General features: G+C 47.2%; 2 protein-coding genes across 2 annotated transcripts; one reads left to right on the top strand and one right to left on the bottom strand.

Annotated features, from left to right (window-relative positions):
• The first annotated feature begins 25,275 nt into the window (after positions 1-25,275).
• On the top strand, positions 25,276-27,456 carry LOC140210341 (interleukin-17C-like). Its single transcript, XM_072279216.1, has 3 exons — positions 25,276-25,326; positions 25,808-26,085; positions 26,341-27,456. The coding sequence occupies exons 1-3, from the start codon at positions 25,276-25,278 to the stop codon at positions 26,579-26,581; spliced, it is 570 nt and encodes a 189-aa protein (XP_072135317.1). The 3' UTR covers positions 26,582-27,456.
• Positions 27,457-58,308: 30,852 nt separating this feature from the next.
• Positions 58,309-60,622, bottom strand: LOC140210340 (interleukin-17C-like). Its single transcript, XM_072279215.1, has 3 exons — positions 60,572-60,622; positions 59,425-59,702; positions 58,309-59,169 (listed from the first exon to the last, which is right to left on the bottom strand). Exons 1-3 carry the CDS (start codon positions 60,620-60,622, stop codon positions 58,929-58,931), a joined length of 570 nt encoding a protein of 189 aa, XP_072135316.1. The 3' UTR covers positions 58,309-58,928.
• Positions 60,623-72,089: the final 11,467 nt, after the last annotated feature.

The following is a 72,089-nucleotide window of genomic DNA, read 5'->3' as shown; positions in this document are numbered from 1 at the left end:
GTCTCCTGAGATCATGGATTTGCGCCTTGGAAGGTTTCCAGGGCGCAGGCCTGGGCAAGGTTGTATACAAGGCCGGCAGTTGCCTATGCTGCAAGTCTCCCCTCTCCACGCCACCGATGTTGTCCAAGGGAAGGGCACTAGGGCCGATACAGCTTGGCACCAGTGTTGCCGCAGAGCGATGTGTGGTTAAGTGCCAAGGACACAACACACTGCCTCAGCTGAGGCTCAAACTAACGACCTTCAGATCACTAGACCGACGCCTTAACCACTTGGGCACACGCCAACACACAGTATGAATCAGACTGTTTATAACAGTATAAAACTGCCTGTTTATAACAGGAGTGAATCTGGCTGTTGATAACTGTATAAATCAGGCTGTTTATAACATTATGAATCAGGCTGAGTAAAACAGTATGAACCTGTCTGTTTATAACTGTTGTGCATGTGGCCTGGTTACACAACAATGCTATTAATAAAAACACTGGAGACGGAAGCTAAGTTTCGTGGCTCTTTTTACTAGCAGACTCCGAACTCGGCACACACGTACAGATCAATACGCGCCTAATAGCGCATGCTCAATATGCGCCTTATAGCCCATTCAACGATGTGTTACTAAAACATAAAGTAGTCCTTATTATACTGTAGGCTATACGGTACACTCCTCCACTTTTAGTTTAATAGTGTATCAACTTTTTTTTTTACTGGGGCACTATGCTAAACAAAAATGTTTACCCTTCACATACAAATGCCTACCATTTGTTTACTTAGTAACTTAATAATATCAAATTATAACAAAGTAACATAATAATATCAAATTGTAACAAACCTTTTTTTAAATAACTTTTGGTCTAAGACTCATTTATAACTCAAGTCTCTGGGGGGGGGGGTTTCTCTGCCTCTCCGGGTAACGTCTGTCAATAAACTTGTTTGTTTTAATACAGATTTCTGTATAAAAGTCATGAAAAGTTGACTTCTGAGCATAGGGAGTTAAGAAGATGTGCGCTTCCAACTTGCTATGAGTTCTAGGCTGCAGATCGGCTCTGTATAATGAAGACTCCTCTGTGCAGCTGTCCTAGATATATACGCATCTTTGTGCTATCACTTGTCTTCCTTACCCATATCTCATTTGGTCCAACTGAGCTAATTACACAGCCAACCTTTGTATTCTCCTTAGATTCCAAATAGATAGCCTGACCTTTATGATACCATCTCTTATCGTAATATAACTTTCCATCTTCTATTCATGCTTCATATCTTTGTGCTGGTGATTCAGCAGGAGTGCTGGGAAGATGCTCAGGAGAAGACGGAGATGCTGGTCTTTTTGGGGTTTTAAGCTTATTGAGAGTTCGCAGATCTTCCATTATCTGTTCATCTGTTAACAAGTAATTTAACTGCACAGGTGCAGGTTTTCGTCTTTTTCTGTAATTGGAACGGGGTCATTAGGTCTCCTCCATTGCTTCCTAGTCACTATTGGCTCTACCTCCACAGAGTCTCCATTGTTAGCCTCTCATTCTCAATCATCTTTTTCTTTTCTTCTAACTCAATCTTTTTATCTTCAAATTCCTTCATTGCTGCTTTCTTCTCTTTAATATAATTCCTTTCCATTTATTCTGTCTCCAGTAGTTTAGTTTGTTTCAGAAAACAGTCATTTGTAGTCGTGTACAGAGATCACTGTTAAAGCTGAGCCTGTGTCCAACTCCATTTTCAGTCTCACGCCCGCCACTTGTGGTATGATCCATATTACTCTTCGATCATCTGTCTCTTTCATGTTGTGAAGTTGGAGACAAGCCAATTCACTTTTGTCTGAGTTGTTTTCAGCAGAACTGCTTTCTTTCATTTTGTGTACATTGTTGTGTTTTCCTTTCTGGAGTTTCTTGTTTCTCTGTATTTTGTCCTTTTTCTGTTGTTTACTAGCTTTGCATACTCTGCCAGTGTGGCCCTGTTTGCCACAGTTTCTGCATTCTTTGTCTTTAAACCAACAGTCATCAGGGTCATGTGACACATACCCACAACAGTAACATTTCTTTCCTTCATTTCTGTTCGGTGACATTTTATTCGTAGCATATTCCAGAGATTTTTGTTGTATCTCTGAAGCACCCCGTGCTGCTATTTCCAATGATATTGCAATGTTCAGTGCCTTCTCTATGTCAGGTCTCTTTCACACAGAAGCTTCTTCTGTGTGGTTTCACAGTGCATGCCACACACTAACTTGTCCCTCAATGCGTCCGATAGACCAGCTCCAAGTTGACAATGTTCTGATAATTTGCACAATTCAGCACAATATTCAGAAATGCTTTCATTTTTGCTCTGATTCCGTTTGTGAAATGTAAATCGTTCAGCAATGACCAGTGGTTTGGGGGGTTTAAATGCTGTTGGAGAGTGTCTGCTATTTGCTTGACCGTTTTGTCAGCTGGCTTTTCAAGGGTTAACAAGCTCCGTAGCAGCCCGTAAGTTTTTGCTCCCATAATACTGAGTAAGACGCTGGCTTTCTTTTCATCATTAGCACTGTTAGCCTCACAAAATAACTCCACTCTCTCAATATAAGTTGCCCAGTCTTCAATGCCACTATCAAATGCTGTAATGGTTCCAATCATCGCCATCTCTGTTATGTTAATTAAGCCTCATTCTCCCCTTATTTTCCTTTTTGACTCATGTGTCCTTTTTGCTAGTGCCACAAGCACACTCCGTCTAGATGCGTGTGTCACTCCTTTTTATCTCCCTTCTGGGACAGGCAGACCTTCAGTCCCTGGGGGTCAGCACTGGCTGTGGTCTGCCCTGGACATGCTGCGGCTCTGACTGTGTCTCTTGGTCTCCCAACGTTCCCAACCCCGGCTGTGCTCCCACTTCCTTTCGGACTCGCGGCCTCGCTCTGCCTCCTTCTCCCACTCCTTGGCTAGATCCTTGCGCTCTTCTCCCAAGTGTCGTTATCAATTAAAACACGGCGTTCCGATACGATGTAGGTTCATTAACCTCGTCGCCAATTTGTTGTGTATGTGGCTTGGTTACACGGCAATGCTGTTAATAAAAACGCTGGAGACAGGAGCTAAGATTTGTGGTTCTTTTTACTAGCAGACTCCAAACTCGGCACACACGTACAGATCAATATGCACCTAATAGCGCATGCTCAATATGTGCCTAATAGCGCATTCAACGACATGTTACTAAAACAAAGTAGTCCTTATTATTCTGTAGGCTATATGGTACAATAACAGTATAAAACGAGCTGTTTACAACAAGGGTGAAGCAGGATGTTGGTGTTTACAACAGGGGTGAAGCAGGAAGTTGGTGTTTACAACAGGGGTGAAGCAGGATGTTGGTGTTTACAACAGGGGTGAAGCAGGATGTTGGTGTTTACAACAGGGGTGAAGCAGGATGTTGGTGTTTACAACAGGGGTGAAGCAGGATGTTGGTGTTTACAACAGGGGTGAAGCAGGATGTTGGTGTTTACAACAGGGGTGAAGCAGGATGTTGGTGTTTACAACAGGGGTGAAGCAGGATGTTGGTGTTTACAACAGGGGTGAAGCAGGATGTTGGTGTTTACAACAGGGGTGAAGCAGGCCGTTTACAACAGGGGTGAAGCAGGCCGTTTACAACAGGGGTGAAGCAGGCCGTTTACAACAGGGGTGAAGCAGGCCGTTTACAACAGGGGTGAAGCAGGCCGTTTACAACAGGGGTGAATCAGACTGTTTATAACAGGAGTAAAGCAGGCTGTTTATAACAGTATGAATCAGACTGTTTATAACAGTGTAAAGCAGGCTGTTGGTGTTTATAACAGTATGAAACCGGCTGTTTAAGAGTCTACCTGGTACTCCATGAGTGATCTTACAACCACAACCTCATCAACAGCAGGGCACAACCACAATAAGCTGCAGTTGGTGTACACAGTACTCCATGTACTTTCCAACTAACAGAACAAAAAAAACTCGACACAGTCCAGCCTCACAACCACGGGCCCTGCTGTGGAGACTACGTACCTCTGCAGGCGGGCTGTGCAATAGGATCAGCAATTGCCCTCATGAGCAAGCATGTTCCAGCTAGTTACTGTTCCTTTGTGCCAGTATTTAACTCCCTTCTTTTCACTGTAGTCTTGTCAAGACTTGACCAAAAGCACGGTAATGTTTATGCTCCTGCTTATCCACGTCCTTGTCTGTGAAAAAGGACTACTGCTTTGACACTTGTTGTAAAGCGGCGGTGTGCATTTAATATTCAGCCACACTGTTAGCATTAACTTCCAGTTTGAGAGCCTTATCTAATGGCCCTGTTGGCCTAATACTTGCTGTTTCCCTTTTCCTTTAAATTCTGCAACAGTTCTCATTAAACTTTTGACCCATTTCAGTCTCTCTCTCACCGCACCTTGAGCCGTATCCAAACACTGACAGACCTTCCACGATTGCAATGAACATCCCAACTCTGATATTCAATGAAGGCCAACAAGCCAGATGTCCTAGGTAGAGGGGATAGGAAGGAAGACATAACTTCCAGCAAAGTTTATACTTGTAATCCTAAATTCCCTGGGTTCTAATACACACTCCAGGGGACAACCATTTTGACTTCCCAAAATGCAACACCTCAAATTGAAAGCCATTTGCCTCAATCCGCTTACCCACTGATCAAGATCCCTGTGCAATCTTTGATAACCTTTCTCACTGTCTATGACACTACTTGCATGTCCACCAAGGTCATTCATTGAAGAACGAGATGAGGAGAAACGTGTTCCATCAGAGGGTGGACAGGCTTTGCAATTCCCAGCCTCAGCGGCCGTGGAGCTCAGAGGAGCATGGACTTCTGGAGCTGGAGGAACCCGGGGCACGTGGTAGAGCAGGGATGTGCTGCTTCAGTAGATTGGCTGTGACTTTGGTGAAAGGCAGAGCTATTCAGAGGAGCATCTCCAGCTCCCACTTCTTAAATTATTACTGTGTTAAGGCTATAATGCTGAGGCTTTATAAGGCCAAACTTAAGAATTGTGAGCAATCTTGGATCCCTTATCTAAGTGAAGAGATGCTGACATTGGAGAGAGTCTGCCGGAGGTTCAGGAAAATGATTCCAGCAATGAAAGAGTGAATGAAATGATATGAGGAGCTCTGCATCTGTACTCACCAGAGTTTAGAAAAATGGTGGAGTAGATTCAATGGGCTGAATGGCCTAATTCTGAACCTATGTCATATAATCTTATCAAGATTGTCACATTTCTGTGCTCTAAAAATGCTGTCATTGGCTTCTGTCTCCGGTAATCTCAACTAGACACCCAAACTGTAATATTTATAAATCTGCTTTTTAAACACTTTGTTTTTGGTTTTTGAGGAAACTTTCTTAGGCGGACTGAGGGAAGGAACTTCTGTCAGACCGTCGTCACTGCCCTTGAGGTGGTGAGCCAGCAGCTCAGGTGTTGGTCTTGCAGTGAATGCTGACGCTGTCTACAGGGTAATAACAAACTACTCTGTGCTGGGAGAGCCACTTCCTGCAGTTAGTAATTTTCCCAAGCACCGTCTTGCATCATTCCTGGATTACATTCAAGTCAGAACACACAGTGAGCAATACTACAGCACATTCCAGTGATGTCACAGGGATGATTCAGAAACCCTCGATATCTGCAGCACATTTGTGAACTGGCTGCTGAAACCACTGTCTCTTGTGACAGTCAGTCTCACAAACCAAGTCACGATGCTGAGGTCTTATGAGGCATTGTTCAGACAACACGGAGTATTGTGAGCAGTTCTGGGCCTCTGAAGAGTGGATGTGTGGACATTGCAGAGGTCCGGAGGAGGTTCATGGTTCATAAGAATGATACTAGGAATGAAAAGGCTAACACACGCGGTGTGTTTGATGGCTCCGGGCCTGTACTCACTTGAGTTTAGAAGAATAGTGGGGGGGAATCTCATTGAAACCTATCAAATACTGAACAGCCCTGAAAGTGTGGATGTGGAGAGGATGTTTCCTACAGTGGAGAAGTCTAAGACCAGAGCACACAGCCTCAGAATAGCGGTATGTCCATCTAGAACAGAAAGGAGGTGGAACTTCTTTATCCAAAGGGTGGTTGATCTGTGGAATTCATTGCCACAGACAACATGGAGGCCAAGGCATTGAGCATATTTAACATGGGGATTGATAGGTTCTTGATTAGTCAGGACATCGAGAGTTATGGGGAGAAGGCAGGAGAATAGGGTTTTAAGGAATAATACATCAGCCATGTCTGAATAGTGGAACAGACTCAAAGGGCCAAGTGGCCCAATTCTGCTCCTATATCTTATGGTCTTATTCTTCATAGTCACCAAACAGTTGATACTAGAACGTACAATCATCACAGCAATATTTGATTCTGCGCTTCCCGCTCCCCAAATTACAAATTGATAGTAAATATTAAAAATTTAAATTATAAGTCAAATAGAAAAATGGAAAGTAAGGTAGTGCAAAAAAACTGAGAGGTAGGTCCGGATATTTGGAGGGTACGGCCCAGATCCAGGTCAGGATCCATTCAGCAGTCTTATCACAGTTGGAAAGAAGCTGTTCCCAAATCTGGCCGTACGAGTCTTCAAGCTCCTGAGCCTTCTCCCAGAGGAAGGAGGGACGAAAAGTGTGTTGGCTGGGTGGGTCATGTCGTTGATTATCCTGGCAGCACTGCTCTGACAGCGTGCGGTGTAAAATGAGTCCAAGGACAGAAGATTGGTTTCTGTGATGTGCTGCACTGTGTTCACGATCTTCTGCAGCTTCTTCCGGTCTTGGACAGGACAACTTCCATACCAGGTTGTGATGCACCCTAGAAGAATGGTTTCTATGAAATAGAAATGCTTTCTATGTCTTACAAAGGGAACAAAACAGGATTAAACTGGAACCAGCAAACCAAATTAGCAGAACACTGAGCTCAGATGTCTGTAATGCTGTTGGCATGAACTAAAATAAAGACCACATTCAGAAGAGGTCGTGCAGAGGCTGGAAATCTTACACAACACATAGAAAATGCTGGAGGAACTCAGCAGGTCAGGCTGCAATTCTGGAGATGAATGAACAGACGACAATTTGGACTGAGACCCTCCATCAGTCCTGACCGAGGGATGCTGAGATGAAGTATGTTATCTCGGCTACCATATACGACCCTGACATTCATTTCCTTGAAGGTATACTCAGTAAATACAAGAAACATACTAGAATTAATGAGCGGTGTCTGTCATTAAGGACCCCGCCCCCAACCACCAGGACAAGCCCGCTTTTCATTGAGAAGGAAGTACAGAAACCTAACAGCACACACTCAGCGATTCAGGAACAACTTCCTCCCCTTTGCCAACCAGCCCACTGAGCCCATGAACTCTACCTCAATACTTTGCTTTATCTCTGGTCTAACTTATTTTAACTTAACCATTTAATACACATATATAATTACTGTTATTCAGTTTTCTCTGTACTTATCACGTATTGCATTGTACTGCTGCTGTAAAGTCAACAAATTTCATGACATATACCGGTGATATTAAACCTGATTCTGCTTCTGGAAGACCGCTCCCAACAGCACAGACAAGCAACGTGCAAAAAGCAATGAAGTGTGAAAATACAAAAGAAAAATAATTACTGAATAATTAAGTCCGGAGAACATGAGGGGAAGAGCCCTTGAAAGTGAGCCCATAGGTTGTGGAATCAGTTTAGTGATGGGGCGAGAGACCTCAAAGTGCCCCAGACGCTCCCCCGGAGTGACCACCATAAAGCCCCGTTGGTGGCCATCCACAGCTGCCAGAAGTGAGGCCTCTACCGCCGACCTCAGAAAGCGAGCCCGAGGCTCGACTGGAGCGGAGGCCTCCGCAACCGTGACTTGGCTTAAGGACTTATTTCAGCCAGGCGTCCAGCCCTCCGGGATTAAGTGTTGGCTTCGGGGCCCGACCCAATCAACAGCCCAGGCCCTGGCAGCTGGAAGTGGCAGCGGAGCCTCCCCCGTCACTCGGCCCAACCAGGAGTGCCTGACGACGCGACTCGCCAATCGATCCCTGCGGGATACGTCCACCAACCTCAAAGAGCTGACAACAACACACTGCATCGATGGAAACCTGGAAAGATGCACTCTTTGCCGAGAAAGCGTGGGAAAAGAGCTGGGCTGCTGGTCAGATTGAAGCTGAGGGGCTTCGGGGTCCCTATGCCCACCATCCTACTAGCTAATGTGCAAGCCATAGAGAACAAGGTGGATGATCTTAAAGGGAGACTCACCTACTGCAGGGAGATGCAGAACTGCTGTGTATTCTGTTTCACCGAGACCTGGCTCTCCCCACCACCCCCAACTGTGCCATCCAACCGGAGGGATTTTCGATCCATCGGATGGACCGCACAGCGTCTTCAGGCAAGACGAGAGGAGGTGGTGTCTGCCTACTGATCAACACTGCGTGGTGCCCGGACAGAGTGGCACTGACAAGCTCCTGCAGCCCGGACCTGGAACACCTGTCGGTGAAGTGTCATCCCTACTATCTGCCACGGGAATTCACCTCGGTCATACTGACAGAGGTCTACATTCTCCCCCAGGCAGACGTGGAATGTGCTCTGAACATACTGTATGCCAACATCAGTGAACTTGAGACCAGGTATCCAGAGGCTTTGCTCATTACAGCCGGGGACTTTAACCAGCCCAACCTCAGGCGCTGCCAAAGTTATACCAACATGTCTCCTGCCCCACTAGAGGCCCGAATATACTTGACCACTGCTACACAGCAGTCAAGGATGCCTACCATTCCGTCCCACGACCTCACTTCGGAAAATCGGACCATCTGGCCATACTCCTCCTCCCGGTTTACAAACAGAAACTGAAGCAGGAGGTCACGGTGTCAAAAGTAGTGTCGCATTGGATGGAGGAAACGGATGAGGTCCTCCGTGACTGCTTTGAATCGGTGGACTGGTTAGTATTCAAGGACTCAGCAGCTAATCTCGATGAGTATGCCTCAGCTGCCACAGACTTTATTTGGAAATGCACAGAAGACTGTGTCTCGCAAGGCGATCCGGGTATTCCCTAACCGGAAACCTTGGATGAATTATGAGGTCAAGTCCCTTTTAAAGGCTAGAGCTGCAGCTTTTAGGTCCAGGGATACCAGTCGCTACACGGAATCCAGGCGTGAACTCCGGAAAGCCATTAAGTGCACCATGAGGCATTATCGAGCCAAGCTGGAAGCCCAGGCTAACCAAAGGGATGCTAGTAGACTATGGCAGGGTCTAAATGAGATCACTGGGTGCAAAGAAAAGGCTGGGAATATCAATAACTGTGACACTTCTCTTCCTGACGAACTTAACGTATTCTACGCAAGATTCAAACAGAAGAGGAGCATCCTGCTCCCTCCGTATGAACCAGACCTGGTGGCATCGAGAGTCATTGTCACCGAGGACGTTAGAAGGGCCTTCCTGAAGATAAATCCAAGGAAGGTGACGGGCCCAGATGGCGTCCCAGGACGGGTTCTCCGGGCCTGTGAAAGCGAGCTAGTCAGTCTAAGATCCCCTCGTGTTTTAAGAAGGCAACGATAATCCCGGTGCCGAAGAAGATCAAGGTGGCATGCCTGAATGACTATCGGCCTGTGGCTCTGACATCAATTGCTATGAAGTGCTTCGAGAGATTGGTTATGGCACACATCAACCACAGCCTACCGGTCAACCTCGACGCTTTGCAATTCGCCTACCGGAGCAACAGGTCGATGGCAGATGCCATCTCTCTGGCCCTACGTTCCTCCTTAGAACACCTGGAGAATAAAGACGCATACATAAGGCTCCTTTTCATTGACTACAGCTCTGCCTTTAATACCATCATTCCAAATAAACTGATTCCTAAGCTCCGGAACCTGGGCCTTAGCACTCAGATCTGCAGCTGGATCTTCAACTTCCTCACAGACAGGACCCAGGCTGTAAAAGTAGGGGACAAGCTCTCCTCTACAATCACTGAGCACTGGTGCCCCACAAGGCTGTGTACTCAGCCCCCTGCTGTACTCACTGTACACCCATGACTGTGTAGCCAAGTTTCCGTCAAACTCAATATACAAGTTTGCTGATGACACAACAATTGTAGGCCGTATCTCAGGTAAAGATGAGTTTGAATAGAGAGAGGAAATTAAGAACCTGGTGGCATGGTGCGAAGACAATAACCTATCCCTCAACGTCAGCAAGACGAAGGAATTGGTTGTTGACTTCAGAAGGAGTAGCGGACCACACGACCCCATTTACATCGGTGGTGCGCAAGTGGAACAGGTCAAAAGCTTTAAGTTGCTTGAGGTCAATATCACAAATGACCTGACTTGGACCAACCAAGCAGAGTCCACTGCCAAGAAGGCCCACCAGCACCTTTACTTCCTGAGGAAGCTAAGGAAATTTGCCCTGTCCCCTAAAACCCTCACTAATTTTTATAGATGCACCGTAGAAAGCATTCTTCTGGGGTGCATCACAACCTGGTATGGAAGTTGTCCTGTCCAAGACCAGAAGAAGCTGCAGAAGGTCATGAACACAGCCCAGCACATCACACAAACCAATCTTCCATCCTTGGATTCACTTTATACTGCACGCTGTCGGAGCATTGCTGCCAGGATAATCAAGGACACGACCCACCCGGCCAACACACTTTTCGTCCCTCTTCCCTCCGGGAGAAGGCTCAGGAGCTTGAAGACTCGTACGGCCAGATTTGGGAACAGCTTCTTTCCAACTGTGATAAGACTGCTGAACAGATCCTGACCCGGATCTGGGCCGTACCCTCCAAATATCTGGACCTGCCTCTCGGTTTTTTTGCACTACCTTACTTCCCATTTTTCTATTTATGATTTATAATTTAAATTTTTACTATTTACTATCGATTTGTACTCCAGGGAGCACGAAGAGCAGAATCAAATATCGCTGTGATGATTGTACGTTCTAGTATCAATTGTTTGGCGACAATAAAGTATAAAGATCCTGATACCTGAGGGGTAATAATTGTTTCTGAACCTGGGGGTGCAGTCCTGGGGCTCCTGCACCTTCTTCCTGATGGCTGCAGTAGAGAGAGAACATTGCCTGTGTGGAGGGGGTCTATGATGTTAGAGGTCACTTTCCTGTGACATTGTTCAGTGTAGATGTGCTCAGTGGTGGGGTCGAGGGGGCTTCACCTGGGACAGAATGGCCTGAATTCCCCTCTTTTGGTGGCTTTTTCATCCCAGGGTTTTCTGAGGTTGGCAGGCCTGACATCTGGGCACAGATTGGGATGGTGAGACAGATGTTCACTGGAATGACAAGCAATGTAATGGAGACTCTCAACATTCTCATGAGTGAAGAGATTAGATGCATGAAGAATGTTCCCGGTGGGTGGGAAGGGGTCACTGACATAGGAGAAGGAGCGAGGAATTTCTTCTCAGAGAGTGAACATGTGGGTTTCTCCAGCACAGAAAGGAGCTGCGGATAAGTCATGCCTGAAAGAGGGGTTAGTAAAATTTCCTTGGGCTGGAGGGATTGTGAGATTGTTGGAGAAAACTAGAAAGTGGAACTGATTACTAGCATCAGGGAGGAAATGCAGGAGCCAGAAGTCACTCCCACTATGTTTTAAGAACAGCTTCTTCCACTCAAACATCAGATTTCTGAACAGTCTATAAACACATCAAAGTGACCACACTACTTATAGATATTTTTTGTATTTTGATTGTGACTAACGGTAACTCAATATACTACAGCTGCAAATAACAAATTTCACAGGAGGCCTACGATTTTTCTCTTTGGAGTGAAGGAGGGCGAGAGGTGACATGACAGAGGTGTATAAGGTGATAAGAGGCATAGATCGAGTGGACAGCCAGAGACTTTTCCCCAGGGTGGAAATGGCTAATATGCAGGGGCATCACTTTAAAGTAATTAAAGGGGATGTCAAAGGTAGGTATCTTTGCACACACCAACCCTCAGACCCCACCACTAAGCACATCTTTCCCTCTCCACCCCTCTCTGCCTTCCACAGGGATCGGTCCCTCCATGACTCCCTGATCCACACATTCCCTCCCCACAGATCTCCCACCCGGCACTTATCCCTACAAGCGTAAGTGCTACACCTGTCCCTACACCTCCTCTCTTGCCACTATTCAGGGCCCCAAACAGTCCCTCCAGGTGAGGCAACACTTCACTTGCGAGTCTGTTGGGGTCATCTATTGCATCCGGTGCTCCCGGTGCGGCCTCCTCTACATCGGTGAAATCCGACGCAGATTGGGGGACCGCTTCGTCGAGCACCTCCGCTCTGTCCGCCACAACAGACAGGATCTCCCGGTAGCCACCCTCTTCAAGTCTGCTTCCCACTCCCATTCAGATATGTCCATACATGGCCTCTTCTACTGCCATGATGAGGCTAAACTCAGGCTGGAGGAGCAACACCTCAAATACCGTCTAGGTAGTCTCCAGACCCTTGGTATGAACATAGAATTCTCCAACTTCCGGTAATTTCCTCCCCCCTCCCTTCCCCTATCCCTATTTCACTCTGCCCCCTCTCCCAGCTGCCTATCACCTCCCTCATGGTTCCCCCTCCTTCTACTACCCATTGTGTTTTCCCTTATTCCTTCTTCACCTTTCCTGCCTATCCCCTCCCCCACCCCTTTATCTTCCCCCTTACTGGTTTTTCACCTGGAACCTACCAGCCTTCTCCTTCCCACCCTCCCCCCACCTTCTTTATAGGGCCTCTGCCCCTTCCCCCTACAGTCCTGACAAAGGGTTCCAGCCCGAAACGTTTACTGATCGTTTCCACGGATGCTGTCCGACCTGCTGAGTTCCACCAGCGTGTTGTGAGTGTGGCTCTGCACACACGGACTGCTGGGGGTGTGGAACACCCTGCCAGGGGTGGCAGTAGAGGCAGAGACATTTAAAAAGCTCTTGGATATGCACATGGATGAGTAGGTTAAAAGGTCAGAACAACACTGGGGGCTGAGGGGTCTGCACTGTAGGGTTCTACGTGGATTTCTCCACCACAGAAAGTAGGTAATTATGTCCTATACATCAGTAATAGTAAACCTGATTCTCAACTTGGATATTCAGCCATGATGATAGTGAACAGCAGGAAGGATTGAAGGGCCAAATAACCACCCTTGCTTCTATTTTCTATGTTTTTTTTTAGTTCCAAGTAATTTCTTCTCACAGAGAGTGAACATGTGGGTTTCTCCAGCACAGAAAGAAGCTGAGGATAAGTCATGGCTGAAAGAGGGGTTAGCAAAAGTTCCTGGGGCTGGAGGGATTGTAAGATCGTTGGAGAAAACTAGAACGTGGAACTTTGAAGCATGATTCACTTTAGTTGGAGTCAGACTTCCCGACCTGGTCAATTACCAGTGATCAATTTTCTCCACCACACTAGCTTGCTGAGCATTTGACAGCATCTTCTCCCTTGGTAAAGACCTACACTGTGTTGTGAGGTAATATAGCCTTGCCCTCTTCCTCTCTACATACAATACTCCTCTGATTACAGTTCACACACCCCCAGAAGGAATTCTGTTTCCCTTTTCTATTCAGTCCCATTCTATTCAGTCACTGCCTGTCATGTTTCCCTTTTCACTTCCCCTGTCACTGTTGAGTGCCCACTTGCATTATTCACACACCCTCTCTATTGCTTCATCATATTTCTTCATTTGTTTTGACATCAAAGATCAGCTTACAAAATCTGTATCAGCCTTTCCTTCAGAGATTTAAGGAACTATTTTTAGTGTTGATTCCTGCCTAAAACTCCCTCTTGGCGATCTACAATTGAACATCTGGAAATCTGAAACCTTTAATTACATCACAGACTGAAACTTAATCCTTAATCTGTAACTAGTCAGACATCAGAGATAAGAATGCCAATACTTTCAGCAGAAAAGCCTACTAAAAAGTAGTGGACACTGCTCAGTCCATCTGGGGTCACATCCACCACGGTCTCAGAATAGAGGGGCGTTCTTTTAGAACAGAGATGAGGAGGAAGTTCTTTAGGCAGAGAGTGGTGAATCTGTGGAATTCTTTGCCACAAGCAGCCATGGAGGCCAAATCTATGTATATATAAGGCAGAGGTTGATAGATTCTTGATTGGTCAGGGCATGAAGGGATAAGGGGAGAAGCAAGGAGATTGGGGCTGAGAGGAAAATTGGATCAGCCATGACAAAATGGTGGAGCAGATTCAATGGGCCAAATGGCCTAATTCTGCTCCAGCATCTTATGCTCTTATGGACATATGTGTACTTTGATAATAAAATATACTTTGAACAGGAGTCAATCAATGCTGCCATTACCAAAGTCTTTCCACTTAAAAACCATTGTACTTCAGGTAAGGGGATCAAACTTTCACCTTATAGTGAAGTAGGCAGTTTAAATGGTGTCAGCATGAACTAGATACTAGATAGGCTGAAGGGCCTTTTCTGTGCTGCACCTCTCTATGACTCTTTGCCTCTAATATTCTAGATGCAGTCTCATCCTGTGCACTTCCAATCCTGTACTCAATCCGCTCACTAAAAAAACCAGCATACCATTTCTCTTTTCATATACTTGCTGCATCTGAATGCTTAAATTTTCTTAACTGGTTGTAAAGCAACCCAGGTTCTGATGAAGGGTCTCGGCCTGAAACATCAATTGCTAATTCATTTCCCTAGCTGCTGCCTCATCTGCTGAGTTTCTCAGCACTTTGTAAGTCTTGCTCTCATATAGTTTGTGAAAGAATTGGAGGAGAGAACTGTAGAATGTCTTGCAGAGGGAGTTGGACATCAGAATGCCTCCATAAAGAGGCTAAGAGCACAGCAACTACACGTCAAACAGTGAAACCTCATACTGACAGTGAAAGCTTTTTGAAACAATGAGGAGAAAACCCATTAACAGCTCTGGAGAACTGTGAGCAGCTCCGATCACTCCATTGTGAAAGCTTTGAAGAGCATCACCAGAACACTGCCTGGATTGGACGGTATGAGCTACAGGGGAGAAAGTGGACAAATCTGAGTTCTTTGGAGTATCAGGCTGAGGGGAGACCAGATAGATGTCTATACAATTTACAAAAGGCATAGAAAACGGTAGATAGCCATAGGCTTTTAGCAATGTCAAATACTCAAGGGCATAGCTTTGAAGTGAGAGGCAGCAGGATTTCTTACACACAGAATGGTTGGTACTGGGAAGACACTACCAGGGGAGGTGGTGCAAGAAGAACGAGATGATAGCAACATTTGGGCAGATGCATGGACTGGCGTACGATGGAGGGATATGGAACATATGCAGTACAGGCAGCTGCGGTGGTCAGCACAGACAGAGTTAGCTTGTTCTTCTGCTGTACTGTGTGTGTTGTGTTGGGTGGTATGGTGGCATAGCGGTCAGCACAGTCACTTTACGTACAACATAGAACAGTACAGCACAGGAACAGGCCATTCAGCCACAATGTTGTGCTGTCCCAGCTAAAAAGCAAATCAAAAACACCCAAACACTAATCTCTCCTACCTACACCATGTCCATATCCCTCCATCTTCTTTACATCCATGTGCCTATCCAAATGTCTCTTAAAAGCCTCTGATGTATTTGCCTCCACCACATCAGGCAGAACATTCCAGGCATCCACCACTCTGAGTAAAAAAAACTTACTCTTCATGTCCCCCTTGAACCTACCCCCCCTCACCTTCAATTCATGCCTTTATTTCAATAGTGGAAAACAGATAATCTCTGTCCACTCTATCTATGCCTCTCGTAATCTTATAAACTTCCATCAGATCTCCCCTCGGCTTCTGGCACTCCAGAGAAAACAACCCAAGATTATCTAGCCTCTCATAATAGCACATGCCCGCAAGGTCAGGCAGCATCCCGGTACACCTCTTCTGCACCCTCTCCAAATCCTTTTCTTGTGTCCTGCCATCAGTCACAGGTCTGAATTCGAATCCTGTCTCCAAGTGACTGCGTGGGTTTCCTCCACGTGCTCCAGTTTCCTCCCAAGTTCCAAAGATGAATGGGTTAGGGTTAGTAAACTAAGGGCACACTATGTTGGCAACAGAAACATGGAGACACTTGTGAGCTGCCCAGTGTAATCCTCATTGACTTGATTTGAAACAAACAACAAATTTCACTATATGTTTGCATGTTTCAAGATTCAAGATTGTTTAATGTTATTTCTTCAGCAGTTTGATCAGGGCATGACTGCGCAAGTGCGTGGACGTCAGCCACTGAGAACAGCAGGAAGAGTTTAAAAAGAAACAGCTTTATAGAGCGGGCATTGGAGTAGAGGGAAACAGAGTAGGAAGGCTTTGGCATTAACAGGTCGAGGCGAGGTAGGTTACCTGTGTAGAATACAGACAGGAAGTATGTGTGTGAGGCCGGTGTTCTGTGCTCGGTGTCAGATGTGGGAAGTCCGGGAGACTCCCACCCTCCCGGACAGCCACATCTGCACCAGGTGAGTCGAGCTGCAGCTCCTTAAGGACTGGGTTAGGGAACTGGAGATGCAGCTTGGCGACCTTCATCTGGTCAGGGAGAGTGAGGAGGTGATAGAGAGGAGCTATAGGCAGGTAGTCACACCAGGGCTTCAGGAGACATATAAGTGGGTATCAGTCAGGAGAGGGAAGGACAGGAGTCAGAAACTAGAGAGTACCCCAGTGGCTGTCCCCCTTAACGATAAGTACTCCTGCTTGGGTACATTGGGGGGGGGGGAATGACCTATCTGGGGGAAGCAACAGTGGCCACACCTCTGGCACAGAGTCTGGCCCTGAGGCTCAGAAGGGTAGGGAAAGGAAGAGGAAGAGGATGGCAGTAGTGATAGGGGATTCTATAGTCAGGGGGTCAGACAGGTGATTCTGTGGACACAGGAAAGAAGCACGGATGGTAGTTTGCCTCCCAGGTGCCAAAGTCCAGGATGTTTCTGATTGCGTCCACGATATCTTGAAGTGGGAAGGAGAACAGCCAGGGGTCGTGGTACATATTGGTACCAACGACATAAGTAGGAAAAGGGAGGAAGTCCTGAAAGCAGACTACAGGGAGTTAGGAAGGAAGTTGAGTAGCAGGACCTCAAAGGTAGTCATCTCGGGATTACTGCCTGTGCCACGACAATGAGTATAGGAATAGAGTGATGTGGAGGATAAATGCATGGCTGAAGGATTGGAGCAGGGGGCAGGGATTCAGATTTCTGGAACATTGGGACCACTTTTGGGGCAGGTGTGGGCTGTACAAAAAGGACGGGTTGCACTTGAATCGAAGAGGGACCAATATCCTGGCGGAAAGGTTTGCTAAGGCTACTGGGGAGAGTTTAAACTAGAATTGCTGGGGGGTGGGAACCAAACTGAAGTGACGGAGGAAAGGGAGGTTCGCTCACAAATAGAGAATGCTTGGAGACAGTACAAGAGAGAGAATAGGCAGGTGATAGAGACAGGACGCATTCAGACCGATGATTTGAAATGTGTCTGTTTTAATGCAAGGAGTATTATGAAGAAAGCAGATGAGCTTAGAGCGTGGTCAGTACTTGGAGCTATGATGTGGTGGCCATTACGGAGACTTGGATGGCTCAGGGGCAGGAATGGTTACTTCAAATGCCAGGCTTTAGATGTTTCAGAAAGGACAGGGAGGGAGGCAAAAGAGATGGGGCGTGGCACTGTTAATCAGTGAATGTGTCATGGCCGTAGAAGACATGGAGGGATTGTCTCCAGAGTCTGAGTGGAAATTAGGAACAAGAGGGGCTCAATAACTCAACTAGGTGTTTTTATAGACCACCCAATAGTAACAGGGACATTAAGGAGCAGATAGGGAGACAGATTCTGCAAAGGTGTAATAATAACAGGGCTGTTGTGGTGGGAGATTTTAATTTCCCAATATCGATTGGCATGTCCTTAGAGCGAGGGGTTTAGATGGGGTGGAGTTTGTTAGGTGTGTTCAAGAAGGTTTCTTGACACAATATGTAGAGGCTGTACTTGATCTGGTATTGGGAAATGAACCTGGTCAGGTCTCTCACTGGAAGAGCACTTTGGAGACAGTGATCATAATTCTATCTCCTTTACCATGTATTGGAGAGGGATAGGAACAGACAAGTTAGAAAGCATTTATTTGTAATAAGGAGAAATAAGAGGTTATCAGCCAGGAACTTGGAAGCATAAATTGGGAACAGCCCCACCCACTCTATTATAACTCCTGTCCCCCCAAAGTATTATAACTCCTGTCCCACACCCACTGTATTACAACTCCTGTCCCCCCACCCACTGCACTATAACTCCTGTCCCCCCACCCACTGTATTACAACTCCTGTCCCCACCCACTGCATTACAACTCCTGCCCCCCCAACTGTATTATAATTCCTGTCCTCCCAACCCACTATTATTACTCCTCTCCCCCACCAACTGTACTATAACCCCTGTCCCCACCCACGGTATTATAACTGCTTTCCCCCCTCCCACTGTATTATAACTCCTGTCCCCCCACCCACTGTATTACAACTCCTGTCCTCACCCACTGCACTATAACTCCTGCCCCCACCCACTATATTGTAACTCCTGTCCCCCCCACCCACTGTATTATGACCCCTGTCCCCACCCAAAGTATTATAACTCCTGTCCCCTACCCACTGTATTATTACTCCTGACCCCCCCACCCATAGAAACCATTGAAATCAGAAAAACTACCGCACAGAAACAGGTCCTTTGGCCCTTCTTGGTTGTGCCGAATCATTTTCTGTCTAGTCCCACTGACCTGCACACAGACTATATCCCTCCATACACCTCCCATCCATGTATCTGTCCAATTTATTCTTAAATGTTAAAAAACCCACATTTACCACCTCATCTGGCAGCTCATTCCATACTCCCACCACTGTGTGAGGAAGCCCCCACTAATGTTCCCTTTAAACTTCCCCCCCCCTCACCCTTAACCAATGTCCTCTGGTTTTTTTTCCTCCCCTTTCCTCAGTGGAAAAAGCCTGCTTGCATTCACTCTATCTATACCCATCATAATTTTATATACCTCTATCAAATCTCCCTCATTCTTCTACACTCCAGGGAATAAAGTCCTAACCTATTCAACCTTTCTCTGTAACTGAGTTTCTCAAGTCCCGGCAACATCCTTGTAAACCTTCTCTGCACTCTTTCAACCTTATTTATATCCTTCCTGTAATTTGGTGACCAAAACTGAACACAATACTCCAGATTCAGCCTCACCAATGCCTTATACAACCTCATCATAACATTCCAGCTCTTATACTCAATACTTTGATTAATAAAGGCCAATGTACCAAAAGCTCTCTTTACAACCCTATCTACCTGTGACACCACTTTTAGGGAATTTTGTATCTGTATTCCCAGATCCCTCTGTTCCACTGCACTCCTCAGTGCCTTACCATTTACCCTGTATGTTCTACCTTGGTTTGTCCTTCCAAAGTGCAATACCTCACATTTGTCTGTATTAAGCTCCATCTGCCATTTTCAGCCCATTTTTCCAGCTGGTCCAAATCCCTCTGCAAGCTTTGAAAACCTTTCTCTCTGTCCACTACACCTCCAATCTTTGTATCATCAGCAAATTTGCTGATCCAATTTACCACATTATCATCCAGATCATTGATATAGATGACAAATAACAATGGACCCAGCACTGATCCCTGTGGCACACCACTAGTCACAGGCCTCCACTCGGAGAAGCAATTGTCTACCACCACTCTCTGGCTTCTTCCATTGAGCCAATGTCTAATCCAATTTACCACCTCTCCATGTATACTTAGCGACTGAATTTTCCTAACTAACCTCCCATGCGGGACCTTGTCAAAGGCCTTACTGAAGTCCATGTAGACAATATCCACTGCCTTCCCTTCATCCACTTTCCTGGTAACCTCCTCAAAAAACTCCAATAGATTGGTCAAACATGACCTACCACGCACAAAGCCATGTTGACTCTCCCTAATAAGTCCCTGTCTATCCAAATGCTTGTAGATTCTGTCTCTTAGTACTCCCTCCAATAACTTACCCACTACCGATGCCAAACTTACCGGCCTATAATTTCCCGGATTACTTTTCGATCCTTTTTTAAGCAGAACAATATGAGCCACTCTCCAATCCTCCAGAACCTCACCCATAGACACCGACATTTTAAATATATCTGCCAAGGCCCCTGCAATTTCAACACCAGTCTCCTTCAAGGTCCGAGGGAACACTATCAGGTCCGGAGGATCTATCCACTTTGGTTTGCCTCAAGATAGAAAGCACCTCCTCCTTTTCGATCTGTACAGTTTCCATGACCTCACTACTTGTTTCCCACAATTCCATAGACGTCATGCCAGTTTCCTTAGTAAATACAGACGCAAAAAACTCATTAAGATCTCTCCCATTTCTTTTGGTTCCGCACATAGCCGACCAATCTGATCTTCAAGAGGACCAATTTTATCCCTTACTATCCTTTTCCTCTTAATATACCTGTAGAAGCTCTTTGGATTATCCTTCACTTTGACTGCCAAGGCAACCTCATGTCTTCTTTTAGCCCTCCTGATTTCTTTCTTAAGTATTTTCTTGCACTTTTTATACTCCTCAAGCACCTTATTTACTCTGTTTCCTATACATGTCATACAACTCCCTCTTCTTCTTTATCAGAGTTGCAATATCCCTTGAGATCCAAAGTTCCTTATTCCTATTCACTTTGCCTTTAATCCTGACAGGAATATACAAGCTCTGCACTCTCAAAATTTCTCCTTTGAAGGCTTCCCACTTACTGATCACATCCCTGCCAGAGAACAACCTGTCCCAATCCACGCTTTTTAGATCTTTTCTCATTTCTTCAAATTTGGCCTTCTTCCAGTTTAGAACCTCAACCCTAGGACCAGATCTATCTTTATCCATGTTCAAGTTGAAACTAATGGTGTTATGATCACTGGAGCCAAAGTGCTCCCCTACACAGACTTCTGTCACTTGTCCTAACTCATTTCCTAACAGGAGATCTAATATTGCATCCCCTCTAGTTGGTACCTCTATATATTGATTTAGAAAACTTTCCTGAACACATTTTACAAACACTAACCCATCTAGACCCCTAACAGTATGGGAGTCCAAATCAATGTGGAAAAAAAAAAATCCCCTACCACCACAACTTTATGTTTCCTGCAGTTGCCTGCTATCTCTCTGCAGATTTGCTCCTCCAATTCTCGCTGACTATTGGGTGGTCTATAATACAATCCCACTAATGTGGCCATATCTTTCCTGTTTCTCAGCTCCACCCATAAGGACTCAGTAGACAAGCCCTCTAATCTGTCCTGCCTGAGCACTGCTGTAATATTTTCCCTAACAAGCAATGCTACTCCCCCACCTTTCATTCCTCTGCCTCGATCACATCTGAAGCATCAGAACCCTGGAATATTAAGCTGCCAGTCCTGCCCCTCCTGTAGCCAAGTTTCACTAATTGCTACAACGTCATAATTCCACGTGTCAATCCATGCCCTCAACTCATCCGCCTTCCCCGCAATGCTCCTAGCATTGAAATATATACACCTCAACATTTTTACCACCACTCACAACCTTTCTATTTGCAGCTTTGCTTGAACTTTTAACATCATTTATTTTCACCCAGCCACACTGTCAGTTCTGGCACCCTGGTTCCCATCCCCCTGCAAATCTAGTTTAAAGCCTCCCCAATAGCACTAACAAACCTCCCTGAAAGGATATTGGTCCCCCTGTAGTTCAAGTGTAACCCGTCTGTCTTGTATGGGTCCCACCTGCCGCAGAAGAGGTCCCAATGATCCTGAAATCTGAAATCCTGCCCCCTACACCAGTTCCTCAGCCACTTGTTCATCCACCAGAGCATCCTATTCCTACCCTCACTGGCACGTAGTACAGGTAGCAATCCTGAGATTACCGCCCTCGAGGTCCTGCTTTTCAACTTCCTACCAAGCTGTCTATACTCACTGTCCAGGACCTCTTCACTCTTCCTTGCTATGTCATTGGTACCGATGTGCACCACGACATCTGGCTGATCACCCTCCCACTTCAGAATGTCATGCAATCGATCAGAGACATCCTTGACCCTGGCACCCAGGAGGCAACAAACCATTCTGTATTCTCTGTCATGACGACAGAACCTCCTATCTGTACCTCTAATTATCAAGTCCCCTATCACTACAATACACCCACTGTATTATAACTCCTGTCCCCCCACCCACTGTATTACAACTCCTGTCCCCCCACCCACTGTATTACAACTCCTGTCCCCCTACCCACTGTATTACAACTCCTGTCCCCCACCCTCTCTATTATAAACCCTGTCCTACCCACTGTATTAGAACTCCTGTCCCCCCACCCACTGTGTTATCACTCCTGTACCCCCACCCACTGTATTAGAACTCCTGTACCCCCACCCACTGTATTAGAACTCATGTCCCCCCACCCACTGTATTAGAACTCATGTCCCCCCACCCACTGTATTAGAACTCATGTCCCCCCACCCACTGTATTAGAACTCATGTCCCCCCACCCACTGTATTAGAACTCCTGTTCCCACCCACTGTGTTATCACTCCTGTACCCCCACCCACTGTGTTATAACTCCTGTACCCCCCTACCCACTATATTACAACTCATGTCCTGTCACAGTCGGGTGCTGGAAACAGACCCAAACACGAGACACAGACACTGAAGTACACTGAACAGGACTTGACTGGAGTAGGGACGTGACAGGATACAGGCCAGGAGCAGGGACAAGAATGCAGACTTGGGCTAGGGAAAGTGGGACCAGGACTAGAAACCATGGACTAGGAGGCAAGGCCTCGACTTTGAGCTAGAGACTGGACAAGGACCCAGTACCTGGGTCTTGCCTCAGGCTCGGACCCCAGAACCAGGCAAGGACATGACATGGCTTCAGGACAGGATATGACTGGGGTCTTGAGGCTGGAGGCTTGGGTCCTCGGAGCTTGGCTTCGGGATCCTCGAGGCTTGGGTCCTCGGAGCTCAGAGACAGACTGGGAACTGAACATCAACATAGAGCCAGGACTATCCTTCAACAAGCCAGGACTCATCTTTAACACAACACTAACATGAGACAGGACAGAACATAGACAGAGCCAGGACTTATCCTAAGACAAGCTAGGACTCAACTTCATCTCCACACCAAGGAGAGACAGGTCCCTCTGTCAGGTAACAGCAGAACAGCTGGACTTACCCAACAGAGGCAAGAACAAGACAGGACAGATCCCCCCACAGGGCAACAGAAAAACGGCCTGACTTACCCCACAGAGGCGAGGATAAGACAATACAAGACAGGACCCTCCACAGGGCAATTCCAGAATGGCCTGATTTACCCCACAGAGGCAAGCACAAGACAAGACAGATCCCCCCACAGGGCAATGGGCAAAACAGCCTGGCTTACCCCACAGAGGCAAGGACAAGAAGAGCCAAACACCAAAGAACAACACGCAGTTCCATCTCTGCTCCGGGGTAGCTCCAAGTCTCAGTTCGGCCAGCAACCTCAGCTGGCTACAGAAACAGCCAGATCCCTACATAGCTCAGAGTGGCTGACAGCCACTCAGCTGGCCCAGGAAACAGCCAAATCCATGCAACAAAGACTACTCCAACAAGTGGCAACAAGGCTGCATGAAGCAGTGGTCTTCCAACCAGGCCTAGAGATCACAAATGGTTTCACTGACATTCCATCAGCAGGTTGCTCCAAAGGGAACTGATAAGACAAACCAGCAGCCCACACTCAACCCCAAGGCTACTTATATTCCAAGCCCCAAGATGGGAATCAGGTGCCTATGATTAACTCACCCAAACGAGGGACAGCTGGAAGACCCGGAGTCCTGACTACATGGACCGGACCGTGAACAGGAATGCGGACTTCACGGACCGGACCATGACAGTACCCCCGCATTCTACGGGAGCCTCCGGGTGACCGAACAGGGTCTCCTGGACTAAGGATGACTCGGGCGGGTGGGTGGGAGGTTTCAACATCAGGGAATTCTGGATGGCGAGAGTTCATCTCCAGTATCTGTGTCGCTGGGTCCATGGTTGGCTAGTTCATTCTGTCACAGTGGGGTGCTGGGAACGGACCCAAATGTGAGACACAGACACTGAAGTACACTGAACAGGACTTGACTGGAGTAGGGACATGACAGGATACAGGCCAGGAGCAGGGACAAGAATGCAGACTTGGGCCAGGGAAAGCGGGACCAGGACTAGAAACCATGGACTAGGAGACAAGGCTTCGACTCCAAGCCCGAGACTGGACAAGGACCCAGAACCTGGGTCTTGCCTTGGGCTCAGACCCCAGAACGAGGCAAGGACATGACATGGCTTCAGGACAGGACGTGGCTGGGGTCTTGGCTTGGGAATTTTGAGGCCTGAGGCTTGAGGCTGGGGTGTTGACTTGGGGATCTTGAGGCTTGAGGCTGGGGTCCTCGGAGCTTGGCTTGGGATCCTTGAGGCTTGGGTCCTTGGAGCTCAGAGGCAGACTGTCCCCACCCACTGTATTATAAATCCTGACCCCCCCAGCCACTGTATTATAAATCCTGACCCCCCCATCCACTGTATTATAAACCCTGTCCCCCCATCCACTGTATTATAAATCCTGTCCCCCCATCCACTGTATTATAAATCCTGACCCCCCATCCACTGTATTATAACTCCTGTCCCCCACCCACTGCACTAAAACCCCTGTCCCCCACCCTCTGTATTATAAATCCTGCCCCCCACCCACTGTATTATAACTCTTGTCCTCTCCCCACCCACTGTATTGTAACTCCTGTCCCCTTCCCACCCAATGTATTATAACTCCTGCCCCCCATCCCACTGTAGTGTAACTCCTGCCCCCACCTACTGTTGTGTAATTTCTGTTCCCCCCCCCCCCCAGCCTCTGTAGTATTTTAATCCAAAGTAACACACAGAAAGGTAATGCAGGATGGTGTTGGAACTCAGCAGGCCAGGCAGCATCTGTGGACAAAAGTACAGTCGACGTTTGGGGCCGAGACCTTTCTCAGGGCTGGAGGAGAAGTCAGCGGGAACTCAGCCGTCCTCTGACTTCTCTCGTTCCTTACAGTCTTGATGAAAGGTCTCGGCCCGAAACGTCGACTGTTGACTTTTTATCCATTGATGCTGCCTGGCCTGCTGAATTTATCCTGCATCTTCTGTGTGTTACTTTGTATTCCAGCATCTGCAGATTGTCTGCTTCCCCGCCCCACCCACTGTGGTACAGCTGTTGTCTCTGGGCCGGACCCGCGGCTACTCGCTCCCCGCCCTCACCTCCCCCGGGAACGGACCTGTGACGAGGCAGGAATCCCTCACTCCTCAGTTCTGCGTTTCTCGGGCGGCCCAACAACGCGGAAGAGGCGAGGATTTTTCTCCACGGGATTTCCAGGCGCTCCGGCTATAAAACGCCATGCGCGGCGAAGCTGGGGAGAGCGCAGAGGAGGATGCAGCGAGGAGAGCAGCTCGGACTCCAGAGAGCGATGTGGGCCGTGCAGGTGAGACAGGTCCCGGGGGGGGGGGGGGGGGGGACAGACGGAAGAGGTAGAAGAGATGAAGAAGTAGATGAGCGAAGTAGAGTGGGCGGGAAGGGACGGATGGAGGGAGAAGGGACGGGAGACGGAGTGGGGGATGGACGGATGGAGGGAGAGGAGATGGGAGAGGCAGCGGGGATGGACCGGTGGAGGAGAGGGAGTGATGCAAGGAAACAGACGGAGACAGAACAGGGATGGAGAGAAAGAGTGGATGGAGGGGAGAATAAGAGGCAGGGAGGAGAGAGATGAGGATTGATTAGGTTACGCGACGAGATGAGCATTGGCCGAGCTCAGCTACAACGGGACGGGGATTGGCAGAGTTCAGGGACAGCACGATGCGGATTGCGCGAGATGAGGGGCAATTGGACGGGGATTGCTTGAGTTTAGGGCATCACTGCAGCCTCCTCATGTCTCCTGTTCCCCCCCAACCCCTCGCCTTCCCCAGCTTCTCATGATCGGACTCATGTGGGTGAGTCTTGGACAGACGGCCCGACCAAACCTAGAGTATCTCAATCAGTGTCTCACCGCGGAGGAGTGGGATAAACTAGGCAAAATGCCGCAGAAACTGCTGGTCAGGGCCAACCCGGGACACTTGCCCTCTGACAAACCAGTGGAACAGCTGGAGCGGCAACAGAGGCGGCATGGACATTGCCCCAAGATGGGGCACCAGTCAACTGACAACCACAAAATCAGTCACCGCTCCATCTCTCCCTGGGAGTACAGGTACGGGATCTGCACCCTGACGGTCACCGTGGGTGTGGGCATGGGGACTGGTGTTGGGCGGGGAGGGACTGGGATTGGGGTTGGGCACTGGGCAAGAGTCAATGGTGGGGTGAAAGAGGATCGGACGATGTGAGAGACGGGAGGTGGGGTGGGTCGGCTGTAACTGGCGCTGCGTATTGGATACGGGCTGGGATGGTTTCGGCTCCGATGGGCTCCTTCGGCCCCTCATTGATATCCGCCCGTTTTCAATTCCAGAATTAACTACGACGAGAACCGCGTCCCCTCGAAGCTGGCTTTCGCTGAGTGCCTATGTGAAGGCTGCATCGACGCCGAGAGCGGCGAGGAAACGCTGGCTCTGAACTCGGTGCTGCTCAAACAGAGCATGTTGGTTCTGCAGAGGCAAGCGTGCGTGGGGCACGACGATCGCTACAGCTTTGAGCTGAAGTACATTGAAGTGCCGGTGGGCTGCACCTGTGTCCTGCCCCGGAGCCACTAGCCCCGTCCGGCTTCTTGCAGGGATCTGACACCGCCGGCCGACCGGCCGCAGCTTCTAGTGCAGCACAAGTCTTCTGCTCAACAGGCCCCGGGTCCACCGCGCAGAACAACCACCTCCCGAGTCAGTCCCCGGCCGCTCGGCCCACCGTGGCTGTGCTGTACACCATCCCTTATCCGGGATGTTGGCTGGATCGCCCCTGGGGCGGGGCGAGTTTGTACCGGGGCAGTGGCGTTGCTGTGGTTGTTCTGCATGACGGGACCGTCCTGTGCTGAATACAGTACGTGTGTATTGGCATCCTATAGTCATTGTGTGACTGTGCGTATTTCACGTGTCTGTTGCCGAGTTTTATTCGCGTTATCTTATTCCACCTTCTCTCTGTAACCGAGCAAAATGTTTGTGTCCCAATGGACAATTTATATTTATGATCACAGTATCGTCACACAGACCCTTGGCCCGTCGAGGCGCTGCTGTCGTCTCGTTTGACTCGCGTCCTGTTCTACACGAGGTGCGGCCACGGCCCGAGGACTTTCTGTGACTGCCTGTGACTTTATTCCCGTTGTTATACTTTACATTAAAGTATCGAGCCGAGATTGCTCTCGGGGCTTAATCCGTGCGGGTGGCGGTGTTACTGACTGTGATCAATATCAGATATTGGGTAAAATTTCCATCCCTGGCCCTGGAATTCTGGGTGTGTCCAGACAGGGATGTAACCGGTGCTACAGAAATGTGTCTCCCTGTTACACGTGCCCGGTGAGGTGGAGGTCGGACCTTGTTTTAGAGCGGGAGATCCCTACCCACCGCCGCAACCCCCGGCGCCCCTCACCCCTTAGAAGGGTCATGGAAAGCCCCACTCACAGCTGGGGAGAGGCAAGAGTTAGCGGCCTGGGGTATCTAATGCCAAACAGGGAACATCTCAGCCCTGGCTCCAACTCCAGACCAGCGAATTACTTTGTGTGGTGGTGGGGGGGGGGGGGTGGATTCCTGCCTACCTAACGTGTTTTTATATATTTAACGAGGTAATTAAGGTTTATTTATATAAATTATATATTCAGATTCTATTTATAGATATATCAAGGTCGTCTAACTGGATTTTAATAAAAATATTGACAAGGTCCCGCATAATTGACTGATCACAAAGGTTAAATCGCACGGAGTCCGAGGCGAGCTGACAAACTGTCCTGAATTTCTCGGTGATCGGAGGCAGAAAGTTGTGGTAGGAGGTTGTTCCAACTTCACTAAGCACTGGGTTGATCGCAGACGGGCTCTATATGGTCGTTCAGGTCACCACACCAGAGGGAGGATGTAGTTCCGTTGGGGAGGGTGCGAGAGGTACTGGAGAACGTTGGTAACACGGAGAGATTGAACAGGCTGGGCTTGTTAACCCTGGAGTTAAGGAGGCTGATGGAGGTTTCGCTTAGGGTAAGGGCTAGTGTTTAGGCAAAGAGGTACAGTTAAGGTAAATCGTCAGCATCCTTTTCCTGTGGTGGGCGCAAAAAAACAGCTTTCATGTGGGTTTGTCACTGACACGTGTCGTGAAATTTGTTGTTTTGCGGCAGTTGTACATTGCAATATATAATAATAAAAACTGTAAATTACAATAAGGAAATATATTTAAAATCCATTAAGTAAGTCCTGGTAGAAGAGAGAAAATTAGTGAGGTAGTGTAAGTGTGTTCATAGTCCATTCAGAAATCTGATGGCGGAAGAGAATAGCGGTTCCTGAATGATTATAATGGGTCTTCAGGCTCCTGTAGCTCCTCGCTGATGGTAGGAATGAGGAATGGGGGTGTCCTGGGATGTCTTTAACGATCAGTACACATCCTTAATGATGGATGCCGTTTTTCTGAGCGACCGCCTTTTGGAGGTGTCCTCGATTCCGGGGAGGCTGCAGCCCATGATGGAGCTGACTGAGTTTACAACTTTCCGCCGGTAGTTTCTGATCCCCTGCAGTGTCCTCTCCATACCAGAGAGTGACGCGACCAGTTAGAACGCTCTCCACGGTACACCTGCAATCGAAGATGAGAGCGCGGGGTTTTCGATGGATTTGGGTGAAAGCATTTGACACAGATATCGGAAACGCGCTGCTAGAGAAGGTGTTGGAATCTGATACAGTCACTGCCTTAAGGAAGCATTTGGGCAGCCAGGTAACCAGGCCTAGCATTAGTGGAGACAGGCACAGCTAGCATGGGTATTTTGGGCCGAAGCTTCTCATTTTGTACTGTACGACTGTGATTGTAATATACTACAACGTGCTTGACTTTGGTTCAGTTACCGGCGAATGTGAACGGAATTCGTCCCGAGAGGAGGAAAATCAACTAACTGAAAATGCTGACGTACAGAAATAAACCAGGAAGAATAAATCAGGGGAATATTTCTTTCTCGTGCACTGACGCAATATGTTTGCTATGTTTCTGAATGTAATTTATTATAACTTTCTGCCTTTTTGTTACATGAAAATAAAGTTGAGGTCTAATTTTAATCTCCCGATCTTGTTGCTGGTTTTGGCGATGAAATTAACTTCTGCTCCGCCAGCAGAACATAGAACAGTACAGCACATTGCGGTCACATTCGTGTGTCATACTAAACGGCCCTTGAAAGGCGATCAAAGCCGAAAGTTTGAGAGTGGAGAGTTTGCATGTCCCTTCCAGGATTAAAGGCAAAATTAACAGGCATAGGGAAGCTTGGTTTTCAAGGGATATTGGCGATCTGGTTAAGAAAAAGAGAGAGGTGTATAGCAGATAAAGGCAACAAGGAACAAATGAGGTACTTGAAGAGTATAGAAAATGTAAGAAAATACTAAAGAAGGAAATCAGGAGCGCAAAAAAGAAGACATGAGGTTGCTTTGGCAGAAGATGCGAAGGTCGGATGTTTCAGACGTGATAGAGGCAGAGGAATGAAGGGTGGGGGTGGGGGTGGCATTGCTAGTCAGGAAAATGTTACAGCAGTGCTCAGGCCGGACAGATTAGAGGGCTTGTCTACCGAGTCCATATGGGTGGGGCTGAGAAACAGGAAAGGTACGGCCACATTAGTGGGGTTGTATTATAGACCACCCAATAGTCAGCGAGAATTGGAGGAACAAATCTGCAGAGAGATAGCAGGCAACCGCGGGAAACATAAAGTTGTGGTGGTAGGGGATTTTAATTTTCCACATATTGATTGGGACTCCCATACTGTTAAAGGTCTAGACGGGTTAGAGTTTGTAAAATGTGTTCAGGAAAGTTTTCGCACTCAATATATAGAGGTGCCAACTAGAGAGGATGCAATATTACTTCTCCTATTAGGAAACGAGTTGGGACAGGTGATGGAAGTGTGCGTAGGGGAACACTTTGGTTCCAGTGATCATAACACCATTAGTTTCAACTTGATCCTGGATAAAGTTAGTCTGGTCCTCGGGTTGAGGTTCTAAACCGGTAAAAGGCCAAATTTGAAGAAATGAGAAAGGATCTAAAAAGCATGGATTGGGACAGGTTGTTCTCTGGCAAGGATGTGATTGGTAAGTGGGAAGCTTTCAAAGGAGAAATTTTGAGAGTGCAGAGCTTGTATGTTCCTGTCAGGATTAAAGGCAAAGTGAATAAGAATAAGGAACTCTGATAAAGAAGAAGAGGGAGTTGTATGACATTTATAGGAAACAGGGAGCAAATAAGGTGCTTGAGGAGTAAAAAAATACTTAAGAAAGAAATCAGGAGGGCTAAAAGAAGACACGAGGTTCCTGTAACAGTCAAGGTGAAGGATAATCCAAAGAGCTTCTACAGGAATATTAAGATCAAAAAGATAATAAGGGATAAAATTTGTTCTCTTGAAGATCAGCGTGATCGGCTATGTATGGAACCAAAAGAAATGGGGGAGATCTTAAATGGTCTTTTTTTTTTGCATCTGTATTTACTAAGGAAACTGGCATGAAGTCTATGGAGTTAAGGGAAACAAGTAGTGAGGTCATGGAACCTATACAGATTGAAGAGGAGGAGGTACTTGCTATCCTGAGGCAAATCAGAGTAGATAAATCCCCAGGACCTGACAGGGTGTTCCCTCGGATCTTGAAGGAGACTAGTGTTGAAATTGCAGGGGCTCTGGCAGATATATTTAAAATGTTGGTGTCTACGGGTGAGGTGCCGGAGGATTGGAGAGTGGCTCATGTTGTTCCGTTGTTTAAAAAAGGATCGAAAAGTAATCCAGAGAAATTATAGTCCGGTAGGTTTGACGTCGGTAGTAGGTAAATTATTGGAGGGAGTACTAAGAGATAGGATCTACAAGTGTTTGGATAGACAGGGACTTACTAGAGAGAGTCAACATGGCTTTGTGCATGGTAGGTCATGTTTGACCAATCTATTGGAGTTTTTCGAGGAGGTTACCAGGAAAGTGGATGAAGGGAAGGCAGTGGATGTTGTCTACATGGACTTCAGTAAGGCTTTTGACAAGGTCCTGCGTAGGAGGTTAATTAGGAAGATTCAGTCGCTAGGTATACATGGAGAGGTAGTAACTTGGATTAGACATTGGCTCAATGGAAAAAGCCAGAGAGTGGTAGTGGAGGATTGCTTCTCAGAGTGGAGGCCTGTGACTAGTGGTTTGCCACAGGGATCAGTGCTGGGTCCATTGTTATTTGTCATTTATATCAATGATCTGGATGATAATGTGGTAATCTGGATCAGCAAATTTGCTGATGATACAAAGATTGGAGGTGTAGTGGACAAAAAGGAAGGTTTTCAAAGCCTGCAGAGGGGTTTGCACCAGCTGGAAAAATGGACTGAAAAATGGCAGATGGAGTTCAATACAGACAAGTGTGAGGTATTGCACTTTAGAAGGACATACCAAGGTAGAACATACAAGATAAATGGTTATGGCACTGAGGAGTGCAGTAGAACAGAGGGATCTGGGAATACAGATACAAAATTCCCTAAAAGTGTCGTCACAGGTAGATAGGGTCATAACGAGAGCTTTTGGTACATTGGCCTTTATTAATCGAAGTATTGAGTATAAGAGTTGGAATGTTATGATGAGGTTGTATAAGGCATTGGTGAGGCCGAATCTGGAGTATTGTGTTCAGTTTTGGTCACCAAATTACAGGAAGGATATTAATAAGGTTGAAAGAGTGCAGAGAAGGTTTACAAGGATGTTGGCGGGACTTGAGAAACTCAGTTACAGAGAAAGGTTGAATAGGTTAGGACTTTATTCCCTGGAGCATAGAAGAATGAGGGGAGATTTGATAGAGGTATATAAAATTATGATGGGTATAGATAGAGTGAATGCAAGTAGGCTTTTTCCACTGAGGCTAGGGGAGAAAAAAAAAACAGAGGACTTGTGTTTGTCCATCGTCAATGTCGATGAGGACCTCGACACCATTATTGATGGTGTCGAGACTAGCGCATGATTTGGATTTAAGTGAGGGAGAGTTGCGCAGCGTCAGCCTCACTCTCCCTTCCCAATTCCCATCTGGATCCAGTGGCAAGACAGAGTCTAGACGGCTGGAGATGGGACTAGGCGCAGTGGACGACCAGGACATCTTCCGTGTCTTGTCCTGCTCTACACGTTCCACGACGCTTGCAGAGACCGCCTTCTTGACCGTTGGACCTTCCATTGGTCTCGTCCACACAATCCGCCAGAGTCTGTCTTCACATGCTGGGATAGACAACTCCCTATCTCACCGAGGGTTTGAGACCCGTCGACTACCCTCACCTGGTTTATCCGGCTTGTCGAAGCCATTGCCCGGGGTGTGGCTGCTGTCACATGCAAACAGCTACGGGGAGCCACAGGTAAGAGCTGAGTGCCAGGTGGGGACCAAAGGTGGACTAACCGCCCTGAAAAGGACGCGACATGTTCCCCCACCAGAGGTGCTACCCCTCCCTGATACCCTATATACCCCAACCAGAGGAATGGGTTAAGGGTGAACAGGGAAAAGTTTAAAGGGAACATTGGGGGGGGGGGGGCTTCCTCACACAGAGAGTAGTGGGAGTTTGGAATGAGCTGCCAGATGAAGTGGTAAATGTGGGCTTACTTTTAACATTTAAGAAAATACCTGGACAGGTAGATGGATGAGAGGTGTAAGGAGGGATATGGTCCAGGTGCAGGCCAGTGGGACTAGGCAGAAAAATGGTTCAGCACAGCCAAGAAGGGCCAAAAGGCCTGTTTCTGTGCTGTAATGTTCTATGGTTCTATGATTCTGAACCCGAAGGATTTCTACAAGTATATTAAGAGTAAAGGGATAGGAAGGGACAAGATTGGTCCCCTAGAAGATCAGAGTGGTCGTCTATGTGTGGAGCCTCACGAGATGGGGGAGATCTTAAACAGTTTATTTGCATCAGTATTTACTCAGGAAACTGGCATAGTGTATATGGAAGGAAGGGAAACAAACAGTAGTATCATGGAGCATATAGAGATTAAAGAGGAGGAGGTGCTTGCTGCCTTACAGCGAATAAAGGTAGATAAATCCCCTGGGCCTGACATGATATTTCCTTGGACCTTGAGAGAGACTAATGTAGAAATTGCAGGGGCCGTGGCAGAAATATTAAAAATATCCTTAGCCACGGGTATGGTGCCGGAGGATTGGAAGGTAGCTCATGTGGCTCCATTGTTTAAAAAATGCTCCAAAAGCAAACCAGATAATTACAGTCCGGCGAGCCTGATATCAGTTAGTAGGTAAATTATTGGAAGGTGTTCTGAGAAATTGGATATACAAGTATTTGGACAACTAAGGGCTGATTAAGGATAGTCAGTGTGGTTTTGTGCGTGGTAGATCATGTTTAACGAATTCTGTAGAGTCTTTCGAGGAGGTTACCAAGAAAATAGATGAAGGAAAGGCTGTGGATGTTGTCTACATGGACTTTAGTAAGGCCTTTGACAAGGTCCCACGTGGGAGGTTTGTTCAGAAAGTTCAGACACTAGGTATCCATGGAGAGGTTGTAAACTGGATTCAACTCTCTGTGTGGGAGAAGACAGAGAGTGGTAGTGGATGATTGCTGATCAGACTGGAGGTCTGTGACTAGTGGTGTGCCTCAAGGATCTGTGCTGGGACCATTGTTGTTTGTGGTCTATATCAATGATCTAGATAATAATTGGATCAGCAAGTTTGCTGATGACACTAAGAATGGAGGCCTTGTGGACAGCGAGGAAGGCTTTCAAGACTTGCAAAGGGATCTGGACCAACTGGAAAAATGAGCCAGAAAATGGCAGATGGAATTTAATGTAGACAAGTGTGAGGTGTTGCATTTTGGAAGGACAAATCAAAGTAGGACATACACAGTAAATGATAGGGCATTGAGGAGTGCGGAGGAACAAAAGGATCTGGGAGTTCAGATACATAAATCCCTGAAAGTGGCGTCACAGGTAGACAGGGTTGTAAAGAAGGCTTTTGGCATCCTGGCATTCATAAATCAAAGTATTGAGTATAGGAGTTGGGATGTTATGGTGAGGTTGTATAGGACAATGGTGAGGTTGTATAAGACATTGGTGAGGCCAAATTTGGAGTATTGTGTGCAGTTCTGGTCACCTAACTATAGGAAGGATATCAGTAAGATTGAAAGAGTGTAGAGAGGATTTACTAGGATGTTGCCAGGTATTCAGGAGTTGAGTTACAGGGAAGGATTGAACAGGTTAGGACTTTATTCCTTGGAGTGTAGAAGAATGAAGGGAGATTTGATAGAGGTTTACAAAATTATGAGGGGTATAGACAGAGTAAATGTGAACAGGCTCTTTCCACTTAGATTAGGAGAGATAAATACGAGAGGACATGGCTTTAGGGTGAAAGGGGAAAGGTTTATGGGGAACATTAGGGGGAACTTCTTCACTCAGAGAGTGGTGGGAGTGTGGAACGAGCTGTCATCTGACGTGGCAAATGTGGGCTCACTCTTACGTTTTAAATATAAATTGGATAGATACATGGATGGGAGCAGTCTGGAGTGTTATGGACTGGGTGCAGGTCAATGGGACTAGCGGAATAAAGTTTCGGCACAGGCTAGATGGGCCGAATGGCCTGTTTTCTGTGCTGTAGTGTTCTTTGGTTCTATGGTTCTAAAAGTTCCTAACGTTCTGACTCTACCATCACCCCAGGCAACACATTCCAGGCACCTGTCTCAGTTTTCTTTTTCATATCCTCAGTATGTCATGGTCCAGTCCATGAAGTCCGTATTCCGGTTCACGGTCTGGTCCATAGCTCCTTATTCCGGGGTTTCTGGTTTTCCCCAGTTTCTGTTGTAGGCACATGATTCTCGTTTTGGGGCTGAGACATAAATACCTCGGCAAACCAGGGATTCCCTGCTGGACTGTCCTGTTCCCCTCCCTATCTCCCCCCTCCCCCCGCCCCAAGCCTGTCTCCAAGCCTCAAGCCTCAAGCCTCAAGCCTCAAGCCTCAAGCCTCAAGCCTCAAGCCTTAAGCCTTAAGCCTTAAGCCTCAAGACCCCAAGACCCCAAGACCCCAAGACCCCAAGCCTTTCTCCAAGCCTCAAGCCTCTAGACCCCAAGCCTGTCTCCAAGCTCAAACTTCAAGACCCCAGCCTCCTGTCCTGTAGCCATGTTATGTCCTTGCCTGGTTCTGGGGCCCGAGCCCGAGGCAAGACCCAGGTTCTGGGTCCTTGTCCAGTCTCTGGCTCGGAGCCCAAGCCAGGCTCCTAGTTCATGGTTCCGAGTCCTGGTCCCGCCTTCCCTCGCCCAAGTCTGTGTTCTTGTCCCTGCTCCTGGCCTGTATCCTGTTATGTCCCTACTCTAGTCAAGTCCTGTTCCTTGTACTTCAGTGTCTGTGTATTGCATTTGGGTCCGTTCCCAACGCCCCCATTGTGACACGGTATTATTTGTATTTTCACACTCTGTCTTTTCGTGCATTGGTCCTCATCTGTTTGTCTAGTTTTGATGTGGATGATTACAGTGAGCGGTTTTCATTTGCTGCTGTGGTCAGCCCAACAGTTACCAGGGGCGGTGCGAGAGGTGCTGGAGAACGTTGGTAACACGGAGAGATTGAACAGGCTGGGCTTGTTAACCCTGGAGTTAAGGAGGCTGATGGAGGTTTCGCTTAGGGTAAGGGCTAGTGTTTAGGCAAAGAGGTACAGTTAAGGTAAATCGTCAGCATCCTTTTCCTGTGGTGGGCGCAAAAAAACAGCTTTCATGTGGGTTTGTCACTGACACGTGTCGTGAAATTTGTTGTTTTGCGGCAGTTGTACGTTGCAATATATAATAATAAAAACTGTAAATTACAATAAGGAAATATATTTAAAATCCATTAAGTAAGTCCTGGTAGAAGAGAGAAAATTAGTGAGGTAGTGTAAGTGTGTTCATAGTCCATTCAGAAATCTGATGGCGGAAGAGAATAGCGGTTCCTGAATGATTATAATGGGTCTTCAGGCTCCTGTAGCTCCTCGCTGATGGTAGGAATGAGGAATGGGGGTGTCCTGGGATGTCTTTAACGATCAGTACACATCCTTAATGATGGATGCCGTTTTTCTGAGCGACCGCCTTTTGGAGGTGTCCTCGATTCCGGGGAGGCTGCAGCCCATGATGGAGCTGACTGAGTTTACAACTTTCCGCCGGTAGTTTCTGATCCCCTGCAGTGTCCTCTCCACACCAGAGAGTGACGCGACCAGTTAGAACGCTCTCCACGGTACACCTGCAATCGAAGATGAGAGCGCGGGGTTTTCGATGGATTTGGGTGAAAGCATTTGACACAGATATCGGAAACGCGCTGCTAGAGAAGGTGTTGGAATCTGATACAGTCACTGCCTTAAGGAAGCATTTGGGCAGCCAGGTAACCAGGCCTAGCATTAGTGGAGACAGGCACAGCTAGCATGGGTATTTTGGGCCGAAGCTTCTCATTTTGTACTGTACGACTGTGATTGTAATATACTACAACGTGCTTGACTTTGGTTCAGTTACCGGCGAATGTGAACGGAATTCGTCCCGAGAGGAGGAAAATCAACTAACTGAAAATGCTGACGTACAGAAATAAACCAGGAAGAATAAATCAGGGGAATATTTCTTTCTCGTGCACTGACGCAATATGTTTGCTATGTTTCTGAATGTAATTTATTATAACTTTCTGCCTTTTTGTTACATGAAAATAAAGTTGAGGTCTAATTTTAATCTCCCGATCTTGTTGCTGGTTTTGGCGATGAAATTAACTTCTGCTCCGCCAGCAGAACATAGAACAGTACAGCACATTGCGGTCACATTCGTGTGTCATACTAAACGGCCCTTGAAAGGCGATCAAAGCCGAAAGTTTGAGAGTGGAGAGTTTGCATGTCCCTTCCAGGATTAAAGGCAAAATTAACAGGCATAGGGAAGCTTGGTTTTCAAGGGATATTGGCGATCTGGTTAAGAAAAAGAGAGAGGTGTATAGCAGATAAAGGCAACAAGGAACAAATGAGGTACTTGAAGAGTATAGAAAATGTAAGAAAATACTAAAGAAGGAAATCAGGAGCGCAAAAAAGAAGACATGAGGTTGCTTTGGCAGAAGATGCGAAGGTCGGATGTTTCAGACGTGATAGAGGCAGAGGAATGAAGGGTGGGGGTGGGGGTGGCATTGCTAGTCAGGAAAATGTTACAGCAGTGCTCAGGCCGGACAGATTAGAGGGCTTGTCTACCGAGTCCATATGGGTGGGGCTGAGAAACGGGAAAGGTATGGCCACATTAGTGGGGTTGTATTATAGACCACCCAATAGTCAGCGAGAATTGGAGGAACAAATCTGCAGAGAGATAGCAGGCAACCGCGGGAAACATAAAGTTGTGGTGGTAGGGGATTTTAATTTTCCACATATTGATTGGGACTCCCAAACTGTTAAAGGTCTAGACGGGTTAGAGTTTGTAAAATGTGTTCAGGAAAGTTTTCGCACTCAATATATAGAGGTGCCAACTAGAGAGGATGCAATATTACATCTCCTATTAGGAAACGAGTTGGGACAGGTGATGGAAGTGTGCGTAGGGGAACACCTTGGTTCCAGTGACTTGAGAAGGCAGGAGAAGATGGCGGCGCGAAGAAGCTTGCAGCGACCACTCCGGTGAATGATATCTGTTATTTCTCAAGTAGGAGGCCGTGCACAATCCTGATTTGATGGAGACAGACGTGAGAGTACGGAGGAACATCTGGAGAAACTTCTGAAATGCCTGTTTCGCCGCAGCTGCTACTGTGTGATCCAGAATCTCCGGAGGAGAAGGCCCCAAGTCCTTGGCTTTGCTTGTTGCTCGGCGGCCGGGGCAGGGTCGAAGCGCTCGGCAGAGATGGTGCTCGGTGCTCGGTGTCGGAGGGCTGGTCGGAGGCTCGAAGTTTTCGGACGGACTCAGAGTCGGCTGCGGTCGGGTGCTCCAATGCATCGGCAAGTTTGTGGCGCTTCCGTCTGTGTAAGATGATGGGGCTATCGGGTCTTGAGACTTTTTTTTACTGTGCCCGTGGTCTGCTCTTTATCAAATTACGGTATTGCTTTGCACTGTTGTAACCATATGTTATAATTATGTGGTTTTGTCATTTTAGTCTTGGTTTGTCCTGTGTTTCTGTGATATCTTTCTGGAGGAACATCGTATCATTGTTAATGCACGCATTTCTTTATGACAATAAACGAGGACTGAGTGTCCTCGTAATCTAAACTAACACCATTAGTTTCAACTTGATCATGGACGAGGATAGATCTGGCCCTCGGGTTGAGGATCTAAACTGGAAAAAGGCCAAATTTGAAGAAATGAGAAAGGATCTAAAAAGCGTGGATTGGGACAGGTTGTTCTCTGGCAAGGGTGTGATTGGTAAGTGGGAGGCCTTCAAAGGAGAAATTTTGAGAGTGCAGAGTTTGTATGTTCCTGTCAGGATTAAAGGCAAAGTGAATAAGAATAAGGAACCTTGGTTCTCAAGGGATATTGGAACTCTGATAAAGAAGAAGAGAGTTGTATGACATGTATAGGAAACAGGGAGTAAATAAAGTGCTTGAGGAGTATAAAAAGTGCAACAAAATACAGTGCTTAAGAAAGCTATCAGGAGGGTTAAAAGAAGACACGAGGTTGCTTTGGTAGTCAAGGTGAAGAATAATCCAAAGACCTTCTACAGGTATATTAAGAGCAAAAGGATAGTAAGGGATAAAATTTGTCCTCTTGAAGATCAGAGTGATCGGCTAAGTGCGGAACCAAAGGAAATGGGGGAGATCTTAAATAGGTTTTTTGCGTCTGTATTTACTAAGGAAACTGGCATGAAGTCTGTGGAGTTAAGGGAAACAAGTAGTGAGATCATGGAAACTGTACAGATCGAAAAGGAGGAGATCCTTGCTGTCTTGAGGAAAATTAAAGTGGATAGATCCCCGGGACCTGACAGGGTGTTCCCTCGGACCTTGAAGGAGACTACTGTTGAAATTGCAGGGGCCCTGGCAGAAATATTTAAAATGTCGCTGTCTACGGGTGAAGTGCCGGAGGATTGGAGAGTGGCTCATGTTGTTCCGTTGTTTAAAAAAGGATCGAAAAGTAATCCGGGAAATTATAGGCCAGTAAATTTAATGTCAGTAGTAGGTAAGTTATTGGAGGGAGTACTAAGAGACAGAATCTACAAGCATTTGGATAGACAGGGACTTATTAGGGAGAGCCAGCATGGCTTTGTGCATGGTAGGTCATGTTTGACCAATCTGTTGGAGTTTTTCGAGGAGGTTACCAGGAAAGTGGATGAAGGGAAGGCAGTGGATATTGTCTATATGGACTTCAGTAAGGCCTTTGACAAGGTCCCGCATGGGAGGTTAGTTAGGAAAATTCAGTCGCTAGGTGTACATGGAGAGGTGGTAAATTGGATTAGACATTGGCTCGATGGAAGAAGCCAGAGAGTGGTGGTAGAGAATTGCTTCTCTGAGTGGAGGCCTGTGACTAGTGGTGTGCCACAGGGATCAGTGCTGGGTCCATTGTTATTTGTCATCTATATCAATGATCTGGATGATAATGTGGTAAATTGGATCAGCAAGTTTGCTGATGATACAAAGATTGGCCGTGTAGTGGACAGTGAGAAGGTTTTCAAAGCCTGCAGAGGGATTTGGACCAGCTGGAAAAATGGGCTGAAAAATGGCAGATGGAGTTCAATACAGACAAGTGTGAGGTATTGCACTTTGGAAGGACAAACAAAGGTAGAACATACAAGGTAAATGGTAAGACACTGAGGAGTGCAGTAGAACAGAGGGATCTGGGAATACAGATTCAAAATTCCCTAAAAGTGTTGTCACAGGTAGATAGGGTCGTAAAGAGAGCTTTTGGTACATCGGCCTTTATTAATCAAAGTATCGAATATAAGAGTTGGAATGTTATGGTGAGGTTGTACAAGTCATGGTTGAGGCCGAATCTGGAGTACTGTGTTCAGTTTTGGTCACCAAATTACAGGAAGGATATTAATAAGGTTGAAAGAGTGCAGAGAAGGATTACAAGGATGTTGCCAGGACTTGAGAAACTCAGTTACAGAGAAAGGTTGAATAGGTTAGGACTTTATTCCCTGGAGCGTAGAAGAATGAGGAGAGATTTGATAGAGGTATATAAGATTATGATGGGTATAGATAGAGCGAATGCAAGTAGGCTTTTTCCACTGAGGCTAGGGGAGAAAAAAAAACAGAGGACTTGTGTTTGTCCATCGTCAATGTCGATGAGGACCTTGACACCATTATGATGGTGTCGAGACCAGCGCGTGATTTGGATTTAAGTGAGGGAGAGTTGCGCAGCGTCAGCCTCACTCTCTCTTCCCAATTCCCATCTGGATCCAGTGGCAAGACAGAGTCTAGACGGTTGGAGATGGGACTAGGCGCAGTGGACGACCAGGACATCTTCTGTGTCTTGTCCTGATCTACACGTTCCACGACGCTTGCAGAGACCTTGGAGCGACGGAGGATGAGAGGTGACCTGATAGAGGTGTATAAGATGATGAGAAGCATTGATCGTGTGGCTAGTCAGAGGATTTTCCCCAGGGCTGAAATGGCTAACACGAGAGGGCACAGTTTTAAGGTGCTTGGAAGTAGGTACGAGGAGATGTCAGGGGTAAGCGTTTTACTCAGAGAGTGATGCGTGCGTGGAATGGGCTGCCGGCGACGGTGGTGGAGGCGGATACGATAGGGTCTTTTAAGAGACTCCTGGATAGGTACATGGAGCTTAGAACAATAGAGGGCTATGGGTAACCCTAGGTAATTTCTAAAGTAAGTACATGTTCGGCACAGCGTTGTGGGCCGAAGGGCCTGTACTGTGTTGTAGGTTTTCTTTGTTTCTATGTTACATTTTCGCTTGGGTTATACAATTATTCACTTGTGTATTTGTAGGTCACACTACTGTAACCGGGGAGTGTGATGGTCACTTTTCCCGTCTGCATGAGAGACTGGTTGGGTTTACTCTCCGGGTCACGGTGCCCAGTCTGTTTCGTGTTTATCAGAATAAAACGGTTGTTGAGTTTAACGAGCTTTCTCATCTGTCATTATGTACCAAATGCTCGCCACAATACTGTCTGCCTACTCTGTCTCTGATAATCTTCTACACCAGCAACGCGCTGTACGGTTTTACTGCTAAGGTAGTGGTTTCTGTGGAGCAGCTGTGCTTGGGTCATGACTAGAGGTAATCAGAGCTTTGGAATGTGCGCTATCCAATGAGAGGGATATTGTTCTTTCTTGTGGGTCTGGGAGCAGGGATTTCGCGGTCTTTTGTCGGCGAGAGATGAAGAGAGAAGACGCGAAAGGAAGGAATTGATAGACTGGTGGACGGAATGGACTCGGAGCGAGGGTCCGGCGGTCAGCGACGCTCGGAAAAGGCTAATGGGCGAATCCGCGAGCTCCAACGTACACGTTAGGCAGTTTCATTAAAATGGACCCTTTTTCTTTGTTTTTTACCAACCCTATAGTCAGATTAAGATTTATAAAATTCAATCGTTTAATTACATATGGTGTGCTGTCTGATAATTTGCGGTGCGGATTTGTAACCGGGCAACACATCACGCAGCATGCACAGAAACGAGAGTTCTCAGTCTGGGCCAGAGGCTGCCGTCCCCTAGACAAACGTGCTGGCCGAAGCTGACGGTTACTCAGATCTCCCCTCAGATTCCGCCCTTTCAGATAAAACTGCTCAAGTTGGTTCAGCCTCTCCTTGGGGATGGTAACAACATTTAAAAGACATTTAGATAGGAAAGGTTTGGAGGAATGTTGGCAAATGACACTAGTGTTGGTCGGCATGAATGAGTGGGGCCAGAGCTTGCTTTGTGCTGCATGACTTTGTTTATGTATATGTATTGTATTTTTGAAAATAAACTTACTTCTAACTCGGAACTTCCTGAATCCGCGTTCCTGACCACAGCTGCAAATGAAAACCGCTCATTGCAGTCATCCACATCAAAACTAGACATAAACAGATGAGGACCAATGCACGAAAAGACAGAGTGTGAAAATAAAATAATACTGAGGATATGCAAAAGAAAACTGGGAATATGGGTTGTCAAGAGTTATTGAAAGTGAGTCTGTTTGTCGCAGCTACCCAGGCCGACTCTGGAGCCGGATACAGTAACTGACTGTTGCTGACCGCGGTGGTGCGGGTGATGGGGCTCCTGTACGTTCTTCCTGATGGCAGCAGCAAGAAGAGAGGGTGGCCCGGGTATTTGTTATTTAGAGATCCAGCACGGTAACAGGCCCATTTACGCCCATGTGGCCGATTAGCCTACTATCCCGTACGTCCTTGGAATGTCGGAGGAAACCGGAGCATCCGGAAGAAAGCCACTCGGTGACGAGAAGAGCGTACAGACAACGGTGGAACTGAACAACAGTCGCTGCAGCTTTGCTACCTCGCTTTGCTTTGCAAAGCTTTGCCCCATGTCCTCAAAGGTGGAGGGGAGGGGTGTGACTGTGATGGGCTGGGATAGAGTCATGCAGCACAAAGCAAGCCATTTGGCCCCACTCATTCATGCCAGCCAACACTAGTGCCATTTGCCAACATTCCTCCAAACCTTTCCTATCTAAATGTATTTTAAATGTTGTTACCATCCTCAAGGAGAGGCTGAACCAACTTGGGCAGTTTTATCTGGAGGGGCGGAGTCCAAGGGGAGATCTGATGGAGGTGTATGAGATTATAAGAGACAGACTGCTCAGACAGTATTTTTTCCCCAGGGCTGAAATACCTAATACTTAAGGTGAGAGGGGGTAATTTCAAAGGAGATATGAGGGGCAATTTTTTTTTACACGGGTGCCTGGAATGTGTTGCCTGGGGTGATGGTAGAGTCGGAACGTTAAGAACTTTTAGAACAATAGAACCATAGAACACCACAGCACAGAAAACAGGCCATTCGGCCCATCTAGTCTGTGCTGAAACTTTATTCCGCTAGTCCCATTAATCTGCATCCAGTCCATAACCCTCCAGACCTCTCCCATCTATGTATCTATCCAATTTATTCTTAAAACTTAAGAGTGAGCCCGCATCTACCACGTTAGATGGCAGCTCGTACCACACTCCCACCACTCTGAGTGAAGTTCCGCCTAAACCTTTCCCCTTTCACCCTAAAGCCATGTCCTCTCGTATTTATCTCTCCTAATCTAAGTGAAAAGAGCATACTCGCATTTACTCTGTCTATACCCCTCATAATTATGTAAACCTCAATCAAATTCCCCCTCTTTCTTCTAGGATCCAAGGAATAAAGTCCTAACCTGTTCAATCTTTCCCTGTAACTCAACTCCTGAATACCCGGCAACATCCTAATAAATCCTCTCAGCACTCTTTCAATCTTACTGATAGCCTTCCTATAGTTAGGTAACCAGAACTGCACACAATTCTCCAAATCTGGTCTCACCAATGTCTTATACAACCTCACCATAACATCCCAACTCCTATACTCAATACTTTGATTTATGAATGCCAGGATGCCAAAAGCCTTCTTTACAACCCTGTCTACTTGTGACGCCACTTTCAAGGAATTATGTATCTGAACTCCTAGATCCCTTTGCCCCTCCACACTCCTCAGTGCCCTACCATTTACTGTGCATGCCCTACCTTGATTTGTCCTTCCAAAATGCAACACCTCACACTTGTCTGCATTAAATTCCATCTGCCATTTTCTGGCCCATTTTTCCAGTTGGTCCAGATCCCTCTGCAAGCTTTGAAAGCCTTCCTCGCTGTCCACGCCTCCAATTTTAGTGTCATCAGCAAACTTGCTGATCCAATTTACCACATTATTATCTAGATCATTGATATAGACAACAGACAACAATGGTCCCAGCACAGATCCCTGAGGCACACCACTAGTCACAGGCCTCCAGTCTGATCAGCAATCATCCACTACCACTCTCTGTCTTCTCCCACACAGCCAATTTTGAATCCAGTTTACAACCTCTCCATGGATACCTAGTGTCTGAACCTTCTGAACTAACCTCCCATGTAGGACCTTGTCAAAGGCCTTACTAAAGTCCACATAGACAACATCCACAGCCTTTCCTTCATCTACTTTCCTAGCAACCTCCTCGAAAAACTCTACAAGATTCGTTAAACACCATCTACCACGCTCAAAGCCATGCTGACTATTCTTAATCAGCCCTTGGCTGTCCAAATACTTGTATATCCGATTTCTCAGAACACCTTCCAATAATTTACCTACTACTGATGTCAGGCTCACCGGCCTGTAATTATCTGGTTTGCTTTTGGAGCATTTTTTAAACAATGGAGCCACATGAACTACCCTCCAATCCTCCAGCACCATACTCGTGGCTAAGGATATTTTTAATATTTCTGCCACGGCCCCTGCAATTTCTACACTAGTCTGTCTCAAGGTCTGGGGAAATATCATGTCAGGCCCAGGGGATCTATCTACCTTTATTCGCTGTAAGGCAGCAAGGACTGCCTCCTCTTTAATCTCTATATGTTCCATGACACTGCTGCTTGTTTCCGTTCCTTCCATATACACTATGCCAGTTTCCTGAGTAAATACTGATGCAAAAAAACTGTTCAAGATCTCCCCCATCTCGTCCACACATAGACGACCACTCTGATCTTCTAGGGGACCAATCTTGTCCCTTCCTATCCCTTTACTCTTAATATACTTGTAGAAATCCTTCGGGTTCAGAATCATAGAACCATAGAACATTACAGCACAGAAACAGGCCTTTTGGCCCTTCTTGGCTGCGCTGAACCATTTTTCTGCCTAGTCCCACTGGCCTGCACCTGGACCATATCCCTCCATACACCTCTCATCCATCTACCTGTCCAGGTATTTTCTTAAATGTTAAAAGTAAGCCCACATTTACCACTTCATCTGGCAGCTCATTCCAAACTCCCACTACTCTCTGTGTGAGGAAGCCCCCCCGCCAATGTTCCCTTTAAACTTTTCCCTGTTCACCCTTAACCCATTCCTCTGGTTGGGGTATATGGGGTGTCAGGGAGGGGTAGCACCTCTGGTGGGGGAACATGTCGCGTCCTTTTCAAGGAGGTTAGTCCACCTTTGGTCCGCACCTGGCACTCAGCTCTTACCTGTGGCTCCCCGTAGCTGTTTGCATGCGACAGCAGCCACACCCCGGGCAATGGCTTCGACAAGCTGGCTAAACCAGGTGAGGGTAGCCGACGGGTCTCAAACCCTCGGTGAGATAGGGAGTTGTCTATCCCAGCATGTAAAGACAGACTCTGGCGGATTGTGCGGACGAGACCAATCGAAGGTCCAACGGTCAAGAAGGCGGTCTCTGCAAGCGTTGTGGAACGTGTAGAGCAGGACAAGACACAGAAGATGTCCTGGTCGTCCACTGCGCCTAGTCCCATCTCCAGCCGTCTAGACTCTGTCTTGTCACTGGATCCAGATGGGAATTGGGAAGAGAGAGTGAGGCTGAAGCTGCGCAACTCTCCCTCACTTAAATCCAAATCACGCGCTAGTCTCGACACCATCATAATGGTGTCAAGGTCCTCATCGACATTGACGATGGACAAACACGTCTTCTGTTTTTTTTTTCTCCCCTAGCCTCAGTGGAAAAAGCCTACTTGCATTCGCTCTATCTATACCCATCATAATCTTATATACCTCTATCAAATCTCTCCTCATTCTTCTACGCTCCAGGGAATAAAGTCCTAACCTATTCAACCTTTCTCTGTAACTGAGTTTCTCAAGTCCTGGCAACATCCTTGTAATCCTTCTCTGCACTCTTTCAACCTTATTAATATCCTTCCTGTAATTTGGTGACCAAAACTGCACACAATACTCCAAATTCGGCCTCAACCATGACTTGTACAACCTCACCATAAAATTCCAACTCTTATACTCGATACTTTGATTAATAAAAGCCGATGTACCAAAAGCTCTCTTTACGACCCTATCTACCTGTGACGACACTTTTAGGGAATTTTGTATCTGTACTCCCAGATCCCTCTGTTCTACTGCACTCCTCAGTGCCTTACCATTTACCTTGTATGTTCTACCTTTGTTTGTCCTTCCAAAGTGCAATACCTCACACTTGTCTGTATTGAACTCCATCTGCCATTTTTCAGCCCATTTTTCCAGCTGGTCCAAATCCCTCTGCAAGCTTTGAAAACCTTCTCACTGTCCACCACACGGCCAATCTTTGTATCATCAGCAAATTTGCTGATCCAATTTACCACATTATCATCCAGATCATTGATATAAATGACAAATATCAATGGACCCAGCACTGATCCCTGTGGCACACTACTAGTCACAGGCCTCCACTCTGAGAAGCAATCCTCCACTACCACTCTCTGGCTTCTTCCATTGAGCCAATGTCTAATCCAATTTACTACCTCTCCATGTATACCTAGCGACTGAATCTTCCTAATTAACCTCCCATGCGGGACCTTGTCAAAGGCCTTACTGAAGTCCATGTAGACAACATCCACTGCTTTCCCTTCATCCACTTTCTTGGTACCCTTCTCGGAAAAGTCTAATAGATTGGTTAAACATGACCTACTACGCTCAAAGCCATGTTGACTCTCCCTAATAAGTCCCTGTCTATCCAAATACTTGTAGATCCTATCTCTTAATATTCCTTCCAATAATTTACCTACTACCGACGTCAAACCTACCAGACTATAATTTCCCGGATTACTTTTAGAGCCTTTTCTAAACAACGGAACAACATGAGCCACTCTCCAATCCTCCGGCACCTCACCCATAGACACTGACATTTTAAATATATCTGCCAGAGCCCCTGCAATTTCAACACTAGTCTCCTTCAAGGTCCAAGGGAATACCCTGTCAGGTCCTGGGGATTTATCTACTCTGATTTGTCTCAAGATAGCAAGCACCTCCTGCTCTTCAATCTGTATAGGTTCCATGATCTCACTACTTGCTTCCCTTATTTCCATTGACTCCATGCCAGTTTTCTTATTAAATACAGACGCAAAAAACCATTTAAGAACTCCCCCATTTCTTTTGATTCATACTTAGCCAACCATTCTGATCTTCAAGAGGACAAATTTTATCCCTTACTATCCTTTTGCTCTTAATATACCTGTAGAAGGTCTTTGGATTATTCTTCACCTTGACTACCAAAGCAACCTCGTGTCTTCTTTTAACCCTCCTGATAGCTTTCTTAAGCACTGTATTTTGTTGCACTTTTTATACTCCTCAAGCACTTTATTTACTCCCTGTTTCCTATACATGTCATACAACTCTCTTCTTCTTTATCAGAGTTCCAATATCCCTTGAGAACCAAGGTTCCTTATTCTTATTCACTTTGCCTTTAATCCTGACAGGAACATACAAACTCTGCACTCTCAAAATTTCTCCTTTGAAGGCCTCCCACTTACCAATCACACCCTTGCCAGAGAACAACCTGTCCCAATCCACGCTTTTTAGATCCTTTCTCATTTCTTCAAATTTGGCCTTTTTCCAGTTTAGATCCTCAACCCGAGGGCCAGATCTATCCTCGTCCATGATCAAGTTGAAACTAATGGTGTTAGTTTAGATTACGAGGACACTCAGTCCTCGTTTATTGTCATAAAGAAATGCGTGCATTAACAATGATACGATGTTCCTCCAGAAAGATATCACAGAAACACAGGACAAACCAAGACTAAAATGACAAAACCACATAATTATAACATATGGTTACAACAGTGCAAAGCAATACCGTAATTTGATAAAGAGCAGACCACGGGCACAGTAAAAAAAAGTCTCAAGACCCGATAGCCCCATCATCTTACACAGACGGAAGCGCCACAAACTTGCCGATGCATTGGAGCACCCGACCGCAGCCGACTCTGAGTCCGTCCGAAAACTTCGAGCCTCCGACCAGCCCTCCGACACCGAGCACCGAGCACCATCTCTGCCGAGCGCTTCGACCCTGCCCCGGCCGCCGAGCAACAAGCAAAGCCAAGGACTTGGGGCCTTCTCCTCCGGAGATTCTGGATCACACAGTAGCAGCTGCGGCGAAACAGGCATTTCAGAAGTTTCTCCAGATGTTCCTCCGTACTCTCACGTCTGTCTCCATCAAATCAGGATTGTGCACGGCCTCCTACTTGAGAAATAACAGATATCATTCACCGGAGTGGTCGCTGCAAGCTTCTTCGCGCCGCCATCTTCTCCTGCCTTCTCAAGTCACTGGAACCAAGGTGTTCCCCTACGCACACTTCCATCACCTGTCCCAACTCGTTTCCTAATAGGAGATGTAATATTGCATCCTCTCTAGTTGGCACCTCTATATATTGAGTGCGAAAACTTTCCTGAACACATTTTACAAACTCTAACCCGTCTAGACCTTTAACAGTTTGGGAGTCCCAATCAATATGTGGAAAATTAAAATCCCCTACCACCACAACTTTATGTTTCCCGCGGTTGCCTGCTATCTCTCTGCAGATTTGTTCCTCCAATTCTCGCTGACTATTGGGTGGTCTATAATACAACCCCACTAATGTGGCCATACCTTTCCTGTTTCTCAGCCCCACCCATATGGACTCGGTAGACAAGCCCTCTAATCTGTCCGGCCTGAGCACTGCTGTAACATTTTCCTGACTAGCAATGCCACCCCCACCCCCACCCTTCATTCCTCTGCCTCTATCACGTCTGAAACATCCGACCTTCGCATCTTCTGCCAAAGCAACCTCATGTCTTCTTTTTTGCGCTCCTGATTTCCTTCTTTAGTATTTTCTTACATTTTCTATACTCTTCAAGTACCTCATTTGTTCCTTGTTGCCTTTATCTGCTATACACCTCTCTCTTTTTCTTAACCAGATCGCCAATATCCCTTGAAAACCAAGCTTCCCTATGCCTGTTAATTTTGCCTTTAATCCTGGAAGGGACATGCAAACTCTCCACTCTCAAACTTTCGGCTTTGATCGCCTTTCAAGGGCCGTTTAGTATGACACACGAATGTGACCGCAATGTGCTGTACTGTTCTATGTTCTACTGGCGGAGCAGAAGTTAATTTCATCGCCAAAACCAGCAACAAGATCGGGAGATTAAAATTAGACCTCAACTTTATTTTCATGTAACAAAAAGGCAGAAAGTTATAATAAATTACATTCAGAAACATAGCAAACATATTGCGTCAGTGCACGAGAAAGAAATATTCCCCTGATTTATTCTTCCTGGTTTATTTCTGTACGTCAGCATTTTCAGTTAGTTGATTTTCCTCCTCTCGGGACGAATTCCGTTCACATTCGCCGGTAACTGAACCAAAGTCAAGCACGTTGTAGTATATTACAATCACAGTCGTACAGTACAAAATGAGAAGCTTCGGCCCAAAATACCCATGCTAGCTGTGCCTGTCTCCACTAATGCTAGGCCTGGTTACCTGGCTGCCCAAATGCTTCCTTAAGGCAGTGACTGTATCAGATTCCAACACCTTCTCTAGCAGCGCGTTTCCGATATCTGTGTCAAATGCTTTCACCCAAATCCATCGAAAACCCCGCGCTCTCATCTTCGATTGCAGGTGTACCGTGGAGAGCGTTCTAACTGGTCGCGTCACTCTCTGGTGTGGAGAGGACACTGCAGGGGATCAGAAACTACCGGCGGAAAGTTGTAAACTCAGTCAGCTCCATCATGGGCTGCAGCCTCCCCGGAATCGAGGACACCTCCAAAAGGCGGTCGCTCAGAAAAACGGCATCCATCATTAAGGATGTGTACTGATCGTTAAAGACATCCCAGGACACCCCCATTCCTCATTCCTACCATCAGCGAGGAGCTACAGGAGCCTGAAGACCCATTATAATCATTCAGGAACCGCTATTCTCTTCCGCCATCAGATTTCTGAATGGACTATGAACACACTTACACTACCTCACTAATTTTCTCTCTTCTACCAGGACTTACTTAATGGATTTTAAATATATTTCCTTATTGTAATTTACAGTTTTTATTATTATATATTGCAACGTACAACTGCCGCAAAACAACAAATTTCACGACACGTGTCAGTGACAAACCCACATGAAAGCTGTTTTTTTGCGCCCACCACAGGAAAAGGATGCTGACGATTTACCTTAACTGTACCTCTTTGCCTAAACACTAGCCCTTACCCTAAGCGAAACCTCCATCAGCCTCCTTAACTCCAGGGTTAACAAGCCCAGCCTGTTCAATCTCTCCGTGTTACCAACGTTCTCCAGCACCTCTCGCACCGCCCCTGGTAACTGTTGGGCTGACCACAGCAGCAAATGAAAACCGCTCACTGTAATCATCCACATCAAAACTAGACATAAACAGATGAGGACCAATGCACGAAAAGACAGAGTGTGAAAATACAAATAATACCGTGTCACAATGGGGGCGTTGGGAACGGACCCAAATGCAATACACAGACACTGAAGTACAAGGAACAGGACTTGACTAGAGTAGGGACATAACAGGATACAGGCCAGGAGCAGGGACAAGAACACAGACTTGGGCTAGGGAAGGCGGGACCAGGACTCGGAACCATGAACTAGGAGCCTGGCTTGGGCTCCGAGCCAGAGACTGGACAAGGACCCAGAACCTGGGTCTTGCCTCGGGCTCGGGCCCCAGAACCAGGCAAGGACATAACATGGCTACAGGACAGGAGGCTGGGGTCTTGAAGTTTGAGCTTGGAGACAGGCTTGGGGTCTAGAGGCTTGAGGCTTGGAGAAAGGCTTGGGGTCTTGGGGTCTTGGGGTCTTGAGGCTTAAGGCTTAAGGCTTGAGGCTTGAGGCTTGAGGCTTGGAGACAGGCTTGGGGCGGGGGGAGGGGGGAGATAGGGAGGGGAACAGGACAGTCCAGCAGGGAATCCCTGGTTTGCCGAGGTATTTATGTCTCAGCCCCAAAACGAGAATCATGTGCCTACAACAGAAACTGGGGAAAACCAGAAACCCCGGAATAAGGAGCTATGGACCAGACCGTGAACCGGAATACGGACTTCATGGACTGGACCATGACATACTGAGGATATGAAAAAGAAAACTGAGACAGGTGCCTGGAATGTGTTGCCTGGGGTGATGGTAGAGTCAGAACGTTAGGAACTTTTAGAACCATAGAACCAAAGAACACTACAGCACAGAAAACAGGCCATTCGGCCCATCTAGCCTGTGCCGAAACTTTATTCCGCTAGTCCCATTGACCTGCACCCAGTCCATAACACTCCAGACTGCTCCCATCCATGTATCTATCCAATTTATATTTAAAACGTAAGAGTGAGCCCACATTTGCCACGTCAGATGACAGCTCGTTCCACACTCCCACCACTCTCTGAGTGAAGAAGTTCCCCCTAATGTTCCCCATAAACCTTTCCCCTTTCACCCTAAAGCCATGTCCTCTCGTATTTATCTCTCCTAATCTAAGTGGAAAGAGCCTGTTCACATTTACTCTGTCTATACCCCTCATAATTTTGTAAACCTCTATCAAATCTCCCTTCATTCTTCTACACTCCAAGGAATAAAGTCCTAACCTGTTCAATCCTTCCCTGTAACTCAACTCCTGAATACCTGGCAACATCCTAGTAAATCCTCTCTACACTCTTTCAATCTTACTGATATCCTTCCTATAGTTAGGTGACCAGAACTGCACACAATACTCCAAATTTGGCCTCACCAATGTCTTATACAACCTCACCATTGTCCTATACAACCTCACCATAACATCCCAACTCCTATACTCAATACTTTGATTTATGAATGCCAGGATGCCAAAAGCCTTCTTTACAACCCTGTCTACCTGTGACGCCACTTTCAGGGATTTATGTATCTGAACTCCCAGATCCTTTTGTTCCTCCGCACTCCTCAATGCCCTATCATTTACTGTGTATGTCCTACTTTGATTTGTCCTTCCAAAATGCAACACCTCACACTTGTCTACATTAAATTCCATCTGCCATTTTCTGGCTCATTTTTCCAGTTGGTCCAGATCCCTTTGCAAGTCTTGAAAGCCTTCCTCGCTGTCCACAAGGCCTCCATTCTTAGTGTCATCAGCAAACTTGCTGATCCAATTATTATCTAGATCATTGATATAGACCACAAACAACAATGGTCCCAGCACAGATCCTTGAGGCACACCACTAGTCACAGACCTCCAGTCTGATCAGCAATCATCCACTACCACTCTCTGTCTTCTCCCACACAGAGAGTTGAATCCAGTTTACAACCTCTCCATGGATACCTAGTGTCTGAACTTTCTGAACAAACCTCCCACGTGGGACCTTGTCAAAGGCCTTACTAAAGTCCATGTAGACAACATCCACAGCCTTTCCTTCATCTATTTTCTTGGTAACCTCCTCGAAAGACTCTACAGAATTCGTTAAACATGATCTACCACGCACAAAACCACACTGACTATCCTTAATCAGCCCTTAGTTGTCCAAATACTTGTATATCCAATTTCTCAGAACACCTTCCAATAATTTACCTACTAACTGATATCAGGCTCGCCGGACTGTAATTATCTGGTTTGCTTTTGGAGCATTTTTTAAACAATGGAGCCACATGAGCTACCTTCCAATCCTCCGGCACCATACCCGTGGCTAAGGATATTTTTAATATTTCTGCCACGGCCCCTGCAATTTCTACATTAGTCTCTCTCAAGGTCCAAGGAAATATCATGTCAGGCCCAGGGGATTTATCTACCTTTATTCGCTGTAAGGCAGCAAGCACCTCCTCCTCTTTAATCTCTATATGCTCCATGATACTACTGTTTGTTTCCCTTCCTTCCATATACACTATGCCAGTTTCCTGAGTAAATACTGATGCAAATAAACTGTTTAAGATCTCCCCCATCTCGTGAGGCTCCACACATAGACGACCACTCTGATCTTCTAGGGGACCAATCTTGTCCCTTCCTATCCCTTTTCTCTTAATATACTTGTAGAAATCCTTCGGGTTCAGAATCATAGAACCATAGAACATTACAGCACAGAAACAGGCCTTTTGGCCCTTCTTGGCTGTGCTGAACCATTTTTCTGCCTAGTCCCACTGGCCTGCACCTGGACCATATCCCTCCTTACACCTCTCATCCATCTACCTGTCCAGGTATTTTCTTAAATGTTAAAAGTAAGCCCACATTTACCACTTCATCTGGCAGCTCATTCCAAACTCCCACTACTCTCTGTGTGAGGAAGCCCCCCCCCCCAATGTTCCCTTTAAACTTTTCCCTGTTCACCCTTAACCCATTCCTCTGGTTGGGGTATATAGGGTATCAGGGAGGGGTAGCACCTCTGGTGGGGGAACATGTCGCGTCCTTTTCAGGGCGGTTAGTCCACCTTTGGTCCCCACCTGGCACTCAGCTCTTACCTGTGGCTCCCCGTAGCTGTTTGCATGTGACAGCAGCCACACCCCGGGCAATGGCTTCGACAAGCCGGATAAACCAGGTGAGGGTAGTCGACGGGTCTCAAACCCTCGGTGAGATAGGGAGTTGTCTATCCCAGCATGTGAAGACAGACTCTGGCGGATTGTGTGGACGAGACCAATGGAAGGTCCAACGGTCAAGAAGGCGGTCTCTGCAAGCGTCGTGGAACGTGTAGAGCAGGACAAGACACGGAAGATGTCCTGGTCGTCCACTGCGCCTAGTCCCATCTCCAGCCGTCTAGACTCTGTCTTGCCACTGGATCCAGATGGGAATTGGGAAGGGAGAGTGAGGCTGACGCTGCGCAACTCTCCCTCACTTAAATCCAAATCATGCGCTAGTCTCGACACCATCAATAATGGTGTCGAGGTCCTCATCGACATTGACGATGGACAAACACAAGTCCTCTGTTTTTTTTTTCTCCCCTAGCCTCAGTGGAAAAAGCCTACTTGCATTCACTCTATCTATACCCATCATAATTTTATATACCTCTATCAAATCTCCCCTCATTCTTCTATGCTCCAGGGAATAAAGTCCTAACCTATTCAACCTTTCTCTGTAACTGAGTTTCTCAAGTCCCGCCAACATCCTTGTAAACCTTCTCTGCACTCTTTCAACCTTATTAATATCCTTCCTGTAATTTGGTGACCAAAACTGAACACAATACTCCAGATTCGGCCTCACCAATGCCTTATACAACCTCATCATAACATTCCAACTCTTATACTCAATACTTCGATTAATAAAGGCCAATGTACCAAAAGCTCTCGTTATGACCCTATCTACCTGTGACGACACTTTTAGGGAATTTTGTATCTGTATTCCCAGATCCCTCTGTTCTACTGCACTCCTCAGTGCCATAACCATTTATCTTGTATGTTCTACCTTGGTATGTCCTTCTAAAGTGCAATACCTCACACTTGTCTGTATTGAACTCCATCTGCCATTTTTCAGTCCATTTTTCCAGCTGGTGCAAACCCCTCTGCAGGCTTTGAAAACCTTCCTTTTTGTCCACTACACCTCCAATCTTTGTATCATCAGCAAATTTGCTGATCCAGATTACCACATTATCATCCAGATCATTGATATAAATGACAAATAACAATGGACCCAGCACTGATCCCTGTGGCAAACCACTAGTCACAGGCCTCCACTCTGAGAAGCAATCCTCCACTACCACTCTCTGGCTTTTTCCATTGAGCCAATGTCTAATCCAAGTTACTACCTCTCCATGTATACCTAGCGACTGAATCTTCCTAATTAACCTCCTACGCAGGACCTTGTCAAAAGCCTTACTGAAGTCCATGTAGACAACATCCACTGCCTTCCCTTCATCCACTTTCCTGGTAACCTCCTCGAAAAACTCCAATAGATTGGTCAAACATGACCTACCATGCACAAAGCCATGTTGACTCTCTCTAGTAAGTCCCTGTCTATCCAAACACTTGTAGATCCTATCTCTTAGTACTCCCTCCAATAATTTACCTACTACCGACGTCAAACCTACCGGACTATAATTTCTCTGGATTACTTTTCGATCCTTTTTTAAACAACGGAACAACATGAGCCACTCTCCAATCCTCCGGCACCTCACCCGTAGACACCAACATTTTAAATATATCTGCCAGAGCCCCTGCAATTTCAACACTAGTCTCCTTCAAGATCCGAGGGAACACCCTGTCAGGTCCTGGGGATTTATCTACTCTGATTTGCCTCAGGATAGCAAGTACCTCCTCCTCTTCAATCTGTATAGGTTCCATGACCTCACTACTTGTTTCCCTTAACTCCATAGACTTCATGCCAGTTTCCTTAGTAAATACAGATGCAAAAAAAAAAGACCATTTAAGATCTCCCCCATTTCTTTTGGTTCCATACATAGCCGATCACGCTGATCTTCAAGAGAACAAATTTTATCCCTTATTATCTTTTTGATCTTAATATTCCTGTAGAAGCTCTTTGGATTATCCTTCACCTTGACTGTTACAGGAACCTCGTGTCTTCTTTTAGCCCTCCTGATTTCTTTCTTAAGTATTTTTTTACTCCTCAAGCACCTTATTTGCTCCCTGTTTCCTATAAATGTCATACAACTCCCTCTTCTTCTTTATCAGAGTTCCTTATTCTTATTCACTTTGCCTTTAATCCTGACAGGAACATACAAGCTCTGCACTCTCAAAATTTCTCCTTTGAAAGCTTCCCACTTACCAATCACATCCTTGCCAGAGAACAACCTGTCCCAATCCATGCTTTTTAGATCCTTTCTCATTTCTTCAAATTTGGCCTTTTACCGGTTTAGAACCTCAACCCGAGGACCAGACTAACTTTATCCAGGATCAAGTTGAAACTAATGGTGTTATGATCACTGGAACCAAAGTGTTCCCCTACGCACACTTCCATCACCTGTCCCAACTCGTTTCCTAATAGGAGAAGTAATATTGCATCCTCTCTAGTTGGCACCTCTATATATTGAGTGCGAAAACTTTCCTGAACACATTTTACAAACTCTAACCCGTCTAGACCTTTAACAGTATGGGAGTCCCAATCAATATGTGGAAAATTAAAATCCCCTACCACCACAACTTTATGTTTCCCGCGGTTGCCTGCTATCTCTCTGCAGATTTGTTCCTCCAATTCTCGCTGACTATTGGGTGGTCTATAATACAACCCCACTAATGTGGCCGTACCTTTCCTGTTTCTCAGCCCCACCCATATGGACTCGGTAGACAAGCCCTCTAATCTGTCCGGCCTGAGCACTGCTGTAACATTTTCCTGACTAGCAATGCCACCCCCACCCCCACCCTTCATTCCTCTGCCTCTATCACGTCTGAAACATCCGACCTTCGCATCTTCTGCCAAAGCAACCTCATGTCTTCTTTTTTGCGCTCCTGATTTCCTTCTTTAGTATTTTCTTACATTTTCTATACTCTTCAAGTACCTCATTTGTTCCTTGTTGCCTTTATCTGCTATACACCTCTCTCTTTTTCTTAACCAGATCGCCAATATCCCTTGAAAACCAAGCTTCCCTATGCCTGTTAATTTTGCCTTTAATCCTGGAAGGGACATGCAAACTCTCCACTCTCAAACTTTCGGCTTTGATCGCCTTTCAAGGGCCGTTTAGTATGACACACGAATGTGACCGCAATGTGCTGTACTGTTCTATGTTCTGCTGGCGGAGCAGAAGTTAATTTCATCGCCAAAACCAGCAACAAGATCGGGAGATTAAAATTAGACCTCAACTTTATTTTCATGTAACAAAAAGGCAGAAAGTTATAATAAATTACATTCAGAAACATAGCAAACATATTGCGTCAGTGCACGAGAAAGAAATATTCCCCTGATTTATTCTTCCTGGTTTATTTCTGTACGTCAGCATTTTCAGTTAGTTGATTTTCCTCCTCTCGGGACGAATTCCGTTCACATTCGCCGGTAACTGAACCAAAGTCAAGCACGTTGTAGTATATTACAATCACAGTCGTACAGTACAAAATGAGAAGCTTCGGCCCAAAATACCCATGCTAGCTGTGCCTGTCTCCACTAATGCTAGGCCTGGTTACCTGGCTGCCCAAATGCTTCCTTAAGGCAGTGACTGTATCAGATTCCAACACCTTCTCTAGCAGCGCGTTTCCGATATCTGTGTCAAATGCTTTCACCCAAATCCATCGAAAACCCCGCGCTCTCATCTTCGATTGCAGGTGTACCGTGGAGAGCGTTCTAACTGGTCGCGTCACTCTCTGGTATGGAGAGGACACTGCAGGGGATCAGAAACTACCGGCGGAAAGTTGTAAACTCAGTCAGCTCCATCATGGGCTGCAGCCTCCCCGGAATCGAGGACACCTCCAAAAGGCGGTCGCTCAGAAAAACGGCATCCATCATTAAGGATGTGTACTGATCGTTAAAGACATCCCAGGACACCCCCATTCCTCATTCCTACCATCAGCGAGGAGCTACAGGAGCCTGAAGACCCATTATAATCATTCAGGAACCGCTATTCTCTTCCGCCATCAGATTTCTGAATGGACTATGAACACACTTACACTACCTCACTAATTTTCTCTCTTCTACCAGGACTTACTTAATGGATTTTAAATATATTTCCTTATTGTAATTTACAGTTTTTATTATTATATATTGCAATGTACAACTGCCGCAAAACAACAAATTTCACGACACGTGTCAGTGACAAACCCACATGAAAGCTGTTTTTTTGCGCCCACCACAGGAAAAGGATGCTGACGATTTACCTTAACTGTACCTCTTTGCCTAAACACTAGCCCTTACCCTAAGCGAAACCTCCATCAGCCTCCTTAACTCCAGGGTTAACAAGCCCAGCCTGTTCAATCTCTCCGTGTTACCAACGTTCTCCAGTACCTCTCGCACCCTCCCCAACGGAACTACATCCTCCCTCTGGTGTGGTGACCTGAACGACCATATAGAGCCCGTCTGCGATCAACCCAGTGCTTAGTGAAGTTGGAACAACCTCCTACCACAACTTTCTGCCTCCGATCACCGAGAAATTCAGGACAGTTTGTCAGCTCGCCTCGGACTCCGTGCGATTTAACCTTTGTGATCAGTCAATTATGCGGGACCTTGTCAATATTTTTATTAAAATCCAGTTAGACGACCTTGATATATCTATAAATAGAATCTGAATATATAATTTATATAAATAAACCTTAATTACCTCGTTAAATATATAAAAACACGTTAGGTAGGCAGGAATCCACCCCCCCCCCCCCCCCCACCACCACACAAAGTAATTCGCTGGTCTGGAGTTGGAGCCAGGGCTGAGATGTTCCCTGTTTGGCATTAGATACCCCAGGCCGCTAACTCTTGCCTCTCCCCAGCTGTGAGTGGGGCTTTCCATGACCCTTCTAAGGGGTGAGGGGCGCCGGGGGTTGCGGCGGTGGGTAGGGATCTCCCGCTCTAAAACAAGGTCCGACCTCCACCTCACCGGGCACGTGTAACAGGGAGACACATTCCTGTAGCACCGGTTACATCCCTGTCTGGACACACCCAGAATTCCAGGGCCAGGGATGGAAATTTTACCCAATATCTGATATTGATCACAGTCAGTAACACCGCCACCCGCACGGATTAAGCCCCGAGAGCAATCTCGGCTCGATACTTTAATGTAAAGTATAACAACGGGAATAAAGTCACAGGCAGTCACAGAAAGTCCTCGGGCCGTGGCCGCACCTCGTGTAGAACAGGACGCGAGTCAAACGAGACGACAGCAGCGCCTCGACGGGCCAAGGGTCTGTGTGACGATACTGTGATCATAAATATAAATTGTCCATTGGGACACAAACATTTTGCTCGGTTACAGAGAGAAGGTGGAATAAGATAACGCGAATAAAACTCGGCAACAGACACGTGAAATACGCACAGTCACACAATGACTATAGGATGCCAATACACACGTACTGTATTCAGCACAGGACGGTCCCGTCATGCAGAACAACCACAGCAACGCCACTGCCCCGGTACAAACTCGCCCCGCCCCAGGGGCGATCCAGCCAACATCCCGGATAAGGGATGGTGTACAGCACAGCCACGGTGGGCCGAGCGGCCGGGGACTGACTCGGGAGGTGGTTGTTCTGCGCGGTGGACCCGGGGCCTGTTGAGCAGAAGACTTGTGCTGCACTAGAAGCTGCGGCCGGTCGGCCGGCGGTGTCAGATCCCTGCAAGAAGCCGGACGGGGCTAGTGGCTCCGGGGCAGGACACAGGTGCAGCCCACCGGCACTTCAATGTACTTCAGCTCAAAGCTGTAGCGATCGTCGTGCCCCACGCACGCTTGCCTCTGCAGAACCAACATGCTCTGTTTGAGCAGCACCGAGTTCAGAGCCAGCGTTTCCTCGCCGCTCTCGGCGTCGATGCAGCCTTCACATAGGCACTCAGCGAAAGCCAGCTTCGAGGGGACGCGGTTCTCGTCGTAGTTAATTCTGGAATTGAAAACGGGCGGATATCAATGAGGGGCCGAAGGAGCCCATCGGAGCCGAAACCATCCCAGCCCGTATCCAATGCGCAGCGCCAGTTACAGCCGACCCACCCCACCTCCCGTCTCTCACATCGTCCGATCCTCTTTCACCCCACCATTGACTCTTGCCCAGTGCCCAACCCCAATCCCAGTCCCTCCCCGCCCAACACCAGTCCCCATGCCCACACCCACGGTGACCGTCAGGGTGCAGATCCCGTACCTGTACTCCCAGGGAGAGATGGAGCGGTGACTGATTTTGTGGTTGTCAGTTGACTGGTGCCCCATCTTGGGGCAATGTCCATGCCGCCTCTGTTGCCGCTCCAGCTGTTCCACTAGGCTGACAGAGAGCAAGTGTCCCGCGTTGGCCCTGACCAGCAGTTTCTGCAGCATTTTGCCCGGGACATCCAACTCCTCAGCGCTGAAACACTGGTTGCGACCCTCTCGTCTCGGTCGGGCCGTCTGTCCAAGACTCACCCACATGACTCCGATCATGAGAAGCTGCGGAAGGCGAGGGGTTGGGGGAGAACAGGAGACATGAGGAGGCTGCAGTGATGCCCTAAACTCAAGCAATCCCCGTCCAATTGCCCCTCATCTCGCGCAATCCGCATCGTGCTGTCCTCGAGCTCCGGCAATCCGCATCCTGCTGTCCTTAAATTCCACCATTGCTCTTCCTCCTGCCCCTGAACTAGGGCAATCCGCATCCTGCCGCCCCCGAACTCAGCGAATCCACATCCAGCTGCCCCCGAACTCGGGAATCCGTGTCCTGCTGACTTTGAACTCGGCCAACGCTCATCCCGCAATATATATCCCTCCCTCTCCCACTCCCCCTCTCTCCCCTATCCCCCTCTGCACCCCATCTCTCCTCTCTGACTCTCATTCTCCCCTCCATCTACCCTCTTTCTCTCTCTCTCTCTCTCCCTCAGCTCTCCACTCTCCATCCCCGCTCACTCTCTCCGGCTGTTTGCCTTGCATCTTTCCTCGCCATCATCCTGCACCTCCTCACCCCGTCTCTTCCACTCCTTAAACCCTTTTCCCTCATCCATCCACCCTCCATCCCATCTTCTTCACAGCTCCGCACTCCCCGACACCCTTCCATTCCAGCAAGCTCGTTATCACCTCCCCTCCATCCTCCGTTTCCTTCCACCTCCATCCCTGCTCTCCCTCCATCCTCCTCTCACCCCTGTACCCCCGATTTCCACTCTCTCTTATCCCCTCACTGTCACATCTCCACTCCTCTTTCCCCCTCCCCTCCACCCCATCTACCTCACCCCTCTCCCCTCTCCCCTCCGTCTCCTCTCCCAGCACTCTCGTACTCCGGCTGAGTGTCGCCTCTTCCGTCTGTCCCCGCCCCCCGGGACCTCTCTCACCTGCACGGCCCACATCGCTCTCTGGAGTCCGAGCTGCTCTCCTCGCTGCATCCTCCTCTGCGCTCTCCCCAGCTTCGCCGCGCATGGCGTTTTATAGCCGGAGCGCCTGGAAATCCCGTGGAGAAAAATCCTCGCTGCTTCCGCGTTGTTGGGCCGCCCGAAAAACCCAGAACTGAGGAGTGAGGGATTCCTGCCTCGTCACAGGTCCGTTCCCGGGGGAGGTGAGGGCGGGGAGCGAGTAGCCGCGGGTCCGACCCAGAGACAACAGCTGTATAACAGCAGGATGTCCCGGGCGAAGTGCTACTGACTGGGCACTTGGACTGGGCGGGACAGGTTTAATACGGCAGTTACTCTGACCGTCTGCTGTATCACAAACACGAAAATATCTGCAGGTGCTGCAAATCCTGAGCAACACACACAAAATGCTGGAGGAACTCAGCAGGTCAGGCAGCGTCTACGGAGATGAATAAACAGTCAGTGTTTCGGCCGAGACGCTTCATCAGGACTGGAAAGGAAATGTGAAGAATCCAGTATGGGGGGTGGGGGGGGGGGAGACGGGAAGGAGTACAAAGTGACAGGTGGTGGGTGAGAGCAGGTGAGAGGAAAGGTGTGTGGCGTTGGGGGGGGGGGGATGGAGATTGGTGGAAGAGGTAAGGGGATGAAGAAGACAATCTCATTGACTATCTGACCAGCCATTTCTTTTGACATTCTGAGGTGAAGTCCATCAAGAACCAGGGATATGTCAAGACCCTAGGAATTTGTCTTTACATTTCAGTAAGACTGTATTTTTCAGTATGCTGCATATACATCTAGTATGTTTAATCTGTGCTCATGGCGATAAGAAACGACCTGTCAAATACAGACAGAAGAGACTCCAAACGGTGGAAGCTGAAGTAACTCAGCAGATTTAGCAGCATCTATAGAGGGAAGAGAGAATTGTTTTGACTGTAAATGCTGACAATGTTAAAAATCTTTAATCATTCAGTTCTTGAGCCAGACAGCAAATCCGAATCACTACATTCAGCAACACTGTGACCACTTTGCAATAAATTGGATTTTTAAAAATCCTAATTGTGTTAATTCTTGTATAAATCATGTAGAACAATGGTCAACAAAGTTTTTGCATCCTGGATACTTTTGGGTGTATCTTACTGAGTTTGGCTGCTGATCATGACTATCACAATAAAATTTCCCTATCATGCACTTTCTTTCTAACAATCACCTATATTGGTTATTTAAATTCATAATTCAAGTCAATAAAATGTTGCCCTCAATGTAAGCTGAATACTTTTCTATCTTGTTCAGACATGCCTGGGTGTACTTTGGGTCGCCAGCACGATCCACAGCAATGACATCTTCTATTGAATCTTCAGTGTTAAGCATGAAGGCCGTGCTGCCACACAAAGGCAATGTTCAACCATCAACACCAATCAGCAATGTCTACTCTTCATAGAAACATAGAAAATAGGTGCAGGAGTAGGCCGTTCGGCCCTTCGAGCCTGCACCGCCATTCAGTATGATCATGGCTGATCATCCAACTCAGAACCCTGTACCAGCCTTCTCTCCATACCCCCTGATCCCTTTAGCCACAAGGGCCATATCTAACTCCCTCTTAAATATAGCCAATGAACTGGCCTCAACTGTTTCCTGTGGCAGAGAATTCCACAGATTCATCACTCTCTGTCTGAAGAAGTTTTTCCTCAGCTCGGTCCTAAAAGGCTTCCCCTTTATCCTCAAACTGTGACCCCTCATTCTGGACTTCCCCAACATCAGGAACAATCTTCCTGCATCTAGCCTGTCCAATCCCTTTGGGATTTTATACGTTTCAATCAGATCCCCACTCAATCTTCTAAATTCCAATGAGTATAAGCCGAGTCGATCCAGTCTTTCATCATATAAAAGTCCTGTCATCCCAGGAATCAATCTGGTGAACCTTCTTTGTACTCCCTCTATGGCAAGGATGTCTTTCCTCAGATTAGGGGACCAAAACTGCACACAATACCCATGGCAATGTCCACTGTTCAATAACAATCAGCAATGTCCACCCATCAACACCAATTGGCAATGCTCACCCTTCAATACCAATCGGCAATGACCACCCATCAATACCAATTGGCAATGCTCACCCTTCAATACCAATCGGCAATGACCACCCATCAATACCAATTGGCAATGACCACCTATCAACACCAGTCGACAATGTCCACCCTTCAATACCAATCGGCTGTGTCCACCCATCAATACTATTTGGCAATGTCCACACATCAATACCAATCGGCAATCTCCACCCATCAACACCAATCGGCAATGCCAACCCTTCAACACCAATCAGCAATGTCAACTGTTCAATACCAATTGGCAATGTCCACCATTCAATATGAATCGGCAATGCCCATTCGTCAATACCAATCAGCAATGTCCATCCTTCAACACCAATTGGCAATGCCCACTGTTCAATACCAATTGGCAATGTTCACCATTCAAAGACAAAGTTACCATAAATGACAAAATAAATAAATAATGCAGAGAACGGGAGTAGAGTAATGAGGTAGAGTTCATGGCCTGTCCAGAAATCTGACGGTGGAGTGGAAGCTGCTGTTTCTGAGCCAGTAAATGTGTGTCTTCAGTCTCCTGTACCTGCCACCTGAAGGTAGTATTGAGATGATGGCCCTCAGTAATGGATGCTACCTTCTTGATGTCCGTGATGATGGGGAGGGTTGTGACCATGATGATTGGTGGTGTCCTTATAGGCATCCGTTAGTCTCATGAGACCATGGATTCGCGCCTTGGAGGGATTCCAGGGCGCAGGCCTGGGCAAGGTTGTATGGGAGTCCAGCAGTTGCCCATGCTGCAAGTCTCCCCTCTCCACGCCACTAATGTTGTCCAAGGGAAGGGCGTTAGGACCCATACAGCTTGGCACCAGTGACGTCGCAGAGCAACGTGTGGTTAAGTGCTCAAGGACACAACACACTGCCTCAGCTGAGGCTCGAACCAGCGACCTTCAGATCACTAGACCGATGCCTTAACCACTTGGCCACATGCCAACGATATGTTCTGGGTGCTGTTTTGGGCCATATGGAAGACTACCAAAGGATACAGCAGGATATAATCAGTTGCAGATATGGGCAGAGAAGTGGCAGATGGAGTTTAATGCAGGCAAGTGTGAGGTGTTCCAATACTAAGGGAGAGTTAATGGCAGAATCTTTTTACACCACTGACGGATTGAGGAAATTTAGGATTCAGGTACATGGGTCCCGAAAAGTGATCGCACAGGTTGACAGAAAGTCACACAGGGTGGTAAAGAAGGCAAACGACAAGTTTGCTTTCATTAATTGAGGCACAGAATTCAAGAGTTGGGAGGTTGTCACAGCATAAAAAAACTAGTTGGGCCACAGGGAGTTGCATAATATTCAGGTGACCTCTTTATAGGAAGAATGGGAAGACTTTGGACAGGGTGCAGAGGAAGTTCATCTGATTTAGAGGACACGTACTATGAGAGGCAGGACAAGCTGCTGTTTACCCAAGAGTAGCAGAGACTGAGGGGAAAATTGATAGTTTATAAAATAATGGAAGATATAGATAGAGTAGATAGCTGGTATCTTTTCAAACAAGAGAAAATCTGCAGATGCTGGAAATCTGAGCAACACACACAAAATGCTGGAGGAACTCAGCAGGCCAGGCGGCATCTATGGAAAAAAGTACAGTCAATGATCCGGCCAAAACCCGTCGGCAAGACTGAAGAAAAAAAGCTGGGGAGTAGATTTTAAAGGTGGGGAGAGAGGGGAGAGAAACCAGGTGATAGGTGAAACCTGGAGGGGGAGGGGATGAGGTAAGGAGCTGGGAAGTTGATTGGTGAAGCAGACAGAAGGCCATGGAAGAAAGAAAAAGGGGGGAGGAGCACCAGAGGGAGTCAATGGGTAGGCAAGGAGATGAAGTGAGAGGTGGAAAAGGGGATGGAAAATGGAGAAGGAGGGTTGGGGGGCATGACTGGAAGTTTGAGAAATTGATGTTCATGCCATCAGATTGGAGGCTACCCAAATGGAATATAAGGTGTTGTTCCTCCAACCTGAGTGTGGCCTCATCACGACAGTGGAGAAGGCCATGGATGGACGTATCGGAATGAGAAGTGGAATTAAAATGGGTGGCCACCGGGAGATCCCGCTTGTTCTGGTGGATGGAGCGTAGATGCTCAGCGAAACAGTCTCCCAGTCTATGAAGGGTCTCACCGATGTACAGGAGGCCACACCAGGAGCACCAAACACAGTAAATGACCCCAACAGACTCACAGATGAAGTGTCACCTAACCTGGAAGGACTGTTTCGGGCCCTGAATGGTAGTGAGGGAGGAGGTGCAGGGGCAGGTGTAGCAGTTGTTCCACTTGCAAGGATGAGTGCCAGGAGGGAGATCAGTGGGGAGGGACGAATGGACAAGGGAGTTGCATAGGGAACGATCCCTGCGGAAAGCAGAAAGTGGTGGTGGTGGGGGGGAAGATGTGCTTGGTGATGGGATCCCGTTGGAGATGGTGGAAGATTTAGAAAATTATGAGCTAGACGTGGATGCTAGTGGGATGGTAGGTGAGGACAAGAGGAACCCTATCCCAATAAACAATAGACAGTAGACAATAGGTGCAGGAGTAGACCATTCGGCCCTTTGAGCCAGCACCAACATTCACTGTGATCATGGCTGATCATCCACAATCAGTATCCAGTTCCTGCCTTATCCCCATAACCTTTGATTCCTCTATCTTTGAGAGCTCTATCCATCTCTTTCTTGAAAGCATCCAGAGACTTGGCCTCCACAGCCTTCTGGGGCAGAGCATTCCATATATCCACCACTCTCTGGGTGAAAAAGTTTTTCCTCAACTCCGTTCTAAATGGCCTACCCCTAATTCTTAAACTGTGGCCTCTGGTTCTGGACTCCCCAACATGAGGAACATGCTTCCTGCCTGCAGCGTGTCCAATCCCTCAATAATCTTATATGTTTCAATAAGATCTCCTCTCAGCCTTCTAAATTCCAGAGTATACAAGCCCAGTCGCTCCAATCTTTCGACATATGACAGTCCCGCCATCCCGGGAATTAACCTTGTGAACCCCGGTGGGGTGGTGGGAGGATGGGGTAGCAGCAGACATGCATGAAATGGAAGAGATGTGGCTGAGAACAGCATTGATGGTGGAGGAAGGGAAGCCTCTTTCTTTGAAAATGGAGGACGTCTCCTTCATTCCAGAAAGAAAAGCCTCAAACTGAGAGCAGATTTGGCGGAAACAGAGGAATTGAGAAAAGGGTATGGCGTTTTTACAAATATGGTTGGACTAGGTGTAGCCTAGGTAGCTGTGAGCGCCCATGGGTTTGGAATTTGAAATCAGTGGATAAGCTGTCTCCGGAGACAGACAGTGAGATGGAGAAAGGAAAGGGAGATGTTGGAATTGACCAGGTAAATTTGAAAGCAGGGTTGATGAAGTCTACACGGGTGCAGGAAGCAACCCCAGTCAGTGCAGTCGTCGATGTAGCGTAGGAAACGTGCGGAATGATCACCGCTGTAGGCTTGGAACATCGACTATTCCAGGTAGCCGACAAACAGGGAGGTACAACAGAGATCCACGCGAGTTCTTTGTTTGGAGAAATTGGCAGAGGCCAAAGGAGAAATTATTGAGAGTGAGGACAAATTCCGTTCGGCAGAGGAACCGGAATCTTTTTCCTGGGTTGATATCTCTAATACTAGAGGGCATGCATTTAAGGTGAGAGAGAAACAACTACAATGCAAATGTGTGAGGTTTTTAATTTTTACACACAGAATGCTGGGGAGCTGGAATGTGCTGCTTGGAGTAACGAGAGAGGAGCACGTGAACACGGGATACAATCAAGTGGTATTCTCCACTTACACTTTCATTACTCGCCCAAATTGTTTTCTTTTCAACATAGCTGTGTCTTGGTTATGGCTGGGTTTTCCTGGATTCTACGGTATTTCGTTAATTTCCTGAGTGGCCTGTAAGAAAATAAATCTCAGTGTTGTAAAAGGTATAATAAAATCAGCGTGGTGTACGGGGTGATAAACTCGGCGCGGTGTACGGAGTGATAAACTTGGCGCGGTGTACGGGGTGATAAACTCGGCGTGGTGTACGGCAGGATAAACTCGGCGCGGTGTACGGAGTGATAAACTCGGCGCGGTGTACGGGGTGATAAACTCGGCGCAGTGTACGGGGTGATAAACTCGGCGTGGTGTACGGGGTGATAAACTCGGCGCGGTGTACGGAGTGATAAACTCGGCGCGGTGTACGGGGTGATAAACTCGGCGTGGTGTACGGCAGGATAAACTCGGCGCGGTGTACGGGGTGATAAACTCGGCGCGGTGTACGGAGTGATAAACTTGGCGCGGTGTACGGGGTGATAAACTCGGCGTGGTGTACGGCAGGATAAACTCGGCGCGGTGTACGGGGTAATAAACTCGGCGCGGTGTACGGAGTGATAAACTTGGCGCGGTGTACAGGGTGATAAACTCGGCGTGGTGTACGGGGTGATAAACTTGGCGCGGTGTACGGGGTGATAAACTTGGCGCGGTGTACGGAGTGATAAACTTGGCGCGGTGTACAGGGTGATAAACTCGGCGCGGTGTACGGGGTGATAAACTTGGCGCGGTGTACGGGGTGATAAACTCGGCGTGGTGTACGGCAGGATAAACTCGGCGCGGTGTACGGGGTGATAAACTCGGCGTGGTGTACGGGGTGATAAACTCGGCGCGGTGTACGGGGTGATAAACTTGGCGCGGTGTACGGGGTGATAAACTCGGCGCGGTGTACGGGGTGATAAACTCGGCGTGGTGTACGGGGTGATAAACTCGGCGCGGTGTACGGAGTGATAAACTCGGCGCGGTGTACGGGGTGATAAACTCGGCGTGGTGTACGGCAGGATAAACTCGGCGCGGTGTACGGGGTAATAAACTCGGCGCGGTGTACGGAGTGATAAACTTGGCGCGGTGTACGGGGTGATAAACTCGGCGCGGTGTACGGGGTGATAAACTCGGCGCGGTGTACGGGGTGATAAACTTGGCGCGGTGTACGGTGCGATAAACTCGGCGCGGTGTACAGCAGGATAAACTCGGCGCGGTGTACGGGGTGATAAACTTGGCGCGGTGTACAGGGGTGATAAACTTGGCGCGGTGTACTGGGTGATAAACTCGGCGTGGTGTACGGGGTGATAAACTCGGCGTGGTGTACGGGGTGATAAACTCGGCGCGGTGTACGGAGTGATAAACTTGGCGCGGTGTACGGGGTGATAAACTCGGCGTGGTGTACGGCAGGATAAACTCGGCGCGGTGTACGGGGTGATAAACTCGGCGCGGTGTACGGGGTGATAAACTTGGCGCGGTGTACAGGGTGATAAACTCGGCGTGGTGTACGGGGTGATAAACTCGGCGTGGTGTACGGGGTGATAAACTCGGCGCGGTGTACGGGGTGATAAACTCGGCGCGGTGTACGGGGTGATAAACTCGGCGTGGTGTACGGCAGGATAAACTCGGCGCGGTGTACGGGGTGATAAACTCGGCGTGGTGTACGGCAGGATAAACTCGGCGTGGTGTACGGGGTGATAAACTCGGCGCGGTGTACTGGGTGATAAACTCGGCGCGGTGTACGGGGTGATAAACTCGGCGTGGTGTACGGGGTGATAAACTCGGCGTGGTGTACGGGGTGATAAACTCGGCGTGGTGTACGGCAGGATAAACTCGGCGTGGTGTACGGAGTGATAAACTCGGCGTGGTGTACGGGGTGATAAACTCGGCGTGGTGTACGGGGTGATAAACTCGGCGCGGTGTACTGGGTGATAAACTCGGCGCGGTGTACTGGGTGATAAACTCGGCGCGGTGTACGGGGTGATAAACTCGGCGTGGTGTACGGGGTGATAAACTCGGCGTGGTGTACTGGGTGATAAACTCGGCGCGGTGTACGGGGTGATAAACTCGGCGTGGTGTACGGGGTGATAAACTCGGCGTGGTGTACTGGGTGATAAACTCGGCGTGGTGTACGGCAGGATAAACTCGGCGCGGTGTACGGGGTGATAAACTCGGCGTGGTGTACGGCAGGATAAACTCGGCGCGGTGTACGGGGTGATAAACTCGGCGTGGTGTACGGCAGGATAAACTCGGCGTGGTGTACGGCAGGATAAACTCGGCGTGGTGTACGGGGTGATAAACTCGGCGCGGTGTACTGGGTGATAAACTCGGCGTGGTGTACGGGGTGATAAACTCGGCGCGGTGTACGGGGTGATAAACTCGGCGTGGTGTACGGGGTGATAAACTCGGCGTGGTGTACGGGGTGATAAACTCGGCGCGGTGTACTGGGTGATAAACTCGGCGCGGTGTACTGGGTGATAAACTCGGCGTGGTGTACGGGGTGATAAACTCGGCGTGGTGTACGGTGTGATTAACACAGATTCGTGAATGGTGTGTTAAATTCAGTGTCGTGTCCGGTGTGTTAAATTTACTTTTATCTTTGAGAAAGGAATTGTTGATTGGGAATCTCTGCTTTCTTTACTTTTGAACAAGTTTGCCTTTCCGACTGATTGCCTCACTATCTGAATGGCCATGTCTACTGCAGAGGTTTGGAGAGAGCTGCAGAAAGTTGTAATCTCAGCCAGCTGCATCATGGGTACTGACCTCCACAACATCCAGGACATTTTCTAAAAGTGATGCCATCAAACATGAAGGACTCCCACTACCCGAGATATGCCTTCTTGGCATTGTTACCATCAAGGAGAAGAGAGGTATGTCGCATCCAGAATTTTCCGGTTAGCGGGAGATTTCCTTCCACGTCGCTGATGTATTGGGAAATCGTGTATGAGGCAAGTTACAGCAGGTGGTTTGCTGTTGCCTTCTGCCGGGTGAGATTTTCTAAAGAGATCACCAGCTCTTAAACCAGCACGGATGGAGAGCGTGCCAGGGTGCCGGCTGGAATCGAACTTGGAACATCTTGCCCTGCAGTCCAGCACTGATGCCACACGCCACCAGAAAGAGAAGATACAGGGGTTGAAAGACACATGTTCAGTGTTTCAGGAACAGATTTCTGAATGGGCAATGAACTTAAATACACTATCTTTCTTTTTGGACGACCTCCAATGCCTATAACAAGGATTCAAAACACTTGGGTTTTCATTTTTTATTGTTTTACAACATTGAATCACGATGGATTTAATTTGGCTTTTTTGACATTGAACAACAGGAAAAGTCTCTTTCAAGTGAAAATAGATTGCTACAAAGTGATCTAAATTTATTACAAATACCAAACACAGAATAACTAATTGCATTGGTATTCACCTCCTTTAATGTGATACATTACATCATCACAGCTGCAGCCAACTGGCTTTAGAAGTCACGTAACTTGTTAAATGGAGATCTGTTTTTGGAGACCTGTGTACAGTCAAGGTGTTTCAAATCATTGTAGTAAAAATACACCTGTATCTGGAAGGTGCGATTGCTGGTGAGTCAGTATCCTGGCAAAAACTACACTATGAGGACAAACGAGCACTCCAAGCAACTCCAGAAAAAAGGTTATTGAAATGGTCAAGTCAGGAGATGGATACAAGAAAATTTCCAAGTCACTGAATGTCCCTTGGAGTACAATCAATCATCAAGAATGGAAAGAATATGGCTCAGCTGTAAATCTGCCCAGAGCAGACTGTCCTCAAAAACTGAGTGACTGTGCAAGAAGGGGATGAGTGAGGGGGGCCACCAAGAGACCTATGACAACTCTGGAGGAGTTACAAGCTGAGATGGGCGAGACTGTTGCCTGGATGCTTCACCAGTCGCAGCTTTATGGGAGAGTGGCAAACAGAAAGACACTGTTGAAAAAAAAAACTCAGATGGAATCTTGGCTAGAGTTTGCCAAAAGGCATGTGGGAAGACTTTGAAGTCAGCTGGAAGTAGATTCTATGGCCTGATAAAACCAAAATTGAGTTTTTTGGCCATCAGACTAAACACTATGTTTGGTGTAAGCCAAATACTGCACATTCCTAAAACACACCATCCCTACTCTGAAGCATGGTGATGGCTGCATCACGCTGTGGGGATGCTTCACTGCAGCAGGCCCTGGAAGGCTTGTGAAGGTAGAGGGTAAAATGAATGCAGCAAAATACAGGGAAATCCTGGAGGAAAATCTGATGCAGTCTGCAAGAGAACTGTGACCTGGGAGAAGTCCTGATGAAGGGTCTCGGCCCAAAATGTCAACTACACTTTTTTCCATTGATCTGCCTGGCCTGCAGAGTCCCTTCAGCATCTTGTGTGTGTTTAATTTCCAGTATCTGCAGATTTTGTCTTTTTTTTACTTGGGAGAAGGTTTGTTTTCCAGCAAGACAATAACCCCAAGCATAAAGCCAAAGCTACACAGGAATGACTTAAAAACAACAAAGTTAATGCCCTGGAGTGGCCAAGTCAGAGTCCAGACCTCAATCCAATTAATAATTTGTGGCTGGACTTGAGAAGGGCTGTTCACTCACGATCCCCACGCAATCTGACAGAGCTTGAGCAGTTTTATGAAGAAGAACGGGGAGAAATTTCTATGTCCAGATGTGCAAAACTGATCAAGACCTCTCCACACAGACTCGAGGCTGTCATTGCTAGCAAAGGTGCATCTACTAAAACACGAGGAATTCTGCAGGTGCTGGAAATTCAAGCAACACACATCAAAGTTGCTGGTGAACGCAGCAGGCCAGGCAGCATCTCTAGGAGGAGGTACAGTCGACGTTTCAGGCCGAGACCCTTCATCAGGACTTAGTGCGTTCACCAGCAACTTTGATGTGTGTTGTGTGCATCTACTAAATACTGACTTGAAGGGGTGAATAATTATGCAATGAATTATTGTGTATTTTATATTTGTAATTAATTTATATCACTTTGTAGAGCTCTGTTTTCACTTTGACATGGAAGAGACTGTTCTGTTAATCAGTGTCAATAAAGTCAAATCAAATCTACCTGTGATTCAATGTTGTAAAACAATAAAATATGAAACTTGCGAGGGCGGTCAAATACTTTTTGTAGGCACTGTATTTTATAGCTTATAACTTTATAATGTACAGCATTTTTATGTATTGATGCTGCAAGACAACAAATTTCATAATTCTACAACACGTCAGTGACAATAAAACTGATTATTTGATTACATGCTATAGGCATCCGTTAGTCTCATGAGACCATCGATTTGTGCCTTGGAAGGTTTCCAGGACACAGGGCTGGACAAGGTTGTATGGAAGACTGGCAGTTGCCTATGCTGCAAGTCTCCTCTCTCTACGCCACCGATGTTGTCCAAGGGAAGGGCATTAGGACCCATACAGCTTGGCACAGGTGTCGTCGCAGAGCAATGTGTGATTAACTGCCTTGCTCAAGGACACAACACTCTGCCTCAGCCAAGGCTCGAACCAGTGACCTTCAGATCACTAGACCGACGCCTTAACCACTTGGTCATGTGCCAACACATACTATATGCAATTACATGCTATATGATGGCAGAATATAGTATTAATGGTAAGACTCTTG

This window comes from Mobula birostris, chromosome 15, assembly GCF_030028105.1.
Source record: "Mobula birostris isolate sMobBir1 chromosome 15, sMobBir1.hap1, whole genome shotgun sequence".
NCBI lineage: Eukaryota > Metazoa > Chordata > Chondrichthyes > Myliobatiformes > Myliobatidae > Mobula > Mobula birostris.
The sequence above is the reverse complement of the archived record's forward strand: the minus strand, read 5'-3'. Positions and strand labels throughout refer to the sequence as shown.

Excerpts from the sequence above, each read along its gene's own strand:
- LOC140210341 (XM_072279216.1), top strand. The coding sequence starts at position 25,276 with ATGCAGCGAGGAGAGCAGCTCGGACTCCAGAGAGCGATGTGGGCCGTG. Across the intron at positions 25,327-25,807 it reads GAGCGATGTGGGCCGTGCAG|CTTCTCATGATCGGACTCAT; the intron begins GTGAGACAGGTC and ends CGCCTTCCCCAG. Across the intron at positions 26,086-26,340 it reads ATCTCTCCCTGGGAGTACAG|AATTAACTACGACGAGAACC; the intron begins GTACGGGATCTG and ends TTTCAATTCCAG.
- LOC140210340 (XM_072279215.1), bottom strand. The coding sequence starts at position 60,622 with ATGCAGCGAGGAGAGCAGCTCGGACTCCAGAGAGCGATGTGGGCCGTG. Across the intron at positions 59,703-60,571 it reads GAGCGATGTGGGCCGTGCAG|CTTCTCATGATCGGAGTCAT; the intron begins GTGAGAGAGGTC and ends CGCCTTCCGCAG. Across the intron at positions 59,170-59,424 it reads ATCTCTCCCTGGGAGTACAG|AATTAACTACGACGAGAACC; the intron begins GTACGGGATCTG and ends TTTCAATTCCAG.